The sequence below is a fragment of the Cervus elaphus genome, chromosome X (genome assembly GCF_910594005.1).
Source record: "Cervus elaphus chromosome X, mCerEla1.1, whole genome shotgun sequence".
In the NCBI taxonomy this organism is placed as follows: Eukaryota; Metazoa; Chordata; class Mammalia; order Artiodactyla; family Cervidae; genus Cervus; species Cervus elaphus.
The window spans coordinates 59,287,209-59,352,887 of NC_057848.1; the positions used below are offsets into that span (position 1 = coordinate 59,287,209).

Sequence of the window (65,679 nt, forward strand, 5' to 3'; positions counted from 1 at the left end):
GGAGCCTGGTGGGCTGCAGTCTATGGGGTTGCAAAAGAGTTGGACACGACTTAGCGACTAAACAATGGCAAAGTACAAATAAAACCAGGGAAATAATAAGATTGGTAGATTAGACTAATGTCAATATTCTGGTTATGATTTTGTACTTATGATCTTGCATCATACAAGGGGAAACTGGGTAAGTACCCAGTAAAAAAATACATGGGATTTCTCTGTATTATTTCTTACAAACATGTGAATCTACAATTATCCCCAAAGAAAAAAAGGAACAGAAAAGAAATATAAATCAGGTCATGTCATGCTCCAGGGGTAAAGCCATTCATTCACTGGCCTTCCATTGATTTTGGAATAAAACGGCCTGTCCATTGACTAGAATGCAGTCCAGGATCTGGTCCCTGCCAACCTATCCAGTCTTATGCTGCTCTCCCCAGCTCTTCTGGTGCTGATCACAACCACCACCTTTTAGTCTTAAGGAGGTAAGATTTGCCCCTCCTGGGTTTCATACGTCTGCTTCCTCTTTCTGCAAGGCTTTCTCCTGGCTCTTCCAATAGTTGCCATTTTATAAGTTTCAGGGCTCGGCTAAATGCCACCTCCTACTTTCCTAACCACACAGTTTGCACCCTCTTTTTTCCCTGCACAGGCCTAATGCCAAATTTGATTATTTTCTCACTTCTTGATCGTCTGCCTTCTCCACTAGATTGCAAGCTCCCAGGGCAAGTGGAGGGTGTTCTGCTTGACTTTGCCCCATACCCTGAGCGCCTGGCAGAGTGCTTGGCACACGGTGAGGGCTCAGTAAAACGAATGTTGAGTGAATGAATGAGTAGCCACGTGCCGCTCTGCCATCGGTGCTTTTCCGAATGATGTAAAGCCCTCTGTATGGTGGCTTTGGGCTCATGGTTGGGGATCCTTTCCGCTCCCTCCGGCCGATTACTAAGGGGAAGGGTCGCCGGTAGGTCCTCCGGCGTCCCTCAGAACCACGGGGCTCCTGCAGTCGGGGGCCAAATCACGGTGCGCCCCGGACCCCGGCCGCTTTGCAGGGGGTGAGCAGGTTAGCAGGGGCCCCGGGTGACGCCACCTTCGCTCGACTCCCTTTGTTGCTCCCACCTCCCAGGCGCCGGCCGCGGCTGCCTGCAGTGACTCGTGACTCCCTGCCGGCCTCGAGGGCTGCGGCGCGAGGGAGGGGGGCGGGGGGCTCGGTCGCCCCCCGCCCGCCTTCCCCTCGGCCTCCCACGCCGGAGCCGGCCCGCCGGGGAAGCGCTCGCCCCCGCCTCCTCGTAGCCACCTTCCCCGCGCGCCCGCGCCTTGCAGTCGGCGGGCCGCTCCCGAGGCGGGGGCACGTGGCCGCGCGTGGTGCGTGGCGCCCCCTCCCCGCCCCGCCCCCGGCCGGGCCGGCTCCTGCGCGCGCGCCGCGCACCGCAGCCCCGCGGGCCGGGCCCCGGCTGGCGCGCGCCCCGCCCCGCCCCCGGCCAGCCGCGCCCGCCCCCGCCCCCGCGCGCGCGCGCCCTCCCTCCCCGCCTCCCCCGCGCGCCCCTCCTCTCGCGCCCCTCCCGCGCCCTACATCCAACGCCCGGCCGAGGGGGCTCAGTCCGCAGCCGCCGCCGCCGCGCCTCCGTCTGGGTGCTGGCAGCGGCCGCCGCCGAGACAGCCGCGCGGGCGAGCATCCCCAGGCAGTAAGCCCGCTTTCTCTCCGCGTGTGAGTGCATGCGTGTGTGCCTCCCGCCCCCGTGGGCCCGCGTCCCGGGGGAGCGGCTGCCCTCCTACCCAGCCGCTGCTCGCGGGCTGGCCCCCGGGGCGGGTAGCTGGGGCCTCGGGCCTCGACCGCCCGGCCCGGGGTGGGGACTGCGGGCCAGCCGGCCGCGGGGTCCCCTCCCCTGCCCTCCCGCTGGTGCGTGCCTCAGCCTCCCCTCGGTTTTCGGGCTCTCGTCGCCGGGGTGGCGGGTGGAGGGGACCGGGAGCGCCTGGAGGTGGAGGGAGCGCGAGGGAGGAGGGGGTTCTCCCCATTTTCCTCTGCGGAATGGTGGGGCGTGGGGACCGAGGGTACGGGGGCCCTGGGCTTTCTGCCTGGGGATGGAGGGCAGTAGGGGTGGGGTGAGGTAGGGGGCACCTCTCGATTCCCTCAGCGAGGATAGCTAGCTGGGGTTACGGAGAGGGGGTAAAGATGAAGTGTGGGGGTCCCCTCGGTTTTCTTGAGGATGGGGAGGACGGGAGGGAGGGAGGGGGAACCTGCCTCGGTTCGCACAACGAGGAGGGCGGGCGGGAGTGGGCCAGGGAAAGAGTAGAGGTGACGGGCTCCCAGGGTTTTCTCGTCGAAGATGCTGGGGGGTGGTTCGAGGAGTGGGGGTGGAGTGCAGAGGGAGAGAGGAGGACGCGGAGGGCCCGCTCTGGTTCTTCTCTTAGCGGGTGGCGGGGGGTGGGCGAATGGGGGTGGAGAGAGGGGGATTTCAGCTCCAGTGCGAAACCTAGAGAAGCTGGAGGAAGGTTCTGTAACACGGGTTGAGTCTTAGGAGGTGGATTTTCAAAACTGCAGGGTGTGACCTTTCCGTCTCAAAAAGCGTGAAATCCCTACGAGGTGCCGTCTGTTCTAGGCTCTGAGAGAGAGGTTTCTGCTTTCGAAGTTTCTCTTTTCTCTTCCATTCCTTGCGGCCTCTTCGCAGGCATCCAGGACTAGGTAGAGATTTGGAAATCGGCAAGGGAAGACTTGTGGTTTGTGTTCGGCGCTATATGATTTTCTGCGTTTGAGACTGTACGGGTTTCCCAGGTTTGTTTTGATTGCCCCTTACAATACAAACCCTGTACCAGCGAGACCCCTTGGGGAAAGAAAAGAACAAGGTTTATTAAGGGGATTCCAGGTTTGGTTTTTGAATTTCCTGAAGTGCGAGAGATACGTCGTTGTAGTATTTTCCTTGGCTTTCAGAAGACGTAGAAATAGAATTAAACGTACGTCTTTGCTGGAAGTCCCCTGTATTCATTTAAATTATTCCATCGGGATTGTCTGAGCCCCCTTTGATTTGAATTTGGAGTAGAGCCAGTTTTCCTAATTGGAGCCATCATTTTGTAATTGCCCGTAATTCTTCCCTGGGTTATCAAATCTATGGCAAGCTTATAGAGCAGCAGGAATAATTTTTTTTTCGTTATCTTGATTAAGACAGTTTTAATGTAAATTTTATGTTGTTCCTTGGAAATGTGAACATTTGCAGGATAGCATACATTTAAATTATGAGCCCCTTGGAATTTTGCGAAGCCTTTTCCTCCCCAGCTCATCTCCAGGAACACAACAGAATCTTCCCCATTCTTTACACTGAGGAAGCAAGGGCTTCTGGGATGGTTGCTTTGCTTTTGGAAACTCATGCTTATATTTGTTTAGGAAGAATACGTATTGAAAAGGCTCAGGCCTTTAATGTGGTGAGGCTATATGTGCTTTCCCATTCTGGTTACATAAGGTTCCAATCTAGTATTTACCTTTAGTCTTTAAAAATGCTTATTTAACATTTTTAAGAGCAAATATAATCTTTATGCAACAGGAAACTGGTCAGATATACCATGATTTGTGCAAGCCACCTACCAATAAGTATATAGTCTTAAGACTACCATACAGATTCTGTAACTATATCTGGTTTTTGAAATTCTGAGCTACCATTCCCATATTGAATTTTTGGAGAACGGAAACATTTTTTTTCAACCAAGTCTAGATTTTTGAGTGAAAGTTTAAAAAACTGGTATACGATTTAAATTGGTAAAATTCCCCTTATATGATACCAGGAAATTGAAGCTAACTTAATGTGTCCAACTAATGGACCACTTAAACAAGATAATTTATTTGTGTACTGGAAATGATAAACTGGAAATGTTTTATGTGGAAATAGAGGTTTTGGTCTCAAAGATGGACGAGAGTACATTTAAATGAACACTATTGTTTGCACCATTTCTAATGTTAATGTGATATCCAATTCTATACACTGGTCAATGATCTAAAACTAATACATTAAATGTGCAGTTTAAATCTGGTATTTTCTCATGCAAATAAAATGCTGGGAGTGGTGAAATTTTTTACAGAGAGAAGCATGTGATGGTGGTGGGCCCTAGAATTTCTCTAGACAAAATGAGTAAATGAAGTGTCTTTTATCCAGCTTTTTGAGAATGTGGTGTTTGCCCTGCAGGACTGGAGAAGGAGAGAAAAAAAGTAAACTTCAAAAATTAACAAAAATATGGTCAGATATCTTTCTAAATATTTTTTACACTTATTTGGCTTAGTTGTGATATGCAGGATCTTTCGTTGCTGCTCTCAGGCTGAGTTCTTCCTGACTAGGGATCTAACCATGGCTCCTGCATTGCAAGGCGGATTCCTAACTACTGGACAACCCGGGAAGTTTCTCTAAATATTCTTTAAATTTTTGCTTATATCCATTTGTAAATCAAGCCTCCAAATTAATTTAAGACCTTGACTCTCACCTCTATAAAGTTTTGACCTTAAAGAAAAAAAGAGCTGTTCACTGAAGGATGGCCGTTAACCTCCTGAGGCTGACCCAGCCCTGTTTTCCTGCTTCCCACCTCCGGCTTCCCTTCTTTCCCTCTTGTGCCAACTTTTATGACCTTGTGGGAGTTGAACAAATGTTCATGCTTGCTTGAACTCTAGTCCTTATCTATTTGGCTGCTATCCCCAACTTTTACCTACAAAATTTTTTTTGGTTAATTGAACTTTCCAGTTGTTTGGGTTTGGAGTAAAAGGGAGTAGACTATAATTATTTTCTCTTAAAAGATCTTTTCTTTCAGCTCCTGTTGGACAAGAGCAAAGAAAGGTTTTGTTTTCTTTTTTGTCAACAGAGTACTTAATTAAGCAGACTATATGGCCATTTATTTATTCAACCAACATTTGCTGAGTTACTGCCTCTGTTGGAGGCTCTGTGCTAGGTACTCTGTGCTAGATGCACAGTGGATAAGAAATGGCTCCTGCTTTCCGGTGCAGTTATTAAAATGAAAAATAGACAGTGCAGTCATTGTGAATAATCGAGAGTTGTCCAGAGTCTTTTGGACTGGACAGTAAACATGCTACAGCCCTGCAAACAGGGGAGCCATTTTTTCTGGGGTATTTAGTCACTGCATAAATTCCATTTCACCTTCCCAACGAAGACATAGTCTGTCAGTTTGGGTAATATGATTTATAAGTCATCTTAAGGTTAATGGCCTTTTAAATTTTTTATGTAATTAGGACATAGCAGATGTCTTGATTTTTAAAGTCCAACATTTTGTATGACCGTATAGAGTAGTGGGGCTTCCCAGGAGGTGCTAGTGGTAAAGAACCCGCCTGCTAGGGCAGGAGACGTAAGAGTCATGGGTTTGATCCCTGGATTGGGAAGATCTCCTGGTGGAGGGCCTGGCAGTCAACTCCAGTATTCTTGCCTGGAGAATCCCATGGACAGAGGAGCCTGGTGGGCTACAGTCCATAGAGTCGAAAAGAGTCGGACATGACAAAAGTGACTTGGCATGCACGTACAGAGTAGTGAAAACACAAACAGGCCAGCATTCTTTCCTGTGACTTAAAGCAGCTTCTGACAGCAAATTGGGCCAAAAAATTTATTTTTCTATGGTCAACTTTGAATTATGGATACCAATGAATGATGGAGCATGGAGGAGTAGATAAAACTAAATGAGTGTGTGAGTAAAACTTTGTCCTCCTGCGGGGCTGCCTCCCAAGTTTTTGAGAGTTCCCATCTGCGGGTAGTTCTAGACCAGTGATTTTGAACTGGGGCACTTTTGCCCCCTAGGGGACATTGAACAGTGTCTGGAAAGAGTTTCGGTGGTCACAGCTTTGGGTATGTCTAGTGGGTAGAGATCAGGCAAGAGGCTTAAACATTCTATGATGCACGGGGCAGCCCCCCACAACAGAGAATCACCTGACCCCAATTGTGAACAATGCTGAGGTTGATGTAATTTCCTGTATGAAACGCAGTAAAACGTAATTTTAGGAGAGAACACTAACAGTGTCTTGATGTGAATAAGGAGTTGGCTGAGTTTACTTTACTAGTCTTAAGAGTGACTAGTTCCTGAACATCAATCCAAATAATTAAGACTGATAAAAGCTATCATTTATGGTACTTAACCCTGTGCCAGGCCCCTGTATATGTTGTATAGTCACTTCAGTTTTTAAATGAAGAACCAGGCTCAGAGAGGTTATTTGCCTTCGGTCTCACAGCTGGTCACGGTTAGACAGAGACACCAAAATTAAGATTGTCTTACTACTCCTCAGAAGTTCATGGTTTTGAGCACAACATCATACTGTCTCCCTTGTGGTGTGCTCCATTCAAAATCTTACTTAAAATCAAAATTACAGTATGTCCTATATACCATTGAGTTTGCTGAAGAGTAATTAAAACTATGAATGTTAAATTTGGTCATATAGAAGTATGGGGAGAGAGAGAACTGACATTACTTGAAGGCCTACTATACCTCTAGAAAATATGTGAGGGACTTCCTTGGTGGTCCAGCGGTTGAGAATCTGCCTTGTGTAGTGCAAGGGATGCAGGTTCAATCCCTGGTTGGGGAACTAAGATCCCACATGAGGCAACTAAGCCCTCATGCCACAGTGAATATCCTGCGTGATGCAACTAAGTCCTGAGGTAGCCAAATAATTTAATTTTTAAAAAAAGAAAAGGTGAATTGAATTTATACCCATTATGTAATTTGATTCTGACAGCAACTGTGCAAAGTGGTTATCGGATGAAGTTGGTTAAGTACACAACTAATAAGCGGCAGAGTTGGGATTTGAACTTCAGTCCTGTAACTAAGCCATTGTCCCTTGCTGCGTTCTCTGAAGCTTGGGTTGCTGAAGGGGGTGAGGGAAGGAGCCTACTGCAGAGAGGTGAGTGAGTAGTCCTAGGTAAAAAGTCCTTTCAGGGTTAATGTGTTGTAGAAATGGATTACATCCAGGCAGAGAGTGGAGAGGTGAACTACTATACCTTCTTCAACTGAGGAGAATGAAGTTCAATAGGAGGTTTGTTCTAGAGTTCTACCCAAACTGAAACTGCAGTTGTCATTTTGGAGGATTTTGTAGTCTGTCTACTGTGAAATTTTTAAACACTGTTTTTATAATGGTGGAACTAGAAGTTACCTAATTGCATGTATATCCTTTCCATGGCTTACTTTCTGCCTTTTTTGAACTGTTGTATAGAACTTAACAATGACAGTATTTAGTTTTGTAGTCTTTGTACACAATTTAAACATTTGTTTTTGCTGTGGACATTGTTTTTACAATAAGCGTCATCAAATTCATACTTGTGTTTTCCATATGGGGGGGTGTGTTTTGTTTTGACAGCTAAATATTTATTTTAACTTTAGATGTGTTATGTTTTAGAGCATAAAAAGAGGAAAAATAAAAACCAGCCCGATAGCAACCATATTTTGTCCGGCAAGCTTTGTGTGTGTGGGGGGGGGTGGTGTAGAAGAAGTACCTCATGTTTCATTTCATTTACTTTAAAGGCATTTTAACCATGACTCTCAAAGGCCAGGATGCTGGAGGAAAAAAAAGAGAAAGATTATCTAGATAAAATGTACGTTTTGATTTCCACATAAAACTGTGAGGCATAGATTCTGATTATAGTAATAATATCCTGATTCTGACTATAGCAATCAGCCACTTGAGTAATCAACCACTATATGTGGACATGTTTTGTGATGCTGCCTGATTTTGTTACCCCTTCCCCCAGGATTTTTTTTTTGTTTTTATTTTTTAAATATTTATTTATTTACTCATTTACTTTTGGCTGCGTTGGGTCTTAGTTGCAACATGTGAGATCTTCCTTGCAGAACACAGGTTTCTTTCTAATTGCAGCACACAGGCTCCATAGAGGGCTCTGTAGTTTGTGGCACATGGGCTTAGTTGCCTCATAGTGTGTGGGATCTTAGTTCCCCAATCAGGGATCGAACCCGTGACCCCTGCATTGGAAGGTGGATTCTTAACCACTGGACCAACAAGGAAGTTCCCTCCCCCAGGATTTTAGAGTGGACTTGAGAAATCTGGTAAAACTTGCAAGAACACATTAATCATTTTGAAAATCTATTTTTAAAATAAGAACGGCACTTTTTCATTGTGGGGAAATTCAGAAAATACAGACAAGCCTAAAGAAAATAAAAATCAGTTATAATCCACCATCCCAAAATTAGTGATAGTGTTTTGAATATCTTTTTTAAATGCAGTGATTTTTTTTAATTTTTTAATTTATTTTTTTCAGTTATTTTTATTAGTTGGAGGCTAATTACTTTACAATATTGTAGTGGTTTTTGTCATACATTGACATGAATCAGCCATGGATTTACATGTATTCCCCATCCTGATCCCCCCTCCCACCTCCCTCTCCACCCGATTCCTCTGGGTCTCCCCAGTGCACCAGATGCAGTGATTTTTTTTTAATGGTGGATCCAAGTCCATTGCAGAATCTCCAGTTTATAAGTGTAGTCTTAGGTTTTTTAAAAATTTTACCAAAAAAATCTGAATTACTGTTGCATCTCTAGATGGAAGTTGTGGTCATGAAGAGTGAAATGGGAATGCCATCCAAGAGTTAGAGAAGGATCATGTGGCCTCCTCCTGTAAGCTCCTTAAAATACCTCCTCCTCCAATTTGAGTAGGAGAATTTCAGCTAGTGGGCTGTCAGGATCCACCTCCCTTTGTTTTACAGATGAGAAAACTGAGGCTCAAAGAGGCCAAGCGCATGGTCCAAGGTTGTATGATGTGTTAATGTCAGAGTTCCAATTTGAAGTTTTAGGTCCTCCATATGTAGGTAAGTTTGAATTTCCTAATTAATAACTCTTCAAAGCCAGAACTTTCTGTTGGCCTGTCTCTCAAAAGAATACGTTATTATGGTGAAAGTATGTTAACTATATAGTAAAGGATACCAAAAAGGCAATGGTTTTCCTAATTTCAGAAAATTATCAAAACAGTTGTTTGCAGGAGTTTATCATGTTATTTGCTTTATTGAAATTGAACATTAGTGGTGGGAATCCTCTTTTGAGCAGCTAGCCTTTAATTTCTTTTGGTCTCGGAGGTAAGGACAAGTACCACAGCCTATGGAATATGCCCAGAATCACAGAAATGCAGCAGCAACTTTATAAGAGTCTTTACATATACTAGCCTGGAAGGCCCAAATTGGAGCCATTGCTGCATAAGTTTCCTTTGCCTTTATAAAATGAGATGTCTTTAAATTGTGGGAAAAAAATTTTAAAGATGTATTTGCAAAAAACAAACAAACAAAAAGATGTATTTGCTTCCAAACTTAGGAAGTTCAGTTGCAGCAAATGCACATGTGCAAGCGCCCACATGTGCAAATGTTGTTTTAAATCTAGCACCGTTAAAAAAATAAATTCTTCAACTTTCCTCCCTTTCTTTCTTGGCCGTCTTTGTTCTTTCTGTAGCTGTGTGGGTCATTCTCTTCATATCTCCTTTGACTGAATGTCTATTTTACTCTGAGGGTGACTTTTCTTTTTCTTTTTGGCGGGGGAGGGGTCCAATGGACTCTGCCCACTTGCCTTTTTTCCAGGTTCTTGGAGTCCTCATCAAGTTCTTCTGCCGCTGTGTCTTCCTCTTCCCTCGTTTGCCAGTATTACAGTTAGCCCACCATGGACCAGGTCTGTTTTTCAGCCTAGGATAGGCAGGGAAGCTGCTCTCCAGAGCAGGTGTGTGGTGAGATCCGGTGTCGCTTGATACAGAAATGTCACTGCTAGAAGAGAATTCAACAAAGTACATCCGGTGATTACATAGGCTGCGTACACATGTAAACCTTTAACACAAAATCATCCCTTCTCCGTGGCCAGGGGCCCAACCAATGCTAAAGCTACGTGGAATAATGATTATGGATACTCCCTGCCAAGGGCTTACTATGTGAACAAATGAGAAAATTGTACCCTTGCCTAGGGGTGTGTTCTGAAGTAGTTTTTGCTCCTGTTCCTCATTATTGCCTGCTAATGAGTATGTATATTGTCAGTGAGCTGCCAGCTCTTCCCAGCTTCCTGCAGTACGCTGTATTTCTCTTCTGAAAATGGGTTTTCCTCTGTATTTAAATCAAGGAGATTTGCTTGCATTTTATTTTGGGAGTCCTCTAGGTGTAAAATACACAGATAAAAGATACATGTGTACTGGCTTTGTAAGTGCAATGAAACCTAGAAAAAGAAAAGAGCTATCAAAATAAGTCGTGGTTGCCAGCATTCTACTTTCTGTAGGTTTTATTTACCCACCTGAAAACTCTGGCTCTTACAAATGTTCAGGACATAGTCCACAGTAGATGTTCTAATCACAAGAATTTGCAAAATTCACAAAATTCTAAACATGCTTTTCAGTACTAAAGACATGATAGCTGGCAATGAAGAGATTTTATTGTCAAGGTTGTATTGATAAGGATGTTACAAAAGTTAATTTCTGTACTCAACAAGTTTTGTTATTCACTTTCAATTTTAGAGTGCAGATAAGGCTGCTTGGCATCTGTCAGATTAAAAATGTGTGATTTATTAAGAAGACATTAAGGATTGGTTTTTCAGTGGATCTCTGTCAGGTCTACTATTAGACTTTATTCTTGTTTGGGAAGCTGATTGCCAGCATCTGTGTATAGACATAATTAATCATTTGCACTTCTTGTGACCAGGTGAACTGAAGTAACAGGTGTCCCCCCAGGTTGCCGAGACTAAAAAGTACATATAGGCACACAGACACATAAATTCCAAAAAATTTTTATATCACTAAACCATAGTGGTGAATTTAGACATTTGAATTAACAAAATTTTGTTTTTCAACAGTTTGTAAGAAGCACCCTGTAAATAATGATAGCTTCAAATACTTACATTGTTTTTTTTAAAAATATCGTCAGTCAGATGGTTTCTAGATGCTGAGGAGACACTGAGTTCCTTGTCAAAGATTCTACATCTCCAAATACCAGGGTCAGTTCAGATTTTCAAATTCTGGACCCTTCCCTTCTGGGCCACAAGATGCAAAAATTTCCAGTGTAGTAAGCACATGTAACCACACTAAGGAAAAGAAATGAAGCAGCCAAGCTAATCGGAGGTAAAAGTTTATACTTGCATCTACAGATAAAACAGTTGGCCTTTGTTGGAGCCACTTTTTAAATATCAACTTCCCCCAATTTATTAAAGAATAACATACATAATTGTATGTATTTACAGGTGTAGTGTGGTACAATAAATTAAGTACAATAAATCTGTCATAAATTATAATAGATAAATTAGTTTAGGATAAACATGTACACACTACTATATACAAAGTAGACAACAAGGACCTACTGTATAACAGGGAACTATATTCCATATCTTGTAATAACCTCTAATGGAAAAGAATCTGAAAAAGAATAGATATATGTATATAACTGAATCACTTTTCTGTACACCTGAAAACATTGTAAATTTTAAAACATTGTAAATGAACTGTACTTCAATTTAAAAATGATTAAAATAATATGAAAAAAGAAAAAAGGAAGTGTACAATGTGATGGTTTGATATACATATGCATTGTGGAATGATTATCAAGATAATCTGATATCTACTCTATCGAGTGTAATTTATGTACAGTAAACTACATCCAGTTAAGGCATACGGGTTGCAGCAGAGGTATACACCCGTGAGGCTACTGCCACTCTGGGGATGTGGAATATTTGGGGCACTCACTCCCCCTCCATGCTTCCTTTCGCTTCTTTTTTTGCAGCACATTCTTCCCTTGCCCCAGTCCCCAGGCCACTGCTGATCTGCTTTTGTGTAAAAGCTGCTTTCTAAACTTAGATTTGAAAAGTTTGTGGATCTTTCTTGATCCAAAGACCAGATATAAATCTAAAATGCTGTTTTCTTCTCTGTATTTGAGATAAAATAATATTACAGGGAGATTCCAGGTTTGACTTTCTAGAATCTTTTCCTGATTGCTTAAAGATGTGTACTTAAGAATTTTGTCTGTGAGTAAACTACAGCCTCCTTATTAAATAGTCTCACTACATACTTGGATTGAAGGGAGATTGAAACCAAGAGAGAAACAATTCTAATAAAATGGAAAAGTGGTATGTGTTCTGAAATAGGTAGTGACATGTCAGATCCCTCAAGGATAGGACACATAATGTGATTTGAATCTTGCTTCATACTTTTTCATAGATTAAGACTGAAAGCAATGAGAACAAATGTTTTACATCTGTAGATCTATACATCCAGCTAGTGTGTATTTCATTATACAATCATTATTCAGGAATAACCCTATCCCCTGAGGCTTCCAAAAGATTTGAAATGGTTTCAGGGGGAATTTAAAGTGGATGGAAGGTATACCATCTTTACACACTAGTGCAAAGCCAGCTTTTCACATGCTGACTGTTGCTTTCCCATTGATACATTCAGTTGAACGAATGATTAGACAGTCGAAGGGCTATAGTACAGATAGGGGCTTCCCAGGTGGCGCTAGTGGTAAAGAAACTGCCTGCCAGTGCGGGAGACATAAGAGACACTGGTTCGATCTCTGGGTCAGAAAGATCTGGAGGAGGAAATGGCAACCCATTCCAGTATTCTTGCCTGGAGAATCCCCATGGACAGAGGAACTTGGTGGGCTACAGTCCATGGGGTGCAAGGAGTCGGACAACTGAGCACATACACACATACACACAGTATTGAGATGCAGTTTCTCCCTTCCTCACTCACTCCCTCAAAATAATCCATGTCACCGTAATTTGTGTCTAACAAGCTTTCCTTTCCATTGCTGTTGCTCTGTCCTGCATCTAGTCTCCATCTGACGCTCTTGATTTCGACTGTTTCTGCCCTTCTTTGCTTTTCTTTCCCAGTTTTCTTCTTCCTCCTCTTGTCTGTCTCCTGATACTACTTCTCTTACGCTGCTCCGCTTTCTCATGACAAAGCTGTTTTTATAAACATCTCAAGACCAAGTCAGCAGCAGACTAATTCCAACATGTCAGATGTCATCTTGGAGATTATTTTTCTTTTTGTTTTGTGGTCCAATAATTCAAACTCCTTTTAAGTTTGGGGCCATGCTGGTGGTTTGAGAGTTGTGAAGGGTTGGTTTTCAGATAAAGTTGAATATGTGGGTCTGTTACAGACAGTTGGTGAAACCATGATTCACTGAAAAGGAATGAATGATGTACATTACAATGTTTTTACAAAACTTACTTTTACAAAGCTAAAGCAATTAAAATGCTCTTGCGGTAAGGAAATTTATTGTTCCTCAAAAGGTACTGGAAAGATTTTGTTTTGTTTTTATTGGGCATGACTTGCAGCTTGTTAGATCTTAGTTCCCTGTCCCGGGACCAAACCTGGGCCCTCGGCAGTTAAAGTGTGGGAGTTTAAACCATGGGACTGCCAGGGCATTCCTGGAAAGGGTTGTTTTTTGTTTTTTTTTTTAATCCTTCAACATTAGTCAAAATCTATAGAATGCACAACACACACAGTGAACCCTAATGAACTATTAAGGTTAGTTAATAGTTATCAATAATGGTTCAACAACTAATATATTACAGTCATGCAGGGTATCAAAAATAGAGGAAAGTGGGAAGGGCTCTTAATGAAGGTATGTGGGAACCACTTTCTGTTCAATTCTGTAACCCTAAAACTGCTTTTAAAGTGTATATAGGCGTATAACACTGTCACTTAAGCTGTATAGCAGAGATTGGCACAACGTTGTAAATCAACTTAAAAAATTATTGCCAAAAAATATAGTTGCTTTAATAAATCTATTATTTTCACTTAAGAGTCAGAAATATAATGACTATATCAGGCACTTTTTATTATTAACTTGTAGATAAAAGCACAGTGTTTGTTTTTAAGTATGGTAACGTAAAAGTTGGACATGACTGAGTCTGAGCATAGCATATAGCGTAACATAAGAGAACGTGCTTCTCATGAGTGCTGTAAGTTGAATCATGCTGTGTTGGGCTCAGTCACTCAGTCGTGTCCGAGTCTTTATGACCCCCAGCAGGCTCCTCTGTCCATGGATTTCCCAGGCAAGTATACTGGAGTAGGTTGCCATTTCCTACTCCAGGGGATTTTTCCTGACCCAGGGATTGAACCCAGGCCTCCTGCAGGCGGATTCTTGACCACAGAGCCATGTGGAAAGTGCTTAACTTACCCCATGGGCTCCCTGAGTAGTTGAGAGAGTGAGCTCCTGGGAGAGCTGCCCAGTGTTGCCCACCTCTGTCAGGTGGTACAAGAGTTACTGGGCAGGTCAGTGTGAACACGGGGTTGGAACTTTCTCTGTCTGTGGTCACTGAGGCATCATGCCATCTTTGTGGTGGAGTGGAGCCCCAGGCTTGACAAATTGCCTGCCCTACAACTCCAAGAGCCCCTTTTTGACCCTTGCGTTTGTGGTGTCACCAGCGACAGTGACAGTCGGTGAGCTCATGCCAACTCTTGGAGCCAGTATCCAGGGCAGAGTTTGATTGCTTTGGACCAAAGGTTATTGCTTGGCTTGTAGTAGCATAAATCTGACACCAAAACCTCCAGGCAGTTATTCAGCTTGGCCAACGTGACAGTAAACCTATGTGAAAAGATGAGGTCTTTTAAGGTCTTATTGTAAATGATTTCTGTATTACTGGAACTGAGTGAATATTATGAGCATCTTCAAGTATGTGTTGCTTTCTTGAGTTGGCTATGTAAACAGACCCTTCTATGTAGGCATGGGTGGGTGGGGATCAGGCCTGAGAGGGACACTGAGGCTGAGGGAGGTAAGTGAACATTGGGATGGTGTTAAAGTCATTGGAAGAGAAAAAAATGACAAAGAATTAGGAATTAGAACACAAATGAGGGCAATCATTCAAGGAATCAAGGAACAGATATCTTGGGGATGTGATTGTTCATGGAATGTGTCCATCAGCTCTGTGATGAGACCCAGGGTCAAGATCTTCATACGGTTAGGTGCAAAATTACTCATGAAGGGGGAGTTGGTTATCAAGTTCACCTGTTTAATGTATTAAATTCATTGTATATTGGAAGAATTTTTTAATGTATGGATCTGTTATATATACTTATTATTATGCCTGTTACTAGGAAAGCTTTCACATATTTTTTTCTAGATTTCAATGCTTGACTGGTTGACTGTACGTGTGGTCCTACCTCTATTGGGAGCAGCAGATTTTAATGAGAAGGGGAAAGAAGGGACAGGGAGAATCTCTCCATTGAGTCACAATCCTTGATGGAGGCTGGGGATTCCAGTTTGGCTGCCAAGGTCACGGGTTTCTGTGGGCCAGTGGTGACCCGAATGGTGGCACAAGCACTGCATTCCTTGTGGTCACCCTCACGATTGACACCAAGTTCTGCAAGCTGCCTGGATTGTATGTGCAGTTCCTGTCCATTGTAGAGGCAGCAAAAGTAATGGTCTGACCAATGCATCCTGTGTTCAGCCCACAGGTGTACACAGGCTTGGTCAGTCGAGAGGCCTGGCACAGTCTTGCTCCTCCCAGCCAGGCTGCTGGAAATAGCTGGAAGGCCTGTGGAGATGCTGTGATGATGGCAGGCAGGGCGGGTATGTGACAGGGTCTGCCCTGCTTACCCTGGATTTTTCTGTTAAGGTGCAGGGAAAGTTCAGAAAAAGTTGGGGCCTCTTGGCAGAGGCCATCAAGCCCCCAGAGCAGTATACTTTAGACTTCCCCCACTGCCAGGCTGTTAGGGCTGCACGGGCCTGGTATGTATCGGATGGAACTTGGGGTACTTGTGAAAGTTGCTGACGTACAACTTGAAAGTTGATCTGTGTCACCTCATAAGCTTATTGTCCCTTCCTCTTTTAAAACCCCTACAATTTTCCTTTTGTTGCTGTTGTTGTTTAGTCATGTCTGACTCTTTACTATCCCATGGACTGTAACCTGCCAGGCTCCTCTATTCCTAGGGTTTTCCAGGCAAGAATACTGGAGTGGGTTGCCATTTCCTTCTGCAGGGGATCTTCCCGACCAGGGATCAAACCCGCTTCGCCTGTGTCTCCTGCATTGGCAGGCAGATTCTTTACTGCTGAACCACCTGGGAAGCCGAAATTTTCCTTTCTGTGTGTGTTATTGTCCCTGTCGCACACCCTGGCTGTGAGCATGCCGATGTGAAGGGTTTCCGCTGCAGCTAATTGATTGGAGCAGGGCTGTCCAGTTGTCAGCGCTTCAGGAAACAGTTCATAGGGTACAAAAGCCAGCTTCTAGAGTAAGACTCTGAACACTTCCTCAAATGAAATCATCAGATGTTTATTGACTGTTTATTCTGTGTGCAAGGCACTTTGCTAGATGCAGTGGAGAATATTAAAAACAAAAGGGATCTCTTCAAGCAAGGAATATCCATCCTAATTGGAGAAGCTGTTAGAGACACATTAAGGATGTGGTGGAAAGACCACTGAACTGAGGGGGAAGAGGAAGGAGTCGGGAGTGTTGAGTGCTAGCCCCAGTTCTACCAATAACCATCTGATCCCTTGGGCAAAGTGCTTCCCCTCTCGGGGTCTCAGTTTAGAAAAGGAATTGGACTGGATAATCTCTAAGACTTTCTATATAGATTGGTTCAAAAGCAAATGGGTTAAAAAGTTAAACAACAGTACAGGGTGGTAATAGAAGGATTCCAGGAGATGGTACCTTTTCTTTTGCCAAATGAAATATGCATATGATAGTTACTATTATGTGTATATGGTATATATATTTATACTATATAATTGTACTGATTACACAACTATCTTCCCTGGTGGCTCAGATGGTCAAGCATCTGCCTGCAATGCAGGAGACCCAGGTTCAGTCCCTGGCTCGGGAAGATCTCCTCGAGAAGGAAATGGCAACCCACTCCAGTACTCTTACCTGGAGAATCCCATGGATGGAGGAGCCCGGTAGGCTACAGTTCCATGGGGTTGCAAAGAGTCGGACATGACTAAGCGACTTCACTTTCACATAACTATAGACTAGTATTTATCAAAGTGGTGTCCTTGGACCAGCAGCATCAGCATTACCTGGGAGCTTGTTGAAAATGCAGATTCATGGGCCCCATTTCAGACCCACTGAATCAGAAGCACTGGGGATGCAGCTCAACACTTTGTGTTTCAGTAACCCCCTCCCCCAGGAGACTGGGACGGTTGTTCTCAAACTTGGCTGCACATTAGATTCATCTGGGGGACCATGGGGGCCACTCAGACGTTACTAGTTGCTTTGGCTTCCCAGGTGCAGCCAATTTGAGAATCTCACTGATTTAGGGAAGGTGACATGCATCAAAGCACCTCTTACTCTGCAGTGGTAACAAAGTTCGGAGGCATGGAGTCAGCCAAAGCTGAAGTTGAGTGTGGGAGGATGGGGAAAAGTAGATTTGAATATGACTGGGAGGCCTTGAGTTTCATGCTAGAAATTTGGCATTTAGATTGAAGGAGAGGAAAGTTTGGAGGAACGGGAGTGATCCGTTCAAGGTGGTACATTTGAACGGTTATTCTAGCAGCTCTATGAAGACAGGAGTGCATCCATATTAGGAAGCCTGGTGAAGTAAGTAGTCTAGGTCTAAAGTAATCATGAACCAAATTAGCATTGTAGAAATGTGATTATAAGGAAGAAAAGGTGTGAGAGCTCTTTGTAAGACAAATGGCTAGGACTCAGTGATGGCTCTGTGGGGAGAAGGCAGGGTTAGGACTAAGCCTTTGGCTCAGGAATTTCTCTCTTGTCCTGGGATAACCCGGGCCCTGCAGAGGCAGCTATCAGAAGTGTCACGTTTTATGCATCTGTACTCATCCTTTGTCCCTCATTGCTTTGATTTTGGAGTTCTAATTGGGTAGGTATTCCCCAGTGAGTTATAGAAAAACACAAATCATAGTCACCCAGAAAGCTACCCATGGTCATCATGGCGGGGCGGGAGGGGGGAATCCTGTTTCTCTTGACAAAAGAATGCTTGGAGTTGTGGGAACATCGTAAACTTGGCAATGACTAATTCAAGCCTGTCAGTCAATTAAGTGAATTTTTATTCTATCGTTTGTTTTATTTGGGAACTGTTGTAATAGTCATTGAAAGGACATCAATCTTCATATTTTTATTTTTTTTAATTTTTTTTTTTTTTTTATGAGTCCCCGCCGGTCGGCCCTGGAGCTCCCGTGCTGCGACCGGCTCTCAATCTTCATATTTTTAAAACAAAAATACCATTGAACATTAGGGCAAAGGACAGGATCTTAAGGTTTTACCTTTTAACTTTAGCAAATATTTGGTGCTCCATTTTTCTTGCTGGATTTGCCATTTGTTCTTTTTTGGTGGCGCTGGTGGTGATGGGTTTTTTTTGCATTGTTCCTCATGCCTCATAATTTTAGTTTATTCTGTTATCGATGACTTGTGTATTCCTAAGTATTCTTAATGTTTTATTTGTTTTTCTACTTTTCTTTAGTCTTAAAAAGCTCATTAGCCAGCAGTTATGTAAAAGCATATGAGGAAAATACCTATAGTGTTTTTTTAACCTTTGACCCCCCCTTCACCCATTTCCCCAACCCCTGCCTCTGGCAGCCACTAATCTGTTCTTTGTATATATGAGCTTTAAAAAAAATTTTTTTAGATTGTATATATGAGAAATCATACAATATTTGTCTTTTTCTGTCTAATTTCACTTACATAATGCCCCAGAGGTCCATCCATGTTGTTGCAAGTGGCAAGATTTCCTTCTTTTTATGTCTAAGTAACATAACATTCCATTGTATATACATGTACTACGTCTTCTTTATCCATTAATCTATTGATGGGTAAGAGGGTTGTTTCCATATCTTGGCCATTGTAAGTAATGCTGCAATGAGTGGGGATGCAGATGATCTTTTTGGGCTTTTCTTTGGATAAATACCAAGAAATAGAATTGCTAGATTATAGGGTAGTTCTATTTTTAATTTTTAGAGGAACCTCCATACTGTTTTCTGTAGTGGCTGCACCAGCTTACATGCCCGCCAACAGTGTAAGCATGTTCCTTTTTTTCTACATCCTTGCCAACGCTTGTTATTTGTAGTGTTTAGATAATAGCCATTCTGTGGGTGTGAGGTGATTTTGTGGTTTTGGTTCACATTTCCCTGATGTTGAACCAGGGAAATTAGTGATGTTGAAGCATCGTTTCGTGTACCTGTTGGCCATGTGTTTGTGTTCTTTGGGAAAATGTCTATTCACTTCCACTGCCCATTTGTTAATTGGATTATTTATTTTGCTATTGAGTTGTATGAGTTCTTTGTATATTTTGGATACTAGTTCCTTATCAGATATATGATTTGCAATATTTTTCTCTCATTCCATAGGTTGCCTTTTCACTTTGTTGATCATTTTCTTTTCTGCACAGACGCTTTTTTATTTTATGTAGTCCCACTTGATTATTTTTGCTTTTGTTGCAAATTTTAGTATGCCAATTAAAAAGGAGTGAATATATTTTTATTTCTTATCCACCCTCTGTGACCAAAAATTCTGTAAATTTGCATCCAGAAATGGCCTATCGAAAGAGCTCCTTAGTGCTTATTTGGGGCCTGGTGGACACACTGCTTACTTTTCCTCCTTTTATTAGTATACAGGTTGTGCCGTATCTGGAAGGAAAGACCTTTTATTACTAGTTGGAAACCAGTACAAGCAAATTCGATATTTAAAAAGGTTCCATATATTCCAATGCAATATTTTTAAATGGCTTACTACTCTAACTTTGGAAAAGTTGTGCATAAAAGTATAAGGATGAATCTAGAAGGATCACAACTTAAAATTTGTAGTACATCTAATAGATATCGTTTAAAAATATAATCTCTCTTTTGCCAGGTTGAATAAAGATAAAACCTTTCTCTTTCCAATTATCTGAAGAATATTATCTCATATAAAGTAAATGTAGAAACTTGTGTGGAATAGATAATCTTCCAGACATAGAGTATATTATACTCAATCTAAGGACACAAAATTGGATTTTATTTTATTTCTATAACATAATATTCTTTTGGTTTTTGTTTATGTATTAAGTTAATGTGTTGGTAAAGATTTGATTATGATGTTGTAGATCTTGATTATGTTGAAATTATTAAAATGAGACATCTTTTATCCTGTTTATTTATACCAATAAGTAATTTTACTGGGTAAGAGCTGCTTTATCAGTTCTTCTGCTAAAGGAAAGAAGCCACTGGCCATCTCATTTGTATTTCTTATTGCATATAATGGAAACATTTCAAATGTGTTTTAGACGTGCATATGCTGATGTCTTGACAACCATAGCAGTGTAAGCATTTGAATCAAAGCAGGATAAATAAGCCTAAGCTGCTGCCTGATACCATCACAAGCGTACCTAATTAAGAAGTATTTGGGGTTCACTGCTCTTTGGTTTCTAAGGTAGAGAATATTTGGAAGGATATGATTAAGGAATGGTTACCATGACAATTGCATTCAGAGAATTTAGAGGAGACAATGATTCTATGGAGCTCATCCATTTTGACTGATTCAACTGGTCTTTAGGTTCAGACAGCTGCTGTTTCTGGATCTTATGTTTCCATATAATTCACTCAGGTGATTGGTGATTTGGGGATCATTTAGGCTTGGCTGTCCATAGTGATAGGATCGTCAGTGTCTGTGACCAAAATACCCTTGTTAAACCTGAAGGAGAATGATTGTGTATGTTGAATGTCGCTAGAATGTAGCTTCTGGCTTCTGGAATAACATAAATAGTTTGTCTAACTTCACTTATTAATTCTGTCAGGGTGGGATAAGATTAACGTGATTTATTTGAAAGCATGACTGACCCTAAAGTGTTTGGGTTTTATTTTGGATTACTTTGCTGTCATCACATTTTACCCAGTATATTTGGCTGCTGTCCTGTTTTTACTCTTTGACTTGTGTAATATCATCAACACAATTTATGTTATGTCTGGTCAGAGCCACAGTTGCAACTGCAGATTGAGAAGTATACACAACACTATTGCCATGAGTGCCTTTATCCCCCCAACCCCAACTAAATGTTCAGTGGGACACACTAGCTCTGACAATAAAGTGAAATGGAGATACAGATGCTGTTAAAATCTTGCTGTGTGTTTTTATCTTTCTTTGTGGGGTAGTTCTTGATGGTGAAACCATGAACTCTGCAACCCAAGACTCCTCTGGCAGGGGACCAAGTTGGACCCTGGTGCGGAGAGTTCTGTCTGCTCAGCCTTTGGGCCTTTCTCTCTACTGCCCTCTGGAGGGTGTCAGGGAACATTAACACTCAAGGACTCAAGGAGAGCCGGTGACTTGGTGTGGTTACTAGAAAACGAGTTCTCTGGCCTCCCCTGGCCCCACCAGGCTCCTCAGAGCCTGAGCTTGTAGAGATGGGGAGCAGACAGAGAGAAGGCAGGGAAGGTACTGGCAGTGTTGGGATCTTAGGGAGGAAGCTATTCTGGTTGTTTAGAGAATGGGATTCCTTCAAATAGAGCCCACTACATATCGAATCTATCTCTAGGAAAAATTAGTTCCAACAAGGTGAGTAAAATGGACTAGTATCATAAGGCTAGACTGTGATGGATTCAGATTCAAAGGTTGGATTGGATCTAAGTAGGGGTATACTTGGGGCCAACTGTCAGTGGAAGCATATGGATTTATTATCCGAGTTTGATAACATTTCACTCTCTCCCTGCTGTAATCATCACGATAATGATATATCTGATGTTCACTGAGTACCTTGTATGAGGGAGGCCCTGGTTAAGTGCGTTACATGCCCTGCCATCTTGCCAGCGTGCAGTCTGTCTGTGAGGTCACTTACCATTATGAGGTTCCCAGAGGTTGCACAGCTGATATGAGGCGGGGCCAGCACATGAACCCAGGCAGTCTGACTCCGGCCCCCTTGCTGTGAACAGCTGTGCCATGCTGCATTCTTCCCACAGCTGCATAAAAGGGCGTGGCACCTTTTAGAAACAGTGAGTTCCGTATGATTGGGGTGCGGGTGGTGGGAGATGAGGCTGAGCCAAGCCTTCTGTATATACATACCATGCCAAGTCGTGGGAGGTAGAAAAGAAATCAGGGATTCCTGTCCCTGTCACCAAGAAACTTAAAGTCCTGTAAGACAAATGAGGTAGAACATGGAACCAGTGAGACTTTGTTCATATGCTAGAACAAGAAAATATTGTCTCTCCTTAAGTGTAAGTGGGAAGGGGACTAGAAGGCATTTCTTTGGAGTCAGTCAGGGGCCTTTCTCTCTACTGCCCTCTGGAGGGTGTCAGGGAACATTAACACTCAAGGACTCAAGGAGAGCTGGTGACTTGGTGTGGTTACTAGAAAACAAGTTCTCTGGCCTCCCCTGGCCCCACCAGGCTCCTCAGAGCCTGAGCTTGTAGAGGTGGGGAGCAGACAGAGAGAAGGCAGGGAAGGTACTGGCAGTGTTGGGATCTTAGGGAGGAAGCTATTCTGGTTGTTTAGAGAATGGGATTCCTTCAAATAGAGCCCACTACATATCGAATCTATCTCTAGGAAAAATTAGTTCCAACAAGGTGAGTAAAATGGACTAGTATCATAAGGCTAGACTGTGATGGATTCAGATTCAAAGTTTATGTTGGGTTGGATCTAAGTAGGGGTATACTTGGGGCCAACTGTCAGTGGAAGCATATGAATTTATTATCCGAGTTTGATAACATTTCACTCTCTCCCTGCTGTAATCATCACGATAATGATATATCTGATGTTCACTGAGTACCTTGTATGAGGGAGGCCCTGGTTAAGTGCGTTACATGCCCTGCCATCTTGCCAGCGTGCAGTCTTTCTGTGAGGTCACTTACCATTATGAGGTTCCCAGAGGTTGCACAGCTGATATGAGGCGGGGCCAGCACATGAACCCAGGCAGTCTGACTCCGGCCCCCTTGCTGTGAACAGCTGTGCCATGCTGCATTCTTCCCACAGCTGCATAAAAGGGCGTGGCACCTTTTAGAAACAGTGAGTTCCGTATGATTGGGGTGCGGGTGGTGGGAGATGAGGCTGAGCCAAGCCTTCTGTATATACATACCATGCCAAGTCGTGGGAGGTAGAAAAGAAATCAGGGATTCCTGTCCCTGTCACCAAGAAACTTAAAGTCCTGTAAGACAAATGAGGTAGAACATGGAACCAGTGAGACTTTGTTCATATGCTAGAACAAGAAAATATTGTCTCTCCTTAAGTGTAAGTGGGAAGGGGACTAGAAGGCATTTCTTTGGAGTCAGTCAGTTTAAGCATTCACTTTTGAAAGTTAACAAATTTGCCTTTAGATCTGGGGCTTTAAATCTGGCAGACAAGACCCCTGTCCCTATCATCAGCAGACTTGTCCATACTGAATTTGAAAGAGTTGTCTTCAACAGTTGTCATTAAGGTCTCTAAATAGATGAACCCCTTAGCCTATTGAACTAACTGGATTTATTTTCCCATTCATTAACATTGAAAAGAAAATCTCTAACCACTGCTTGTTTGATGATCAGCTTGGAACAGGTTGGTTGTGGAGGGGGGGGGAGTTATGAGCCTGGTTATAATCCTTGGTTTTTGTTTGCCTTATTTCATTCAATGGATGCTTCATGAGTGCCTCCTGTGTGCCAGGTACTGTTCTAGGTGTGGGAATGGAGGAGTGAACAGAACAGGTGGGCCTGGGTTGAGCAGGGGGAAGGGCCTTCTCTCAGGGAGCTCTCTTTTCCTTCAAATTCTTTCACTCATGTACATTTCACAGTTGATATAAAAGAGCCTTTGGTGTGAGTTTCAGGATTTCACATGTTGGGGAGGATACAGTGATCACACTTCATTTCTCCTTCGCCCCAGCCAGGCCTTTCTGAATAATGGGGGGCGGGTAAGGTGGTGATGTCAGCGCTGCCTGTGGGGAGGCCTGGAGGGTGTGGAGAGGGCAGCGTGTCAGAGTGTACCATCTTTGTGTCAGTGGGGAAAGCACAGGGCACACCTGTTTCCTAGTCAGGCAGAACCATCCATGCGGGGATGAGCCTGCCCACCAGCCTGCTGCCTAATCCTGTTGTTGATTGGAGATAACTTCAGCGGTCACAAAGCACCTCATCTCCATGGCAACACCTCTAAATATTCCTCTGGTGACTTGTGCTCTACATTCTGTCTGGATCTGAGCTCTCCTGTGGCAAAATATGCTAGAGATGTTAAAGGTGCGGGGGGAGACTCAACTAATAAATCTATTCTAAATGACTGAGTCATTTGTTTTGATTACCCGGGTGATTGCCAAATGTTAATTTAAAACTGAAATAGGCCATGAGCTCACTCCGCTAACAATGCTGAGTGTTTGAGCTAATACAGCTTGATAATGAGGGGGCCAGATCCATTGCCGGTGCGAATGTTATATGATAAACAGACATTTGGGGAAATATGCAGAACATCTTGGCAGGTTTCCTTAACTTTAAGAGTTGTAAATACAGAGAAGAAGGTGTTACCATGAGCCATTTCAAAGGAAGTTGACTTTTGGATCGTGAGGGGTTTGTTTTTTTTTGTTTTTTGTTTTTTTTTAAAGAAACTTCTAGCTTTTCTCCTGAAAAGGTAACTTAACCTCTTGCTTCTCATTTTTTCCTAACTTAGGCACATCAGAGGTGGTTAGCGGTGTCCCGCCCTCACTGAATACATCCCGTTCTGCGCACATCCACTGTGAGGTAAGTTTTCCCAACTGCCACACATTATTACACCAGTCTCCACCTTCTGGTGTGTGGCGTTCGGGTCAACACTGTCCAGAGATCTTATCTGTGTGGTAGATTTTAAGCGTGTTTGTTTTAATTGAGCTGACCAATGTCACTGCTTACCCTAGATACGAGGTCTCTGGGGATTCCCTTTTCAAGGGTGAAAACATCTCATTTGCTTTTAATTTGGGGGCATGAGAAGTGAATGTGCCAAGCACAGCAGAGTGGCTAGAAGGTCTGCCCGAGGCTACAGATCTGCCTCTGGCACCCTGTTGACGGTAGGGAACAGGAAAGCTGCGTGGAGCAGCTCCTGGGCCGCCCAGTCAGCTGTCAGGACTCTTCAGGCCTGGGGTGAGCTGAGCCGAGGTGTAGGGCAGCTGCTCGCAGTCTGCCAATTTGGAGCATTTCCGTGGGGTCACCTTAATGTGGGTTGGCAGATCATCTTCTGATTAGGACTAAAGTTCTGAGCGCAGCTGCATGGGTGTGAGCAGCTGGGCAAGGCCAGTCCTTCCATTTCACATACCCTGGAGAGGCATCCTGCGTCCTCCTAGTCCCAGTAGCTTTGGCAGCTTCTGGAGACTCTGTGATGATGCCAGGTTACTTTTCTGTCTTTTTTGAGAGATCAGGGATGTTCACCTTTGCAAAAACTGGAAGAAGGGACTCTGCAAGACGGTTCCTCTAGGCACAGTGTGAGGAGCCGCAGTCTTGCTGCTCTCTGGGACCCAGTCTCCTTGTGTTTAAAAGAGCGGTAGTTCTTTTATCTTTCTGGCTTACTTCACTCTGTATAATGGGCTCCAGTTTCATCCATCTCATTAGAACTGACAAAACCCACTGCAATGTTGTGAAGTAATTAGCCTCCAACTAATAAAAATAAATGAAAAAAATAAAATAAAATAAAAGAGCGGTAGTAACATTTGTTGGCACCAGACCACTCAGGATTTCTAGTTACATCCATCAAAAAGGTTGCTACATTTCTGCCTTCCCATCCACCCCACCCCATTCCACACTCTGTCCCACATGCAGTATAGGGCCTGTCATTTCAGTTAGGGTAGTAGCCTTTGTTCGGAGAAGGCGATGGCACCCCACTCCAGTACTCGTGACTGGAAAATCCCATGGACAGAGGAGCCTGGTAGGCTGTGGTCCATGGGGTTGCTAAGAGTCGGACACGACTGAACAACTTCACTTTCACTTTTCACTTTCATGCATTGGAGAAGGAAATGGCAACCCACTCCAGTGTTCTTGCCTGGAGAATCCCAGGGACGGGGGAGCCTGATGGGCTGCCGTCTATGGGGTCTCACAGAGTCGGACATGACTGAAGTGACTTAGCAGCAGCAGTAGCCTTTGTTACATCTACTTGATACAGAATTTTCCAGAGATTTTTAAATATATATATATATATATATATATATATTCAAATATATTAAACCCTAGATAGAAAATATAAACCCTGAAGATATTAAACCCTAAAGCGTGAACAAGTAGGACAGCTTTTTAGAAATGTTTAATCTGAATGTGATCAATTTCATCAGTTACAGTGGTAGTTAGAGATCCTTCCCAGTTTCTCTCAGCTGCCAGCCATGATCAACTCTTCCATCTTCAGGTTTAAGTCCTGGCATTACTATCAACCCCAGGCTTTATCCAGAAGGGTTGTTTTCAAACTTTTTTTTTAAATGATAAAAGCCTGTCCTCAAATAAAGCTTTAGGTCTAACCACAGTAGAGAACACCAAACCAGAACTGCCTTGGCTCAAGTAGGAGGCTGCAACTCTTCTCCAAGGAGCCCTAGGGCAGTTGAAAAGCTCTGTTTAAGGAGCCAAGGTTTTTGCTCTGTGCCCTTTCCACAGAAACAAACACTAGATTGTTTAAGGACATACACAGAAAAGCTAAAAACATCCTCCCATCAACTGAGTTGGAAATGCTGGCCAGGTGAAACTTGGGCAGTCACATACATTGTTTGCCCTTACTAATTCCACTGTAGTTTGAAGCCTTGACAAACTTTGTCAGTAAGAAAACTTCAGTAGAAACTTAAGTGTACAAGACTGTATTCTTAAAATGGAACATTTTAGTTGAAGTCCTTTGAAGGCATATTTGAAGTGGTTTTCTGATATTAACAATTCCCCCAATGACATCTTTGACTAAAACTTAACATCTTTGGGTTTTTGAGAGCAGTGAGATTCTCAAGTGAGTTAATGAAATAGAATTCATTAAGTTTGCTTCACTGTGACAGAAATCGATGGCATTGATTTTAAAGTAACAGCTCAACAGTCATGATGCCGTGGTGTCTTGTGATCTGTTTTCCTTTCTTTTATTCATTCATTCAGCCTTTCTATGGACTAGGTCAGGAATATAAGAGTGAGCAAAACAAAAAGAATGGTACATTTTGGTTTAATAGTCTTCAGGGGTAGGACATCCCTAGATTATTTTCACTTCTGCAGATGAGGAAGCGGAAGCTTGCTTTTCCTTTTTAAAATAAATTTGCCCAGTATTGAGTAGAACAGTATGGGTTCAGGGGTGCAAACCAAAGTCCCTATCTCCAGTTTGCTCCTCGAGCCTGTGAATTATGCCACCTCCATATGAGCATGTGCAGCTGTGTCTGGGACCCAAATGCCCCCAAAATGAAAACAAATGTAACTGTGTATTTCACACTCTTGTTTTTAAAAGTTTATTTGGAAAAATTGGACAGTTAAGGAAAATGGACTTTGCAATTTCCACATGAGGATATATTTTGGGTTTCTTTAATGATAATGTATCCTGTTTTATGTTTAGCACAGCATTTTTCACAGGTAAGCTTTATAATTCAAGAACTTGAAATTGTTCCCTTTGGCTGCCCAATAGGTATGGAATTACGTGGAACAAAAACTTGAATACAACATAATTCTTCATGCATACTTGAGCTGGGTATTCTATGTATTAGTTTTTGTAGTAGAGATAATATTGTCAATTAAGGAAACATTCATTTCACTTCTAGGAAATATTTGTATCATTGACATATGGTCACTTTCATTATCAATTTGGCAGTTTTTAATATTCACAAAACAAAATTTTTAAGAGTAGTAGTCATGGTGATTTGATTCGTACCATGTATATTCATGTGACCACTCTTCTTGGTGCACTAGTAGTAAGCAGGAAAAGCAGCCCAGATGGGTCACACAGGCTTAAAGACTTTGGAAATCTTCTGTCTAGAGCCAAGGTCTCAAGCTGGTGGGCTGGATCTGGCACACAGAGGTGTTTTTTAAAATTTTCAGTGAATTGCCAATCATTTAGAAATTGAGAGATTTCACATTTTTTTTTAAAAAAAATCCAGATTTTCATCTTCTCTTGAAATATCAGAAGATCTGGCAGCATCGAGCCTGCATTCCTGTTGAGCAATGCTAGGCTGGAGCCAAATAGCTGCTGTATCTTTAGATAGAACATGAGCTCTGAAACTTGCCACAGTGTCCACCACTCTGTTATCTCCTTGACACTAAGGACAAGGGTCGGGTGCCGTTATCTGAATGTCTTACTCTTTTGTAAGGCCTGCTTGGCTCTTACATACATGTGACTCTTCAACCCCAGGTCTATTACGCTATTGCGACTACAAAGTTAGAACCATCCTTCCTCTCAAAATAGCAGTGTGTGAATTTTCAAGTGCATACTAAGTGATGCTCATTTGAAGGGAATACCTTAAAAGGGTTGAGGGTAAACATCTGATAGGAGGGATATCTTCTGATGGGACCTGATTCAGAGCAGGAGCATCAGTACCATGCCTTTGTTTCAGCATGTAAACTTTTAGTTGTGGATCTCGCTCTGTGACTGGGGATCGAACCCAGGCCCCCTGCACTGGGCAGGTGAAGTCCTAGCCACTGGACCACAAGGAAACCCCAGCTTTTATTTTATATCTTGTTTTCTTAAATTAAGTGCTTCTGTTGAAAGAGCGAGATATGTTAAAGGTCACAAATCATGAAGTAGGAATTGAAGCTTTGAATTTTATAATTACAGAAGGATATATTTATGAGACTCTTATAGAAACTTATAAAGAAGACCACAGAAAATAGTGTAATTATCAAATCCCTGGGAATATGATAACCTTGTAAACTATACAATGATCAAACTCTGGGGACTGCCCTGGTGGTCCAGTGGTTGGGACTCCATGCTTACACTGCGGTGGCCCCAGGTTCAATCCCTGGTTGGGGAATTAAGATCCTGCAAACTGTGCCACATGGCCACAAAAAAAAATTTTGAAGGATCTCAGAAAGGAAGAGATCAATGGAATCAAATATATAAAAATGGACTGACAGAGTAGATCTTAAGTATTCTCACCACACAGAGATGGAGTGGTAACTGTGAGGTGGTGGCTATATTAGCTTGATAGCAATAGTCTTTTCACAGGGTATTCATGTCAAACCATCACATTGTGTTATATACCTTAAATATGTATAGTTTTTGTAATTATGCTTCAGTAGAGCTGGGGCAAAATATTGAAAAGGAAAACAGGCCAGGAAATGTTTGTAGTGAATATGACAGGATAATTGGTTTCCGTATTGTGCATGGAGTTCATAGAGATTGTAAGGCCTGGCATATCGGAGAGGCTCCATCTCTGTTGGCTAAATGAATTCTCCAGTAGGGAGATGGGTAAAAGACATTCACGTTCTATCGCAAAGTAAATGAACACATGGAAAAATGTTCAGCATCACGGATGTGCAAAGATGAGCATATTCAGATAGCAATGAGGTACATTTCTCATCTGTTAAGTCAACAAAAACAAAAAGAAAACCTGATGCTAATACAGTTACCTTGGAAGCAGTAAACACTTACTCATTGCTGGTAACATTGTAAGTTGGTAAAAAGCTTTTTTGGAACATTATTTGGCAATATATGGCAAAAGTCACAAAGATTGGTACCCCTTGATCCAGTAATCCTATCTGGGGGAAATGTGTCCTAAGAAACAAGCTGTTCTAAGAAAAGAAAAAAGCTGTATGTTATGGATATTCATTACAGTGTTGTTTATAAGGACAAAAATTAGAATTTAAACATCCAACATTAGAGAAATGGTTCATTTATTCAACTAATAGTTTTAGATAAATAATTATGATACTTCTATGTAGTAGAATTCCATGTATCTGTTCAAAATCAAAATTTAGACACTTGCAAAGCAGTATGAAAGAATTTGTATAATACCACCTGATTTTTAAAAGTAGGATGCAAAATGGTATATGTGCTGTGGTTATAACCTTGTCAAGTGACATGTACATACGGAGAAGAACTAGAAGGCATGTGAACAAATGTAAGTAGCACTCTGTTTGAGGTTTTATTTGTGTTGTTACCCTGTTTGTACACGTTAGATGTTTAGAGTCTTCAGCTTTTACCTCTTAAGTCAACGCCACATCACAAGCAGTGATGTTTCCTTTGATCACACAGTAGGTGTTTAGTACATAATTGTGAAACACAGTGAAGACTCCTGCCCAGGGCCTGAATGCCAAGCTCTGATAGTCTAGTTCCTTCTTGCTTGCTTCATTCCACCATCCCCAACCTCCCCCTTTTCTTCCTGTGGTCTCTGGCAAGGCATCTTGGTGTCCCATGTGACAAGGTGTAGCTGTCTGTCTCAGAGCTTCTCATTGGCGTGCAGCAGGGCTGGGGGTAGACCTTCACGTGTCCGGATTCTGTGTTCATTGCAGTGGAGCCTTGATGAAGGGCAGCACCCGTTTCAGCTCCTGGTTTCCATCAAAGAAGCAGCAAAACCCCACCTCAGTGTCCTGAGCTTCTCACGGCGCCCCCTCCCCTCCAGCTGTGTTCCCGTCTCCCTGCTCAGTATACTTTTCTCCTTTAATTAGGTCAGTTACTTCATGTCTGTTTTTCTTTTTTGACATGGTTTCCTCTGGCTGTAGGGCCACATATTTTCCCCATATGTCATTGCCTCTGGAGCTTCGTGTTGCAATCATTTTTCAAGGGGAACAGAGAGCACACACTGCTGAGGGGGGCTGCTCTTGACTCTTTGCCTGCCCTTTGCCGGCATGAGCATTCCTATTTCTTTTGGGCCTCGTTCTGTTTGGTTTCGTAGTCTTCATCGTCAGTTATGTTTGGACTGAAAGATACTTAAGTAAAAATAACGGTAAAGTCAGAGAGATGTCTGGCAAAGGTGCAGCACATTTGTTAAGGTTGCTGGTTTATTTATCTCCCCTGTCTCCATGGTGACTAAATCCAGGGCTGGGATTTAATGGACTTAATTTTGACCTCTTGTACATCTCTTGACTTTCCCAGCCTCTGATATAGAATTCATTTTTACCATAAGAGAGAAACTGCCTCACTTAGAGAAAAGTGTCTGAATTGGACTCTGGAAAAGTGGTATCTCCAGAGTCTTCGATTTTTCTGCTCTTCGTTCAGAGTTCATGGGGCACTTGTAGAGAAAGTGAAGTCTTTTAGATAAACATGCACATACACATACATACATAAACATATGCAACATTACCATTGGCCCCAGGAAATACTTTTTTTCAATTAAAATATTGTTAATGTGAATTAACTTTCAGTGAGAACTTTTTAAAAGTGACTCTTTTCTAAGAATATTAAATCAATTGGGACATTGATTGGGTATTACAAATTTTTTAAAAAGTATCTCCTTTATCTATTACATCATTCTAAGTCTCAATGCATAGAAATGTTGAAACCATATTTCAAAGTTCAAATGTATTAAACTATAAAGGTTAGGTTTGACTAGGATTCCCACAGAAGAAGTCAGGTTTGGACATTGGAATTCAAATCTAGTGCTCTGTACATACCCAAATGATGTAAATGAAAACATGGATCTCTGAGTAGTTAAGGTAGGTTGAGTCAAACCATCTTGAAGTTAGTTCAAATCATTTTGTAAAACTTTTTATCCTCTTCCATATGATACTTTGAGACTTACAAGATACTTCAGTTTTAGGAAATTTAATATATCACAAATCAAGTCAGTGCCATATTTAATGCTGGTGTATAGTGTGTTAGTTTACTCATGGATAATTTGTCTATTTGCAAGTCCTTTCATCTTCTCTAGGAACAAACTCACACATGTTAATTTTCTTTAAAACCAAGCAAAGGAATTAGTAAATGATTCATGAGGACTGTACAAAGACAGACAAGAGAAGCGACTTAAGTGCCCTTACATCTTTATTCCTCAATAAAATATTAGTGTTAAAGTCTGTCATCAAGTTCAGTTCAAGTCTGATAGGAACTCGTGAATACTTAATGTTTTTATTACAATTTTTTAACATCATAAAACTCAGTGGATATGGATGTTGTTTTAAGGTTTTCTCCATCATCAACTCTTCTATTAATAGTACAGAGACTTGAGAAGCCAACAACAGATGCTAACTGGTGAAAGAAATCCATACTTGTGAGACGAATGTTGGAAACTCATTTAAGTTCTGGGGTTGAAACCTTGCTCAAGTGTCTTACAACCGTGAACTTAGAAAATTTATGACATTAAGGTCATAGTCATATACATTTTATTATGGTCAGTACAATTAGCATAGCTGAGGTCAAAGCTTTTACAGAAGTTAAAATGTCAAAGCCCAAAGCTGTTAACAGTGCTTGTGGAAGAATAGCAAGCACTTTTATCCTCATCACTGTCCACATCAACATCATGATCATCATATCATCCTTGTGTGTTGAAAGCCTACTGTGGAGAACTGTGCTTATTTCCTTGTGTCTTTAATTCTTAATGTTTTACTTTTGTTTTAATGGGTCTAAGGATGAAATCAATTTAAATTTAAAAAGGATGAAGTATATTAAATTGTGTTTAGAATGGTAGCCTCATTCTGCTGTCCTATCAGCCAGATAATTCCTTCTTTGTATAGCATGTCTCACTGAAGGATCTCCATCTGATGGGTGAACATTTAGTTTCTGTACCAGTTCTTCACCTAAGTAGGAAAGCAGTGGTCCTTAGGTAGTTTGGTGAGAATTTGTGGTCTTTCCAAGACTATGGAAACCTCTTAAGCCATGTGATATGTATGTGTTATGACCGTTTTTATACCTGCCTCTGCATGCCTGCTAAGTCGCTTCAGTCGTGTCCAACTCTTTGCGACCCTGTGGACTGTAGCCCGCCAGGCTTCTCTGTCCATGGGATTCTTTAGGCAGGAATACTGGAGTGGGTTGCCATTTCCTCCTCTAGGGGATCTTCCCAACTCAGGCATCGAACCTGCGTCTCTTATGGCTCCTGCACTGGCAGGCGGATTCTTTACCACTAGCACCACCTGGGAAGCCCATACCTGATTCAGGGGTACGAATTAATAACTTCCCTAAGATATTCCAAGTGTTTCTTTCCCACAACCAGTGGAGTTTTTCTGTGGATTCTGGTGAGGAGTTTGTGTACGTAGTACCAGTGTACGTGGCTAGAGGATTCATAATCCATAAGTGTGTTTATTCACTAAAGTAGGTTCAGATGCTCACTCAGAGCAACCTGCAGGTGTCCATATATAATATACTTCACTCTGGAACACTGCAGCATGCATATCATTATGTGGTTGCAATTTTGAAATTCTTAGACCTGCTATCGGATTTGCTAAGATTCTGACACTTACTTTGGTGGTGGCTAGGAAAAGATGTAAGTTGAATGTGAAATAAGCTCCATTTTCAGACTCAGGGGACTTTTTGTTTATTTTTAACTACCAGCAAGTGAAAAGCACTTCATATCGCTGCCCTTTATCTCCCACATTACACGGTCACATTATTTGTAGTGTTGAAACTTGTAAGGCCCGTATAGGAAATAAGAATTGAGGGTCTTGTTTATAAGTGTAAAACTGGAGAATTGGTGTTGAGGATAGTGGGGCAGGAGGTTTGAGTTAAATACTGTAAGTGATGAGGAAAGGGATTCCGAAACAGGAAGTTACCAGCATGATAGCATTATATAAAATCTTGAGAGGGTTCCGTGGCTGTTTATATTACCTAAGGATGGTAGATTTTATAAACACTAACTACAAATAGAGGGTCCTTCTAACCTATTGGTTTTCACATATATTCCATGGAACCCTATAACTCATAGAGATGTTTCAGAGGATTCACCAACATTTGAATTAGATTTTTTAAAGTGCATCGAACTATTTTAAAGACAATAAAAAAGCAACAGACACCCTCAACTGTGTTTCATAGTAAATTTTGACATACATGAGAACACTTACTGAATGACTTTAAAATAAGTAAAGGTTATTAATGTCAGCTTAAAATAAAATTTTGAATAACACTTATCTGTCATCCATCAAAGTCAGGATAATATTTCTGTTGTGGGAATAAAGACAAAAGGTCTTCAGTGAGACCATTACACTAAAGCCATGTGTTAGGGTATCGGCCTGCAAAAGCTGAAGTTACATTTTGGTTTCCAGTTACTGTGAGCACTTATCCATCTGTTATATTTAGATTTTTTTTTCTAGTACCTTTAGGAATCTGGAAACAGATGAGTACTGCTTTCAACTTGAAACCACCATAAAAGGGGAGAGGTAGTCAAGAGGCTGGAGGCGGGTTCCAGTGTCATCCCTCGGATGGGGCCGTGTGAATGGATTAGGGAACCTTTCGAAAGGTCTCTCTCTTGGCCCATAGCTCAAAGTGCTCAGCACAAGTTTGAAAATGTGTGGGTGCAATAGTACAGTTCGTTAGGAGATTTTCAGGGCTTCTTTGATGATGCTCAAAAAGCCTTACAATGGCTCTGGCTTCTTTCTTTTGCTTGGAGGACACCGTACTCTGGTCCTTTCGTTCTGGGTTGGACCACATTCTCTGCCTGTAGGTAGTCTAAGCCAGTACCTGCCTTGTTTATCACTGAAGTTGGGTTTTTTTTAAGTGTTTGCTTATCTATTTTTATGTTCTGCTAACATTTTATTATGAAGATTTCCAAGTTGCAATGATGGTGTGAAGAACACCTGTATCCCCAGCCTCTGGAGTGTGCCGTTAGCATTTTACTCTACTTGTCTGATGACATGTCTAGTCATCCCTCTGTCTGTATCTACCAATCCAAATGACTTCGGGATGCATTTCCAAGAATATGTGGTAGATTTCACCAGTCAAGTAAGTTCATGTATTTTACATACTTTGAGTCTGGCTTTTCGAACAATATACAAATATGCCTAAAGTGGCATAGAGTCCCGTGAAAGAAGATGTCAAATAGATGCCCCACTTTTACTGGGCAAAAAAAAATAGGAGCCTTGTTTTAAAAGTCGCACATTTTCTGGAATTCCGACATGGAGTTGGAAAAGAATACTGGCTTATTTTTAAATCTGGACTTTTTTGTGACTCAGACATTGCTGACCCCTGATAGAAAGCGGGGGGTGTATGCTTGTAAATTTTGTTTTCATCGTTGAGACAAGAGCCAAATAACTTCCAGTTCTTACAGAGAGGCAGGATATCATCTTTTAAAGTGTTTTAAAAAATACATCAGTGTTGATCAATCCAACAAAATCTGTTGCATTTGGAAAACAGGGAAACAATTAACTAAGGACTAAATTTGCTCTGCTAGATCCTGTCCCAAACCCTGGTGTCAAGGTGTTAAGTGCAAATTATTAAAAAATAATCTTGTTACAATTGGGAACACTGAGACTGGGATGGAGATGAGAGGTTTTCAGTGTGGCTTTTGCCCCCTTGATGTGGAAAGCACGCCCTCTGTCCTTGCAAAGCTGCATTGTTGTTCTTTTTATTCTCAATCCCCAGAATCCCATCCAAACACTCTCCCTTGACCCCAGGGTTGGCTGGGTATATTTCCTTCTGGAAGCCTTCCCTTGCAGTCCTGAGTTAGCTGACTGAAGAGCCCTTAAAAGTATTTCCAAGGAGTTGGGCCCCCTCCCTATCAGGGCTAATCCTGCAGTTTCCACTTCAGTTCCAGCTGCTGTTGCCTGGGTAGAAGCAGATCTCTTCGATGCTTCCAAGCTGTGAAACTTCCAAGAAAAATTTAATGTTTAAGAATAAAAAGTTAGGATTGGGGATGTGGGTGAAGAACTGGGTGGTTAGATATATCTTAAATGTGTCAAAAGAACATGGATTTTAAAAATTACCTATAGGGAGTTGTAAAAATTTAAGCAATGCCCTGAGACAGACACACTACTTCTTTAAAACCTATTAGAAGCCCTTAGCACCGTGAAAGGATAATGCCCTTTGGTCTTGGAAGAGACTTATTAGGTTGCAAAGGTTTTGATTCCTCTACTACTTACTTGCTCTTTGATCTAAGACTTTCATAAGCTCTGATAATAAAACGGATTTACTGTATATGGTGTAGTAGACAGGTTTAAAACTGTATCTAGTTTCTGTTATAATTCAAGTTTTTGAATGATTACTGTTAATCTGATTTAATTTTGTTTGAAAACTGTTGTTTTGTATATGAATACTTTATATTCTGTCATTCATATGTACAGAGCCACCCTGCAGTAAATGACATGTCCACAAAACAGTTTAGAAACTTCATTTCCTGACTGCAAAACAGATGTTCAAACCACATAGAAATTGATTAGACTGTGTACCTAGCAGGAAGGTGGAAAGCTTCTAGATTTATGGGGACAGGTGACAGTATGAGCTTCTATTCTTAGTTTGCCCTTGCTCCCCTCTCTTAAGGCAAGACAGTTAATCTTTCTAACATCTCAGTTTATCCATCTGTAACACCTGTACTCTCCTTTCATGAAAACAGTACCTGGTTTATATTTGATAGCATTTGAGGACTTGATATAGAAAGTGGCATCAAGGCACAATTACTCTGTAGGAATTATTCATATGTTGAATGATAATCTTGACAAATAACTAATTACTACATTTAGAAAGTTACAACTCTGGAGGGAATTGATATTTGATATTGTTGTCCTGTGTGTTCTAAGTTACCATCATAACAGTAGGAAAATAAACCCTGTTTTGGCTGTGTTACAAAGGGATTAACTCACTTCTTCAAGTGGTTACTAAATCTCCAGCCCTCTGACAACGAATAAAAAGTGCTCCTTGTTTTATTTAATTTTTCTGGGAAAAAAAGTCTTCTGACCAACCTTGGCTTAATTTTTTCTGGAGGAAAAAATTGGAGAAAAAGTGGAGAGCTTTCCATGTTGTTCTCTTTGTAAAGAATGAAGGATAAACCATGTCAGTTACTTAAAGCAACTTAAAATTACCCTCTACAAATAGGCAGAGGAGTATGCTTTTGATTTTTAATCAAAGCAAAGAACCAAGATTATGTGGAACTTGCTTATTATATATTTGTTTCCTGCTACTTGTGCCTTTACAAAGAATCAAATATTAACTATATAGCAAGAGGATTAAATAATTAGACCCTAAGGAAAACTAGAATACCCGTATGCCTATTTTCTAAATTCTGTATCCTTGGAAGTGTTGGGCTAACATGAGAGAAGGAGAATCCTTGCCAGTCCTTTTGCAGTGTTCTGCTACTAGATTTTAGTGGTGTATAAATGTGTGTGTGTGTTTACTATGAAATTTTTGTAAGTCATGTGAAAAATGAAATCCACTTGAAAAATTAAAAGACACTATCTACTTAGGTCCAAAGCCTGATTTTTATATATATTTTTCTTTTACAGATTTTTTTATACTACTTTTCAGTTCATATAGTACTTGGACACACAGGATTTAATTTGGTTCCTAAAACAGTCCTGTAGGGAAGGCAGGGAAGGTTCATGTTCCCATTTTATTGATGAGGAAGAAAAACTAAATTGGCTTGTGATCAGATAAATGGGGTTTTTGATTCCATGTCTATTGCTCATTCGTTGAGTTACAAAACAATGAAGCCAACCAAATATTCACTGTTCTGTGCATTAAATGTAAGCTTAAAACGAATTTAATTTTTATAATGTTGTCTTCATTTATTTTGACAAACATAACTTGTAATTGATTTTGCACATGCTAAAAACTTTCAAAATTAAACGTCCTTTTTCACAGTTCCTGAATTCATCTCTTCTCTGTACACTCCCTTGTCCAGTGTAGTCATTTATATAGCATATTTTAGCATTTATTTATGATCTTAAATGAGTAGATAGCTTGAAGAGAATTAAATTAGTTTGTTTTTGTGATTTTTAGTATACTCCTGGCCCTCCTCACTGACCTGCCACAACACTGTGACTGAGGATCCCTGTTTTAACATCTAACAAAAATCACTGGTAGATGTACGTTTTAACTTAAAACTATGTTTTAAATAGTTGCACATTTTAACTAGATGTACATTTTAACTAGTTGCATGTATTATGCTAATTTATAAGCATTAACCCCCTTTTCCTGAAACCCAAGGAATTAATTTTGTAAATGTTCACTGTGAGATTGGAGTGGGAGTGGGAGTGATATTTCTTTTTCTTGTTTGTCGAAGAAACAGGAACAATCTTAAGTTGGTAAGTCAGTGACAGAGCACGAATCACCTGGCTTCTGTTAGTTATGTGAACTTAGAAAAGCAAGTGCCCATTTCAGAAAAGACTGACTTTTGAGATGATAGACATCAAGTCGCTCTTCTGCTTTACAGAAGGGACACTCACAGGGTCCATTTAAAGCTCTGATGCAGAACTGGAAAATCCCTGACAGGTTTCCATAAGGAAGGTGTGTGGTGTTGCCCTCTGGGCGGGCAAGGTGAAGGTCAGCCGTGACTCAGCCGCACCGGCTCTGGCTCAGTGCTGAGCACGGGCTCCTGTGCCCATCCGCTGGCCTAGAGGCCCTGTGCCCAGCTCAGCTGGCTCCAGTCCAGCTTCTCCCCAGCTGAGAAGCCACCTTTTGTTTTGTTCAGTAGATAAAGAAGAGAACGTGAACCTGTGAAAGGCAAATACCATATATACTTTATACCTTTTCTGCCTAAAGAGTTGATGAACACTAAAGCGCCGCCTCAATCTTGAGGGATCACATCTCGGTTGTCACCGGTGTCTCACAGTGCGACACTGCACCGCAATGAGCACATGTGTATGTTGTCAGGATAAGTGTTTGACTCAGTTTATTGTCTTGTAACTCACTGGCCAAGCATCGTGGTTTGGTGCAAAGAGCACTCAACTTGGAATCAAAAGCCACTTCCTGTCTGGGTGGCTTTATTAGCTGAGGGTAACCTTAACGTAGTTGGCATGGGATTTCCAAGTGGCATCTTCTTTGCCTGAACAAAAATAATCTGCCATTTCAGTAAGCTTTGGTGGGTGCTGCCTGATCCACTTGAGATCTCTTCAGCCTTTTCCTTTCTGTCTCTTTCCTTGTAAATAAATCACAACGCTGCTTCTTTTAGTGCAAGTTGACCCTTGGTATTAGAGAAAGGCAGTCTGATCAAACTCACCAACTTTTTTAGTTGATTCATCCCATCATTTTAAACTTTGCATATCTCTTACATCAGTGTTTGTAATAATAGACTTGAAATAACATATCTATCTGTAACGAACTATAATTGTGGTCCATCTTCACGGTTGAATACCATATACATGTTACAAAAGTCGAGGCTCTTTAAGCACTAATATGAAAACTCTAAGATATATTGAATAGGAAAGGTAAGGTGTAGAAGAGTATGTGTAGTGTATCATTGTTATGTTTTTTAAAAAGAAAAAATGTGCATGGCTGTCTATGTTTCATATGCCCGGTATCTCAGGAAACATAAGACACCAGTATCGTTCATTGGTTCCTGATGGAGAAAGGGGAATAGGTGTCTTGAACAGGCAGGGAAAAAGAATTTTCACTATATATTCTCTTCTACCTTTTTGTCTCAATATGTATTAAAAAGGAAAATAAATCCACATGCAAAAACAGTGTTCACAGCAGCATTATTCATAATAGCTAAAAAATAGAAGCAGTTCATGTCCATCAACTGGTGAAAGAATGAATAAACAGGCTGTAGGATATCCAGACAATGGGGTATTATTCAGCGATAAAAAGGAATGAAGTACTTACACATCTACAACACGCATGAGCCTTGAAAACATGCTAGGTGAAGAAAGCAGCCACAAAATTTTTGGTCACACATCGTATGATTCCATTTATATGAAAATATCCAAATAGCCAAATCCCCAGAAACAGAAAGTAGATTAGTGGTTGCCAGGGGCTGGGAAGAGAGGGAATAGGGGGTGATAAAAATGTTCTGGAATTAGATAAGGGTAATGGTTGTACCACTTTATGAGTATACTAAAACCCACTGAAGTGTACACTTTTAAAATGATTAATTTTATGCTGCATAAATAGTATCTTAGTAAATAAAATAAAAAACAACTTGGTGAAGTCATAAACGTGGAAACTTTGAGTCACTGTGAAAATATAAAACAAGAAACTTTCAAGTTTCCACCAAAGAAATCTTTCTGTTGTAAAATATTTTATGTAGCATTGCTGATAACACTGAAAAACTTCATATCCTTAGCTACTTTCACTAATACCCACCAGTGATCTTTCTGTTTTCTAGTGGAACATTGTTAACCCCGATGAAGTCCTGGTTGATAGACTTTTAAGCAAAATTACTAAAGGATTTTCAGTTATATGGGATTGAGAAATGGTGGCTACAGGCATTCCCCACTCCCTGCCGCTAAGAGAGAAAGTGATGGGAGGTTTCAAAGAAGCCTCAGAATCTTTGGAGAACTGTGCCCTTCCTCTCCTCACAGCTTGCCTCAGAGCAACCCCTGCCCCTAGCCTGCCTCCCCAGTGAGCCACTGAGCCACCACTTCTTGGGTTCTCTGGGTCATGTTGAGCCACAGGGTTTGAGGAGCCCTTTCTAATAGGAGGAGCTTAGCTTTGGGGCTCTGGGGTGAGATTGGTGGACCTGACAGTGTGACCTCTCTTCCCCTAGTCACCAAGTGTTCATAGGTGCTGGGCCATTGCCATCGCAGCATCAGCCACTCCATGGGTTGGTCAGAGAACAGTCTCCTGTCAGTCTTCCCCACTCCAGGTGCTTACACTTGAGCTCATCTTGGGTTGGGCACAGCAGGGTGACCACAGTCTATCCTGGCTCAGGGATGGGTTAGACAGTGCACAGTCTCAGCTCTGCCACTTCTGAGACCTTTGGCCTGAGTGTGCTCACTCAAGCGAAGTCTCCCCACAAGCAGCCTTACCTCATCTTGTAAGTGGCTTAAGAAGACCACGTCTTAAGATGCGTGTCCTTGGCATTCATTCTGAATGAACTCACATGATCCAAGACTAAGCTGTGGTTCCTGGAGTACAGGCAGCCTCTTCTTGTTCATCTTCATAAGCAAACTGAAGATAAAGGTGTGAGCCACAGGGGGCATATCTCATTAATTGACTTCATCAAAGCAAGGACTTTTTGATCATGTAGGAAGGTCTGATCATCCACTGGGCTCACTAGGCCCTTACATGTAGGAGGGACATGGGGAAGATCCTTCCCCAGCCCAAGACTGAGCAGGGGACCTAGATCTAGCGGGTCCTGTCTTTTCACTAGAGGATTGAAAGAGCAGAGTTTCAATCTCCATAGGGCTCTGTCATCTGTAAACCTCCTTGAAAATATGGGAGGGACAGTTCTCCCCCTGGACAGTCCTGCTGCCAGAGACTGATTCCTCTGAATTCCTAGGATTTTCAGAATTGCTCTTGGTGGCCTCAGTCATTCTCGGGCCCAAAATCCTTGCAGCTGGGCTCTTGGCCAAGATCCTGAGCTCTTATCTTTTTTTCCACATATCCCCTGTGAATTGAAGATACATTCCTCTTTTGCAGGAATCTGCTTCTTGGAACATCCGTATTTTTAGAGTGAAATTGAATAAATAAAAATAGGTTGTACTTGCTGTGTCCTAACCACTGTTCTAAATGTTGCCAGTATTTACTGTTTCATTTTTCATGACAGCCCTGTTAAGGTTAGGTACTCTTGTTATCCCCATTTTAAAAATGAGCAGACTCACAGAGAAGTTAACTAATACGTGCTCGGACACAACCACTAAGTGGAGGAGGCAAGAGTCAATTCTAGACATTCTGGCTCCACAGCCCATGCTCTTAGCTACTATACTGTATTCCTTTGAAACTTTAAAAAACATAACCCCATATTAAACTCAAGGCAAATTCTATGTTATTTGTCTTAGAACAATGTTATTTGCTCAAACAATCTCATATAAAATTAAGACTTGATTTTCTTTTGTGGAAACCTTCCAAAATAGTTATGGTGCGGTCTGAACCATTTCATCTGAGTCCCATTGAGTACAGTGATCGCCATCACCATTCGTTTGGGTTTTCCTGCCTCTGACAGCCTGGTCTTGTTTACATTCAGTCTGTATTCATATGCTTGTTCTCTTTGATTAACATACCACTGGAAAACTAACAAGGTTTGGGGTTTGAGGTAAACGTGATGGAGGCTTCCCGAGTGTGTGACCTGTGGTGGCTTCTGCCACTTTGGCTGTGGACTCCTTCTCAGGCCCTATTGCCTAACAAACTCTAAACTTCCTGAGTGATGCTCAGATCATGGCTGGAAGCCTGTCCTGCCCCTGTGCCCTCACACTCACTTCTGGGCACCATGACTAACTCCAGAGAACCACTCGTGTTTGCAACTTCAACCCTGAATTGTGGGGCTTCCCCATTTGGGAGTTGAAAGCACCGATGCATAATGAAGGGATGCAGTTATTCCAGTCCTTTGATGCCTGAAGACAGGTTGTATGTTACTAGCGAAGATATCACACCCTGAAGCAGGGCTCATAAGGTATTATGATCATACCTCTGGTCCCAGGTAGCAGAGTTAAGAGTAAGGAGATGGAAGCTTATTTGATTTGCTGTTCTTTCCTGTTATATATATTAATCAGCTGTCTAAATTATAGGCCAGGTTCATGGAATGTTTAGCTCTCAAGCATCTATCAGAGGCTTGAAATGTCCATAACAGGTGGGGGCTTGGTAAATGCCAGGACTTCGCATGATTGAAAGGGTGTTTTGAGTCATGGCACATGGCAACATGGAACTAAAACAGATATATCACAAGTGGCTGGTAGAAATAGACTGGAAGAGAATTTTAACACCTAAAATATGACAAAGATTTGTCCTTACGAGCTTCTCAGTTTCATGAAGTGTTCATTTTCCTCTGATCAAAATTCTGTTTGTATTCTAAATTTCCTTCTAAAACTCTTTCTGATTTTTCTCACTTCCTTTTTATTTCCTCTTTTAAGTGACACTTCAAATATATATATTTAAATCTGAGATCATCATAGTGGCTCACCTTGAAAGTCATTTCTTCACTGTTGTCCTGATGGTGTTTTCTGGTTAGAAGGCCACAGAAACATCTCTGGGGTGTGGTTAGGATAGTTCCTACATCTTGGTGAGAGTGTAGGAGCAGTATGGGAAGGGGCAGACTTTGGGGACAGGAAACATTTAAAACTGTTACTAATCATGGAGTGACATTTTAAAAAGTCAAATGGCAGAGGCCATGGCACGTGTTGAAATGCTTGATCTGTGAGTCTTTCATGGAAATTTTCTGAGCCCTGGTGAATTGTGAAATGAACAGGCCTTCACGGGAGTGAATGAACATTTTCAACGTGCTCTGCTAGTGCCAGGGTCTTCTGTTCCATGTATTTTATCTCACTTATAACAGATCTTTCCCTTTGATAGCCACCCTTTCTTGAGCGAAAGCTTCCTCTTTGGGGAGGAAAAATTCCAGGTTTGCTTTCATTTGGATCTTACCTGATATAATTGCCCCTTTTATGGTTCTTGGGGTCCCCTTGTTTTATTCTTTGACCGGTTGTGACACTTAAGCAGTGACTTTGCAAAATTTGGCTTGTCAGTAAGAAAAAGTACTCTTCTCACCCTAAAGATTGACAGGAACATGAGATGGCAGAAGTTGTCCTGGCCTTTTTCTGGCAAGAGCACATAGGACAAGAAATACTCTGGAGAGCGCAACATTGAATCACACCATGTCTCAGTGCATGACTGGGTGCCTTAATCTCGCGGTTGGAGTCGCTCGGGAAAGTTGTTGGCGGAGGGACTGGGGAGCCTGACAAAGTTAAAACTTGCAGTGTATTAATGTGTTAGTAGCAGGCATGGGGAGAAGAAGAATGGAAGAGAAAAATTAAGGTGAAAATAGTGATAGGTTCACGACTACTCCATTTCAGGTTGTTATCAGCCTGTTGTCTCTGGCTGGACTCATGGCCAAGTAACTAAACCTGAGTAAGTTTTCCGATGTCTTCAGTAAAAGAAAACTATGGTAAAGGGAGAAGGATCACCACAAGCCAAGCCATGAGTGACAAACTCCCAAGGTGTGGGCCAACTGGGTCACTGAATTCGCCATGTTTGACTCTTAGGTTGCGCCCCTTTGAACTTTGGAAGTTTGATCCTCCCAGAGTTGTTTGTGAGGTAGGGATTCTGAGGTTCGATTGCAGGGTGAGAATCCCCATGAACATGATTCCACCCGACCTTACCCTCATCCCTATTTCTCTCTTAGCTTGACATGTGGGATCCCATTAAAGGGGCTTAGTTGTGGACATCTCAGAAGAACCTTGTTATAAAGCTCCACTCTTCGCCACACTGGCTCTGCCTCCCAAGTGCCCCATCGATTCCCTGATCACCCAGAATCATGAACGACCTCAGCAGGGTGGTGCCTCTCCCCATCCAATGCACCTAAGCTATCCTTTCAAGTCCTGTGCCAGTGTCCCTTTCAGCTCTCCTCTCCATGCCCACTGCCCAGGGTGCCTTCATGTAGGTCATCCTCCTGACATCTCAGAGGGGAACCACCATTCCCTGTCAGAGCCCCTCCCTGCTTCTGGAGTGAGTGAGTGAGGAAGTGAGGCGGTGTGTACTATGGCTCCCTTGTCTATACGCTCCTGCCCACTCTGGGCTGCGTCCTGCCTCTGGAGCGGGCCTCACTCTTCTCATACCTTTGCTCACACTGTCCCCTTTCTTGGCATGCCCCCTCCCCTGCTCTGGGCGCTGCAGTCTCCCCCATTCTTCAGGGACCAGGGCACATATCATCACAGCCATCTAGCCTTGTCCAGTCCCCCGAACCCGATGTGATCTCTGACTGTGATAAATCTTGATACCACTTTTCCATCTGTCTTATACTCAGTGTGCCATGCCTTGCCTGCTAGTCATCTGTATGTTGATCTTGGTACACTGCAAAGGAAGGGCTGTCCCTCATTCTTTGTGACCAGCAAAATATCTTGCACTGCGCAGTGAGACATGTGTTCAGGAAGTGTTATAAAATCAACGAATGGATGGGGTGGTGTTATCTACAGCTGGAGCCAAAGGTAGGTTAAATGTAAATGCAGAGTGGTTGGATGACAGGAGTGTGTAGCTAACCTCTGAAATGGTTCTTGGGTTCTCCTGTGAGAGGAGACTTAGACGTTGTGATGCCCAACACTCACCAGAAAATCATCCTGATGTTTGCTGGAGCAGGAGAGGCTGAAAGGCCTGAAACATGGCCTTCAGATGCTAAAGAGATTTGTTCATCAAACACCAACCAGCTCCACCAACAGTTCATGAAGGTGCTTTGTAAACAGTGCAGTGATTGTTAAGGATGTTGGCACACATCATGCTGTTAATATGTAACAAAGGTGGCTCAGACGCTGAGTAACTGTCAAGGTTGCTGAACCACTGAACCACCTGTTCTTCTTACTGAGAAATTGATTTTCACCCAGCAAAAGGCCTTCTCTGTTTTGGTTTTGTGAAAGTTGTAGCTTTGTGACTTGAGGACATGGGCAGTGGGGACAGATGTCAAAGCAGATGGTGGTCATACCTCATGAATTTTTTAATGCAGAGTTCACCTTCTTGGTGTAAACTGCGACATAAATGCTGTTGTCATTGCCCCAGTTCCCAGCTCACTCTGGCTTGTTGGAGTTGATTAATTAATGAATGTTCAGAAAGCAGTTCTCTTGCTTCTGTGTTTTCTCTTGTGTTTCAAAAAGAGATTTAGGTGTATTTGCTTATTTTATATGGCTCTTGGTCTGTCTGTATTGTGTTGCCACCTTTGATGAGGACCAGGCGGATAAAGGAATTACTCTTCTTGCTCAAGGTCCTGGGGGCCCAGTGTCTGGGTCACTGAGCTTATTGTTCAGAGCAGGCCAGACAGACATTTAAAAATACCTTAGCTCTACCTAAAAATACACCTCACTAAAATTGAAAATTTAGGGTTAGTAAAGGTTAATCATCTGATAAAATAAGAACATTTCCTCTGAGTGAAAAGTTCGAGTTTGTATTACGGGTGCGGCATAGTTCAGCCTGCCCAGTCTCCCTGCCAGGATGCAATCAGCTGAGATAAGAAGGAGGCTGTGGAGGCATGGCGGGAGGGCAATGTCACTTCCCCTCTTTCCCCAGGCTTTTTTTTTTTTTTTTTTTGACACTAATGTGTAATAAATCTGCCTGTACCATCTGGGACTTTATTGTTATGTCATTTGACAGCCAACTAGGAATTATTGGTAGTTTTTGTTAACTTTTAGAAAAACTTCTCTTTAAACATTAGAAGAGCATAGTGAAGTGAAGTCGCTCAGTCGTGTCTGACTCTTTGCGACCCCATGGACTGTAGCCCATCAGGCTTCTCAGTCCATGGAATTTTCCAGGCAAGAGTACTGGAGTGGGTTGCCATTTCCTTCTCCAGGGGATCTTCCCATAAGAACCATGAAAACCCATTGGTTTATTCATCATGAAGCACGTATTGCTTACCTGTGGGATCTGGGAACAGGAAGCCAAGTAAAGCATGACCCTGGCCCTCGGCCTGTGGGGAGGAAGGGGGGATGCGTGAATAGGGTGAAACTAGTGACAAGCACTAGATGAGACATGGCATGACCCAGAGTGAAGGTTGTCTCCTTTTCTTAAACTTCAGTGGCCAAGGCCACTTTTTAGGAATCCAGGTGGGACTACCTCTCCGTTTCATATGTGCCTTGATGAATGCTTCTCATGTCTTTAAATTCACTTTTTCAACACACATCTTTCATGGGGAGCAAATTGGGGAGGAGAGTAGGGAGAGTGGGGTGGGGAGCATGGTTGCTCTTTTAAACAGGGTGGCCAAAGAAGATGGCACTGCAAAAGTGCCTTGGAGCAAAGCCTTGAAGGAAGCAGAGGAGCAGCCATGAGAGGCTCTGTGCTTAGGGAATGGCTGGGGGGACCTGAGGTGGGGTGTGTCTGGAGGGCGTGAGGCTGAGGGGGGCAGGGATGAGGCCAGAGAAGGGTCAGGACAGAGGTGGGGGACGGACTCACAGACCGTCCTCAGGACCTCGGCTCCTCCTGGAGCTCCATCCCAATGACCAGCCTCCAGCCAGCAGATGGCCTGTGAAGCCATTAGAGCATGTTAGGATGCCATGTCTTTGTCCCTATTTCTACTTTTACTGTCCCTGACAGTGAAAAGCAAGAGATTTTGTTTATGGGACAGTGTCTCTTCCTTGGCGTCCGTAGTAGGTATATATGCGTGTATGCCGCTCCTTCCTGCCCCACGCTGACACTAAGGAGATACATGGCTAGAATTGCCCTCTTCAATATTCTGCTGATCTCTGGTGCAGACCAAGGAGGACAGAGATAATGCCCTTGATCTGTATATTCTTCATGCCTAATCCCTTTTAATTACACTGGTAACATAAGTTTATCTGTTATAGTTACTTTTATCATTAACAGCACAAAACCTCTCCAGAAGACCAAATGCAAGCTCTTTAGGCATATAAAGTGGATTAATGAGGGTGGCTCAGCGTTAAGGTATGCCAGGGCTGAGTCCAAATTTTATTCCGGTACAGGGATCACTTTCTATGTGGCCTTTCTGGCTCTGGAGCTAATTTGGATGCTGAGTAGCCCCACAGGTATTTATATGTAGTGTTTGGTATTTTTACTGGGTCCTATTCTTCTCCCTTGGATCACCTAAAATGGTTAAGAATTTTCTAGTGGGATTAAGGTTGTGATCTCTGGGGAGGGGTGGGCCATCTGCTCTTGGTTATTTTTGTGTTAGCCACTTCCCCTTAAATGTATGTTCACAACTGAGCCGCAGCCTTATCAGCTGGGCTCGAGGGAAGACTGGCGTAGGTGCTGCTCCTGCCTGAACTTGGTCTCTGAGCCATGGCTTCCCATAGACACTCAGGTAAAAGCTTCATATTCTTTATCTTCTAGCAAGCACAGTTTTATTCAGGCACTGAATCCATATCATTGGTCTGAAAGACACTTTTTGATGAAATTATTTTAGTCTTGTCTAAATAGTAAATAAGTCTAGCTCATCTCTGTTCTGTCCTTGCCTTCTTCAACTGCTGTTTCCACAACAAAATATTATTCTTACTCAAGTGAAATCATCAGTTTGAGTAGTTTATTTTTTAATATATAAATATACTACTATATCATACGGTTTCCAGGACATCTTATGAAGCTGGAGGAGACTGTGTGAGGAAAGAGGTTTTCTTTGTTATTAGGACTTTTTTGTTGTTATTTATAAGATACAAATCTTCATCTTATCAGTGCTATAAATCGAATTTAAAGTATTTGAAAAGGTCAATCAAATATGGAGCTGGAAGGAGGAAGATTTATAACTAAGAAAGTCCATACTGACTTAACCATACCTTCTCCTTTTCTGAGCTGTGTTTTGAGTTTTCCCGAAGAAACAGCTATGATACTTTTCATATGACACATAGATTATTAATTGTTCTCATCAGAAAAGGGGTCAAAGCTTCCAAACCTCTGGAGCATCATTATCATTACCATGAGAGTTTTCCTGACATTGAGAAAGCCCTTTGGCCATGGACAAGACTCCCAAGATAGGGCCAAAGGCCTGAAGGATGGCCAGTTTCCCCCAGAAAGCCCAGTTTTCTGGAGTTAGCCTGCTGCCTCTCTCTCCTGCAAAGCCAGAAATGTCGCTGTGTTTCTGTTGCCTTCTGCCTAAGTAACAGTTCCCTTTCTTAGCAACCAGACACTTCGTGCCATCTCTCAGCTTTCAGATTAAGGGCCAAAGTAATTATCAGTGGCAGTCTTTTGGAAAAAACATTTTTGAAAACTTGTAATTGACTGTCAATATTTAAACAATGGAAATACTTTTAAACTTCTTTTCTGGTATTTTAAAACAAATACACTATAATGGAATGCACTGCTTTAGTGAATCAGTATGCAATGTATTCCTTGTTCCCAAGTGTTCAAGAGCAGTCTGTTTTTCCCCCCACCCTCAGGAGCCACTTTGCAAACATGGCACCACACGCCTGAGATTGTGGTAATCTGCCAGCATACACTTTCTTTGTGTGTAGACAAACTAGCCAGTTGTAGCAGTTGTTCCAGTGGACCTTGAACGTGTGTTAACTGGTAGAGTAACTCCCTGTTTTACTTACCAGTTAAGTGACAGAATAGGGAAATATATTTCAAAGGTGACACGTTTATAACACACCCAACCTTGAGTTTTTAAATGGCACCGAATCCTGACATTACTTTTATGTAAATCTGAAGGCTCTGACTCTGACTAGACAAACTACTGACCCCATCTAGATGATTTTTGAAATCAGGAACTATTTTAATAGTTTAGTTAATCAGAACTCATCTTCTGTTGCGTTAGGTTCATAGGTCCATGAAAGCAGTTGAGAAAGAAGTGCTCACAGAAAGAAGCCCCCTAGTGCCCTGTGAAGGACTCTGTGGGAACGGAGTAGAGGCTCTGCTGATTGGATGGGTCATAATCCATTTTTAGGGACCATCCACATACTGAGGGGACCTTTCAAGGACAAGAACTGATGCTTTTGTATTGAATACTTACCGTTTAAAAAGTTCTGCAGATTTCATTCCTTCCCCCGCCCCCCGCCACCCCGGCCTTTAAAGTTGAGGATGGGGCAGATGGGAGGGCAGTGAAATCATGTAGCTCTCTCTCCAGGCCAGAATGTAAAGGGGACAGTGGGCAAGGGGAGAAGACCCAGTGGACTGGCTTCCAGAAATCACAGAAAAGTGGTAGTCAGAAATCTTGTGGAGAAGGCAATGGCACCCCACTCCAGTACTCTGGCCTGTAAAATCCCATGGATGGAGGAGCCTGGTAGGCTGCAGTCTGTGGGGTCGCTAGGAGTCGGACACAATTGAGCGACTTCACTTTCACTTTTCACTTTCATGCACTGGAGAAGGAAATGGCAACCCACTCCAGTGTTCTTGCCTGGAGAATCCCAGGGACGGGGGAGCCTGGTGGGCTGCCGTCTATGGGGTTGCACAGAATCGGACACGACTGAAGTGACGTAGCAGCAGCAGCAGCAGAAACCTTGTTCAAGGGTAAAACTGAACGTTTTGTACTTTCAATGACTACCAAATGACCGCCTGCTACTTTGCCACAACTAGAGAAACAGAAAACACACGTTCTGTTGGCTGCCAGGTCAGCGGGCCTTTCTCTCCGGTGTGAAAGGCAGAACGTGCTGCACGTATTGTGTGCGACGTTCAGAAAAGCTCTCTGTCAGAACAGAGCAGTTCTGGGAGAGGATCTGCCCAGGGGAAGTTCAGGGGCACGGAATGTTTCATTGGATCATCTCTACGTAGCCCCCCTCCTGATCCCAGGTGTCATCTAAACTGGGTTACCTGTGACCAATGAGCCAAAAGAGAAATTGCAGGCATTTTGGAAGCCTCCTGAACGAGGTCTGTTTGTAGGGCAAAAATGACTTTCTAATTTTCCGTGAAATTCTCTGAAAGCCGACTTTTCAGTGGTGACTCATGAGCCCCCCATGGGGGTGGCATCTCCAGGTGTGCGGGTGTGGCTGCTGCATAAGCCTCCCTTTCATCAGCTGAGGGTTTGCTCTGCTGAATGTTCTCAGGAAAGCAGTCTACCCTTTCTTTAGAAGCCAGCATTTATACATGGAGTGACTAATGTCCTGGTATGTTGGACTTAGCAATTAACAGACCAGAAATAACCTACATTTTTTTCCCATTTGAGTTGCTGTTCGTTGTTTATACTGTACATTATGCCACTCGTGGAAAGCACATAGTTAGAAAAATGCTACCTAGGCATAATATTCACTTTTTCCTTAAATATTCTTATTGTGAGCAACTTGGGCAGGAGGGGGGAAATGAAGATTAGCAAGAAGTCCCTGAGAGAATATGTAGAAAACAGAAACAAGATTATTAAATACAAATTGTATCTTCTCTAATGAGAGGTTTATAGTAAACAAATGTTGTGTAATGTTGTATTTCTTGTATGTGTACATGATTAAATTGAAAGCCAAAACTTTTTATTGAGATACTGAGGTTTATATAGGGCCCTCTTAGCCTGTTGGATATAGTTCAGGAATTTTCTGAAAGAGGAAGCTTGTTTATTAAGTGAAAAATGATGTGTCTTTTGAAGCAGGCATAGCGAGAAAGTCAGGCTACCATCTTGGAATAAATACTAAAATTTGATCACCCAGTCACATTTCCAGCTGCATTCCAAGTGGCTAAGTCTATAAAGGACTGTCACCTGGACATCAGCACCTTAGAGTCCCATGAGCAGTCCCCTGATTTTCTAAAACAGAAATATTTGTTATTAAATGTTTTTAATAAAAGAGGTTTTCAAAGCTAACAGTGATAACTCACCTCCACCTGTCAATCCATAGGCACGAACTGTGGGACCCACATCGCCCAGGCCCTGGATCGGTTCTCCAGGGCTACTAGTGTACTTGCAAACTTTCCTGTGGTGGAGGAACCTCACTAGCACACAGGAGTGAGGGCCACACTGTGAAGTAAGATTAGTCAGAGATCTCCCCTGGGGCACACATGTTCTGGACAGGGACTGGCAACCTTAAAGGGAAGGATCGTTGTAATGTTATGTATCCAGTGTTTCATCTTTTGATTGATGACCTGCCCTTTCCTGATAACAGCAGTAGGCCAAGGCAGAGAGATCTGGAAATTTTGGAAGATTAAAAGGTTTTGTATTTCACGTATTTAGAAATTGCTAAGGAGGTAGAAAATTGTTCCCTAAGAGCTAAACGCCTAAGTGGATGTCATTGACTAAGATTAAAGAGGAGATAAAAATGCCATCTTCACCATTTTTTCCCTCTATTCTCTTATTTCTAGCAAAGGGGAAAAAAGGAAAGTGTAGAGATTTTCTCTCATGAAGTCAGATCTTCACAGTGGATCATTTTGGTGGAGCCCACAGATCAGAGTGTTTGCTGTCTTTTAGGAACTTCTGTCTGTCTCAGCATTGTCATTTATAAGCCATTTTCTTAGAGTTATTAATCTATTTGATGACAAGTAGTAACAATATTTTGCTCTTGTGCACGTTATCCATATTTTTTGCAGAGTTCTGTTGTGGTAACTATTTCTGCAGCAGGAATGTATTACCCCAGCTTCTATCTAAGTATTCTGCATGAAGGTTTGAAATAGTTTTTGACCAAATAATCATAAAGTTAGAATAACACGAGGTAAGCTCATTCAGGTTGCCCAAGTTCCACTTATTTGGATTTATTGCAGAAAAGTACTAAAGTTCATGAATTTGACATCGACATTGTTAACATGCTTCAAGTATTTCCAGCCTATTTATGTATTAGGCAATAAAGCCCGCATTCCTAGAAGTGCCTATTTTATCTTGACAAATAAGTGTTTCCACACACATGAAAAGGGCTCAAGTCAGCTGTGGAAATTGTTCTAAAAGGGTATGCCCTTTGAAATCTGTCACTCCATCTGGATACACACTCTCTGGGTTTATGTATGCTGTGGTGGGACATATGAAATAACCCTGGACTTTTCATCCTACAGAAAGAAAAAGTAATGCCTATAGCGGGGATTCAAAAATACCAAGTGGTCAGACTTTCCTTAGTGGTACCATTAACCAGGGGTTGATCCACTGAATTTTCCTTCTGCTTGGTTTACAACCGTGTACTGTAGGTGTGAACAGTTTCACTGGCAGAGTCTGTTTTCAACATACCCTTTTTCTGCTGTGTTCATTGCTGAGCCATGGATTATGGATTAGTTCATTGGGTGCCTAGAAACTCTGAGCAAGTCATGTTCCAGAACTATGAAAATTAACCAGTGAAGAACTTGGCATTGGTAAAGTAGTTATTTGAAAGTATGTAGTTTTAAGCTGGGAAGGGTTTGGCAGGTAAGATCTTTTGGTACTGTGGACCACAGTGGTTTTCCTTCTCTCAAAAACCTCTACATAGAAATCACTGTGTTTTCTGGTAGTCTTTTTTGGTATGACATGAATATCTGTATTTTTACCATAAAGCTAGGACTCAGAAATACTGGGTCTATGTATGGTACTCTGGGATAGAAATATTAGAATCCATTTCTATTTTGGACAATATCAAAAGAGAATGATATATATTAAAATGAGTTGGGTTCAGACTTCTGTAGACTTTGGTAAGAGAGAGGGAGGGATCTTCAAATATGGTCCAAGAAGATAGTCGGTGAAGGACTAAATCCGCCATGGTTACTAGCCACACAGGAAGCCAGCACTGTCTAATCTTACAAATTCTGATTTCCTGCCAAATGGCATTTAGGAGCCACTGAGAATTTAATTTCCTGGCACTTACTGGAGATTTATTTGGTTTCTCCATGAAGCTCTTAACAAGAAAGTAAATCTTTGTTGAGTGTACAATTTCAATATGGAAAAGCTAATAAGACAAGGATTTTATGTGGCATGTGAAAGGCCAACAAGAATGAATTAAGGAGAGTGATTGTCAACATTCTATCCCTGTGACAGGCACTCTGGCCCATGTACACAGGGGCTGAAGACAGTTTAAAAGCTCCCTTAAGTACGCAGTGTGTAGTTCAAGGAGATAGACCTGGCTTCATCGCGGCTCTGCTTTTCTTTTCTAACCCACTTATGGGGGGCACCCCAGTTTTCTTTTGGGGGGAAAGTACAAGTAAGAACTTTTCTCAGGTCTCAAATCTCTGAACTGTGACACAACTGTCCCAAGCCCCTGTCTTCACAGAAGAATGTCACTCCTTGTCTTCAGTTGTCGGGTGTCTGGAGAGGAGGGTCTGTCTGTGGGAGCTGGAACTTGATGGGGTCGGTGGTGGGGGAGGCGAGCACCCGCCCTTGTCTGGAGGCTGCTGGTTCTGAGTGAGAGTTCACCGCCTTCCCTGGCGCTGCTCAGACACAGGGTGTGGTTTCCTTAGCTCACTCTGCTGTTTGGTTGCCTGCGGCAACAGGATCCAAACAACGTGGACATGTGTTTGTATTAAAAAAAAAAAAAAAAAAACTGGGACTGGGACCCAGAGTTGGAGTCCGGGGCTGTTCAGTTAGCGGAAGAGCTACGGTGAGTACCAGGCAAGTGCTCTTTCCTCTTCCCTCCTTTCTCTCTAAATTACTCCTGGGATGTTCGCTCACACAATAACCATGTTTGTGGGTAGCTGGAGAAAATAGTGTCTATTTTTGTGTTTCCTGGGCAAATTAAATAATCATTGTCTATTTAGCAGTGTAAATTTCTTTTTCAGGGAGAGAGGAAGAAATTAGCATATGCTTTCAAAAGTTGGGAGCTAATAGAAACTCACATTTGTTACCTTTTAAGTAGCAGGATTCAGAGTGCTTTTTATGGGCTATGACTTTGGGGTGGGGAGGGGGCAAGGGGAGTTGTTCCTAGGAACAAAGTGGAAGGGGTTCTTGGAATAATCAACTTAAAACCTTTTAAAAGTCATTTTTGCCCAGATTATACTTTACAGTTGCAATTTTTTAAAAAAAAAGCAAATGTTCTAAATCATATAGGTTATTAACCATATTGATCTTCAGATGCTCTAACGAAGGGGAATTTGATTTTGGCTCATCTCAAAATCTCACTGTGACAAATAGTTTTCAATTGCCAAACTGGCTGGTACCTATGGAGAGTGCCATTTTAATAAGTTCTCTTTTGCCTGAATGCTTGGGCTTTGAAAGTTAGTAAAGTATCTTGTAATAATTCTTTAGGATCTTTGTAGGGATTAAAAAGTGCTCTGGCAGGTTTAAAATAAATGCAGACATTTAAAATAAATGACTAAGTATTGCTTCCATGCCTAGCGTGGTCCAGAGTCAGCAGTAAGTTTTTGTTCAGATGAACTGAACTTTGCGGCTAGGAGGAGAGCGGGGCCTCCAGACGATACTCTCGGTGCTGAGAAAGTCGGGGAGGGTGGCGGGGCTCCTGGTTGGGTCTCTAGTGAGGATCTGGGCACCTCGTTCCTGTGAAGGGGGAGCCCACGAGCTGCCACCTGCTGACTCGACCCAGAGCAGCGTGTCCTTTGGTGTAGACCAGCCTCCCCTCTCCAGCCTGCCCCATCCCAGCCCTGCCCTCGCTTACCAACCGCCCCCTGCCCACCGCTTCAGGGTGCCAGGGACTCATGGCAGGATGCTTTTGTTGCGGGTGTCTTGGTGAGGTGCCTGTTGCCTGGGTCCCGGGGTGGCCTCCCTGGAGTCCCTCAGGCACACTCCAGCCTAACCCTTGGCTCTTTGTCCCTCCTGTTGGCCCCCCACAGGTCCTTCCAGCTATAAAGTAGGCACCATGGCTGAGAAGTTCGACTGCCACTACTGCAGGGACAACCTGCAGGGGAAGAAGTACGTGCAGAAGGACGGCCACCACTGCTGCCTCAAGTGCTTCGACAAGTTCTGCGCCAACACGTGTGTGGAGTGCCGCAAGCCCATCGGCGCCGACTCCAAGGTAGTGGCGGCTGTGGGGGGCGGGCGGGAGGGGCCGGGGGGATGTGGATGGGGCCCTGGCCCTTCTGCTTGGGCTCTGGGCAGGGAGGCAGGGGGACTGTGTGGTCGTGTGGGGAGGTCTTGCTCACCGTGCCCGGCCACCGCTCGGTTCCCAGGAGGTGCACTACAAGAACCGCTACTGGCACGACACCTGCTTCCGCTGCTCCAAGTGCCTCCAGCCCTTGGCCAGTGAGACCTTCGTGGCCAAGGACAACAAGATCCTGTGCAACAAGTGCACCACTCGGGAGGACAACCCCAAGTGCAAGGGCTGCTTCAAGCCCATCGTAGCAGGTACCAGCCACACTCAGCCCCGGGGCAGCCAGGGAGGAGGCCCTGAGGGCAGACGTGGCGAGGGGTTGCTTGCGGGGATGGGGCTGGAGCCTCGGGGAGCCGCTGCTGGAGTTCAGCGTATATATGCACGCATATATATACCTGAATATATGTGTACACATATATGCTTGCACACACGCACACACCTGGCAGCTAAAAGAACACTGGAGAGAACTGTCTGTGGCAAGAGAAGGAAGTGAAAAGTATGTAGCGCTTTCTCATTTGGGATAGTAAGTGATCGAAGCATGCTTCTTCCTTAGGGTGTAATTCTGGGTCACATTGCATCTCTGCATCCACAAAAGCCATGGGGGTGGGGGAGTGGGGATTCAGGCATCTGACCCTAAATCACCACGGCCGGGGTTCCCTTCCTGACAGAGTCTGGGTGGGCATGACTACATGGAGGACGTGGTGGAGAACTCCCCGTGGGTAGGTGAATGGAAGCATGGGGCCCAAGCACTGCAGGGCCTGCATTCCATCCACTCTGGAGGGCCCAGGTGGCACCCCGAGCGGATGCAGCCCCCTGCAGGGCACTGCCAGTGGCTACCCCTTCGCTTCCCCCCACCCCACAGGAGATCAGAACGTGGAGTACAAGGGCACTGTCTGGCACAAGGACTGCTTCACCTGCAGCAACTGCAAGCAAGTCATCGGGACAGGAAGCTTCTTCCCTAAAGGGGAGGACTTCTACTGCGTGACTTGCCATGAGACCAAGTTTGCCAAGCACTGCGTGAAGTGCAACAAGGTACGTGTCAAGGGAGTTCTGGCAGTGTTTGACAGTTTGCAGAGCACTTGCACACACACTATCCCATTCCATCCTCACGACAGCCCTGTGACGTAGGAATTATCATTCTCGTTTTACAGATGAGGAGACTGTGGTAGTAGAAAGCAGCGCCCAGGCCAAGGCAGGCTGTTCAAGGGCACACTGGCTCTGGAGGCCGGCCTCCTGCACCCAGTTGCTATGTAGTAACCTTGCACAGGGGCTCATCTTCTCTGAGCCTCAGTGTCTTCATCTGTAACTGGGGGATAATAATAGCACCTGCCTCCCATGGCCGTTGTGGTGATTTAATGAGATACTGTAGACCAGAGCGCCCAGCACAGTGCCTGGCACGTAGTAGGCATTCAACCTAATGGTTGTTGAATCTGAATCCGGTGCTACACTCCCTGGTCTAGGCCATCACATCTGGAGGAATCACTTACCAGGATCAGCCCTGGCATGCCGAGTGCTTTGTGTGTGTTACCTGCTCTAAGAAGCTGGCTGGGCAGCGTTTCACCGCTGTGGAGGACCAGTATTACTGCGTGGATTGCTACAAGAACTTTGTGGCCAAGAAGTGTGCTGGATGCAAGAACCCAATCACTGGTAGGCTAAAGAGTCCTTGCTAAGTCTGCCAGGCTAGGTTTTGCGCATGGTAACCATCTCTCATTTTCCTACGTCGTCGGTTTCATCCACAAAGGCCCCAAAGAATGCCCTTCTCCCCCTGCCATTGTGGTCCCGAAGGCCCCCAAGTAGTTTGGATTCTCCCCCAGGCCAGGTTAGCCTTTGCAACACAGAACACTTCTGACTACTGCCGACTAACTTACGCCGCTGCCGGAGATCACGAGCCTGAGACCCACGGCCACGGGCAGGCACTGCGCAGGGGGGATACTGGGGGGAGGGGTGGGGGAGAGGAGCACGGTGGGCTTGGGTGGGGGAGGGGGGAGGGGGGAGGCCGGAAAGTGAGAAGCTGGGATGAGAACACCCCCCGTAGCAGAAGGCTAGCTCAGAGGTGCCGGTGGGCAGTTCTTTTGCGATCAGGAGCCGAGCTAATCACTTCATTCCTCATCTCGCGGCCGCGGTCCACGTGCCCTGGGCCCTCTCCCCCCGCCTCCAATTTTCCCGTCTCCCGGGGAGCCTTGAAATGTACATTTGAGAAGACTTTTGCCATCCTCAGGGAAAAGGACTGTGTCAAGAGTGAGCCACCCAGTCTCTAAAGCTAGGAAGCCCCCAGTGTGCCACGGGAAACGCTTGCCTCTCACCCTGTTTCCCAGCGCCAACCTCCGGGGCAGGCATCCGGGTGGAGAGAGGACTTGTCCCTCGTGGGTGGTGGTTCTTTATAGAAAAAATCGAAGCTTAGCAGCTCCTCGAGGCCCGGTAAGTGCACACCCCACAAACAGCCCAAGTTTGCCTCCTGGTGGCCACTTTGATGCCATGGCCCTGACCTAAATCAAAGAAACTGGTTGTGCTGGGAGGTCGGTGCGCGTCAGTCACAGGGCGATGGCGGTGGCTGGGGATGTGGGTTCTGGAGAGCAGGGGTGCCTCGGCGGAGCTCTGGCATCTTCTCAGGTCCCGGCGGCGTGGGGGACAGTGCGTGGTGGAGCGGGGGGCCGGGCACCAGGCAGACGCAGCCTGCGTGCTTGTCGGCTCCATGAATGGGCAAAGGCGGCAGCCTGGCTGCCACCTGTGTCCACTCAGCTGTCGTTCTTGTCCGCTTTTGTTTCCTCCACAGGGTTTGGTAAAGGCTCCAGTGTGGTGGCCTATGAAGGACAATCCTGGCACGACTACTGCTTCCACTGCAAAAAATGCTCCGTGAATCTGGCCAACAAGCGCTTTGTTTTCCACCAGGAGCAAGTGTATTGCCCCGACTGTGCCAAAAAGCTGTAAAGTGACAGGGGCTCCTGTCCTGTAAAATGGAATTTGAGTCTTGTTCCTTGTGTCCTTGCCCTCTGCCTGACACCACCCGTAGGGCAAGAGCGGCCTTTCACCTCTTCAGAGTTGCTCCTTCTGTCTTTTCTCCCATTTTACAGTTATTACTTGAGTTAAGGGCACACAGTGATCATATTAGGATTTAGCAAAAAGCAAGCCTGCAGCAAAGTTTATTTCTCCAAAGCTGCAATTAGGAAACAAATACTTAAGTAGATTGATTCTTCTGCATGTTTATCATAGAGCAGAAAAGCGCTGACCATGTAGCTGCTTAGTGATGTAAGCAAGAAGCCTAAGAGTTAAAACCCCACTGAGATACCTCTCGTGGCTCAGCTGGGACCCACATTATCATCACACGACACAAGAGTTGCAGCGGCTGCTGCAACTCAGCTGCTCACCCTGTTCTGTGAGCAGAAAGAACTTACTGAAATGCATGGTTTAAATAACTTCCTCATCAAAACCTTCCTTCTGTTTTTTGTGCTTTCAAATAACTAATCCGAATTTCCAAAAAATTAACATTTGAATTTAGCTGTAATTCTCGACTGACCTTTTCCCCTGTACTAACGTTTGATTTCCCCATGTGGCGTGTTTTCTGAGCGTTCCTACTTTCAAGCATGGAACATACAGGTGATTTGGAAAGTGTAGGCAGATCTGAGAAAACGAGCCTGTTTCAGAAGAACGTCATCACAGTGAATACTTTTGGAAGCTTAACAAAACTAACCCAGCTGTCCTTTTATCTTTTTTTAATTAATAATTCCTTTGTTTTAATTAATAGCAACATAGTTTATGGGTTTGGAGACTTGCATGAGAATATTTTAGCCCCCTTATATGTTCCTACAGTTTTGAATTCATCCTACAGAAGTAACAATAAAACTCAAGAGGGGTAGGTGAGCAGGCACCAGAACTATCATTGACACGGATATGACATTTCCCAGCAGTGACAAGTGGAATCCCTTGTAACATAGTACTTGTCTGCTGTGTGTCCGTGTGTTAAACAGGCCCGCCAATTCCCTTCTCTTGTGATTCTGAGGACTGTTCCTCCAGAGCTTAGCTGGCTCTGGGAGAGCATGGAGGACATTGTGCCCATAGGCAGAACCAGAGTTCCACGTAGTGCTTACCTGAGTTGCAGGATCCCCTATTTACTGTATTCTAGCTACATTGTTATATTACATAGTATAATGAGACAATATCAAGAGTACACATGTAATGACAATGCATATTAACATTCTCATAGGAGTGGTTAGAGAAGCCGATGCCTCATTTCTACATTTTGTCATTAGCAATGATCATCTAACAGTTCCGTGTATCCTTACAGAAATAAAGCAGCATATAAATAACTTGCCTCCTGACTTCTTATTCTGCCTGGTGGAATTGTTCTAAGGTGATACCGAGATCCAGAAACCTGAATGACTACGCGAATTATAAACAAGATAAAAGAAACCCATAACAGCACTTGGATTCAGTTAAGGACAATAACAACAAAAAACCCCACTCTGACCCAAAATGTTTCCCAGATGTTGATCACCCTTAAAAAGAGCACATTGCTTTCCATTGGCCAGGGGGTTGGCCAAGAAGGGAATTGCAGCTGAAGTGTGTCGAGAAGTCATCCTGTCTGTGTTCTGACTGCCCTTCCCTGTGCCATGTGGAGCCCTGCTGTGCCTCAGCGGCCACTTCTCCACTGCCAGGCCTTCAGAAGAAGGTGATTCTGCTCAAGGACACTGGTCATTTGGGAGGCTGCCCGTTGGGGCCCCTCTATCTCAGGGGTGGGGGATGTGGAGATGGTGTGGACAGAGGTGGAGGTAGCTTCTAGATCATGGCTCACAGCCACACCCCTGAGGCTCAGGTTCTTGGGGCATCCAACCTGCCCACACCACGTAGTTGTTTCAGGATGGTGCTGGGGGCCCAGTGCCACAGGTGTCTGCTGCAGGCTCCTCAGGTGGAAGGACATTTCAGCTAAAGGCAGAGTCAGGAGCAGAGGTCTTTCAGGAACTCACACCCGGGGTAATGAAAGGACAGAACGTGTTTGAAGCTAGCATTTGCCACGTTATGAATCAAGACCTGTTTGTAGCAAGTTAATTCTGTGAATGAAGAACAGCCTCTTGTGTGTTTCCCTAGAGAAATTAGCAGTTAAAATCATTAAAACTCTGTTTATGAGTCTATCGGGTCATCTCCTGGGGCCCCAAGAAGTAGGGGTGAGGTGGGGAGTTGAGATGGTGGCCCTGCTTCCCAAAGGAGCTGGGTGATGGGCAGTGGCAAGGGCTGGAGCCCAAGGGGGCCCCAGGGGAAGACCCTGACACGAGTGCCCCACCTCTGCTGCTTTGGCACAGGGATATCCTAGGCCTTCGTGGCACTTGGACCTGCATCTCTTTGATGGCATTCCCTCCATTCCTGTTCTGACTCTTCATCTCACTGAACTAGTTCTTAGCCCTCCAGTCCACTGATGGCTCAATTACCTCTCTCAGCCCTTCTCCATCTTCACCTCCCCAAGATGCTACGCCCTATCACTGACCCCACCTTGCCATCCTCAATCCTGTCACCCTTTGCTTCCCATCCCACTCAGCATGCAAAACCCCGGCCTGTGTCAGGGCTAAAGAGCTCTGCGGAGAAAAAGCTGTATGACTAGACTGCACAACCCTGCCTGAGATCACCTATAGCCCCCTCCACGCTTCCCGCCATTCCCAGGCTCCACCTGTGTCCCCCAGCAACAGGCCTGCCAGCATTGGGCCCCTAGATATTGCTTAACACTTCAAAAGCACCTTATACAATTATACCAAGTCTTCCCAGCCAACACTGGCACTAGTGCCCCAATTTCCCAAATAAGAAAACTGAAGGTCCCTCTAGTCCAGGCTATAAGGCTTATGACACTGCCTTGTCATAGGGGGAGAACCCTGTCTGTCCACCACATCACAGTGAGGGAAGCACCATGCTCAGTGCTCAGTAGTCAGTTTTAACAATGACAACCGAAGACTCAGGAGGAAGGAGGGGAAATTCTAGCTACAGAATTTTCAGCAGAGAACCCTTTTCTCCCTCATAATGAAGAGGATCAGAGTATCAAGAACGTAATCTACTTTTCGGTAACAAGGTAAATTCTGCAGCCATTCTGGCCTGGATGCCAATCCTGGCTGCATTGCCACTTCCTAAGTATGAGACCTTGGGCAGGTCACCTAACCTCTCTGAGCTGGCTTCCTTGCCTGTAAAACAAGACAGAATTCCTACCTAGCAGAATCACATGCACATTACATGATTATACAAATGCTTATTTATTAAGCATGGCAACCGACTGGCATGCAAGAAAAGCAACATCCAAGAAAACCATTCAACAAACATTAGCAATTATTTTTAACTCTAGCACCAAAGATAGTATATTACCCACCACAAAAACCAAAAGACTTTAGAATCAGACTTGAATTTGAGCATCAGATCTTTCTAGTTGTATAAACTTGAACAAATACCCACCTCCACAAATCTGTGTCCTAGGTAAAAATGAATACCCACACTTCACAGGGTTGTTGTGAGGGTTTAAAATGATGCTTCTAAAGTACCTGGCATACAGTCATCAAGACAGTACGGTACTGGCACAAAGACAGAAATATAGATCAATGGAACAGAATAGAAAGCCCAGAGATAAATCCACGAACCTATGGACACCTTATCTTTGACAAAGGAGGCAAGGATATACAATGGAAAAAAGACAACCTCTTTAACAAGTGGTGCTGGGAAAACTGGTCAACCACTTGTAAAAGAATGAAACTAGAACACTTTCTAACACCATACACAAAAATAAACTCAAAATGGATTAAAGATCTAAATGTAAGACCAGAAACTATAAAACTCCTAGAGGAGAACATAGGCAAAACACTCTCCGACATGAATCACAGCAGGATCCTCTATGACCCACCTCCCAGAATATTGGAAATAAAAGCAAAACTAAACAAATGGGATCTAATGAAACTTAAAAGCTTTTGCACTACAAAAGAAACTATAAGTAAGGTGAAAAGACAGCCGTCAGATTGGGAGAAAATAATAGCAAATGAAGCAACAGACAAAGGATTAATCTCAAAAATATACAAGCAACTCCTGAAGCTCAATTCCAGAAAAATAAATGACCCAATCAAAAAATGGGCCAAAGAACTAAACAGACATTTCTCCAAAGAAGACATACAGATGGCTAACAAACACATGAAAAGGTGCTCAACATCACTCATTATTAGAGAAATGCAAATCAAAACCACAATGAGGTACCATTACACACCAGTCAGGATGGCTGCTATCCAAAAGACTACAAGCAATAAATGCTGGAGAGGGTGTGGAGAAAAGGGAACCCTCTTACACTGTTGGTGGGAATGCAAACTAGTACAGCCACTATGGAAAACAGTGTGGAGATTCCTTAAAAAACTGGAAATAGAACTGCCATATGACCCAGCAATCCCACTTTTGGGCATACACACTGAGGAAACCAGATCTGAAAGAGACACGTGCACCCCAATGTTCATTGCAGCACTGTTTATAATAGCCAGGACATGGAAGCAACCTAGATGCCCATCAGCAGATGAATGGATAAGGAAGCTGTGGTACATATACACCATGGAATATTACTCAGCTGTCAAAAAGAATTCATTTGAATCAGTCCTAATGAGATGGATGAAACTGGAGCCCATTATACAGAGTGAAGTAAGCCAGAAAGATAAAGAACATTACAGCATACTAACACATATATATGGAATTTAGAAAGATGGTAATGATAACCCTATATGCAAAACAGAAAAAGAGACACAGAAATACAGAACAGACTTTTGAACTCTGTGGGAGAATGTGAGGGTGGGATGTTTCAAAAGAACAGCATGTATACTATCTATGGTGAAACAGATCACCAGCCCAGGTGGGATACATGAGACAAGTGCTCGGGCCTGGTGCACTGGGAAGACCCAGAGGAGTCGGGTGAAGAGGGAGGTGGGAGGGGGGATCGGGATGGGGAATAAGTGTAAATCTATGGCTGATTCATATCAATGTATGACAAAACCCACTGAAATGTTGTGAAGTAATTAGCCTCCAACTAATAAAAAAATTAAAAAAAAAAAAAAAATAAAGTACCTGGCATATAGAACATGTAACTACAGTTTATTACAACAGTCAGAGAAATTATGAGACAAGCCTATCCAGGAACACTCAAAAGTAGACTGGTGGGGAGGGAGACCAAGGTCAAGGGGTCTGCAACCAACCAGGCCTGTGGGACAGTGGGGGCGGGGGGGCGGCGCTCTTGGATGATCCCTGATAAGACATGCTGGACAGTCTGCCTTCAGGCTTGTGCTTCTTGGCACCAGCTGCTGCTACAGTTCTATGCCCACTTTTCAACCTAGCTCCTGCCACAGTGAGTCGGTGACTCCTGAGAACTGAAGGCCCTCAGTGATTGGAAGCCAGGCTCCAACTCGCCACACCAGAGGGCTCAGAGAGGTCCATGATGTGCGCCAAGTCACCTGGTGGGCTTGCGGCCACCTCAGCTGAGATTCAGGTTTTCAGACTCGTCCAGCATCCTTTCCAGTGTTTTTACTGCATTTCTGTGGTGGTTGGGGGTTGAAACTGTTGAAAGACTTCACTGTACACTAGGGAGGCGAGAGGGGTGACTGGGAGAGGCCAGGGGCCTATTCCTCAGGGGAGTGGTCACCAAGAGGTTCTCCAGAGAGCAAGGGAAATGTGAGGTAATCGGTGTGTTCCCAGAGGACACCAGCCTATGGTAAGCGTGGAGGCCGGGTCAGTATCCAACACCTCAGAGCTGTCAGGAGGGTGCTTTACTGGTGTTTTAGGTTGTGTGCATACCAAGGAATGCCCTGGTTCAACAACCCTAGTGCATGGCCCAGCACGGAATGCCAAGTGGGGAGCGGCTGCCCCTGTTCTCAAAGCACCAGATGCCACAGATCAGGGATAAACAAGGACCACACCTTTATCCAACACAAAACCCAGTGGAATGGAACATGTTTCCAGAGTAGAAGCTAAAACATTTACGGACAGATCCAAACAGTGGTTTGGCCACACACAGTAACAGTGATGTCCCGAAGTGATGTCATGTACGTGTAACAGAGCACAATGACTGCCAGAGCACACACGCAGACTGTCAAAAGCAACTGTGTTTTCCTCGTGTGTGGCCAGCACCAGATGTGAGCTTTAAAAGGGATATGCAGGGCAGAATGGGGAGTGACTGCTTAAGGGTCCTGGGTTTCTTTTTAGGGTAATGAAAACATTCTGGAACAAGACAGCAGTGACAGTTGCACATTTTAAATGTACTAAATGCCACTTATGTAAATTTTACCACAGTAAAAAGAAAGATACTTTAATTACTGGCCTTAAATATAAGTCAGAGCCATCACAGGCAGGAGTAACCAGCACTGAAACAGGTGCAGGGAGAAAACCAGAGTTCAAAATTCACATCTTAATGTTGCATTCGGTGGCACACTGCCAAACCACCACGTGGCTGCAGAGGGGCTGGTGATTCCTATTCATCAAATGTACTGCCTGCCTGTGTTCATAGCTTGGTTGCAAGCTGGTGTCACCTTTATACCACCTTCAGTACATTTTTTGCTATTAAAATATAAAGAAAACTTGCTTTACCTGCAAAGTTTATTGCATAGAGCACACATATGAAGGTTTAACAGTGTTTCAATGTGTAAAATTTGTGCAGAAAAATATCAGAAACACATTTGTTACAATGATTGTCTCTGCCTTTTATATAAAAGAGATTGTGTATATAAAGTTTTAAAATCTAAGGCACCAAGCTCTGATCTATAACAAAGATACAGTACTCTGAATAGCAAAGAACTAGGGAATCAGAAAGAATAACTACTTCCGTTTACTAATTCAAGACTGCTAGCTACAAAGGAAGATGGGCCTGCTTCAAGCTATTTGTGATCCACCAGAAAACTCATTAGCATTAGGACAACTAATCTGAATTCAAGTTTTAGTCAATCATTTAAGCATGATTCAGTGGATTTCAGGAAACATATATCCTGTGTACACGTGTGTGTATACATGTGTGCATGTCCACTGTGTATGTGCTGTGCCTATCTACAGCGGGGACCGAAGAAAAACACTGCCCCTTTACTCACTTGCAGCCAGTGGCTAGAGAAAGGCAAACAAATTTTGGTTCCACATCTCAAGCCTAAGTGTACACTGAATGGCAGGCCTGGAGAACATAAGCAGAAAAAAATTATACACGGTAAACATGTAGAGGAATTGAACATACCCCATCGGACAACAGCCAAATACTGCCTTATGTACACAATAAAAATAACATGTTTTTATAAACCTCAATATGTACTTCCAAAATGAAATGCTGACAAAAGCAGGAAAGATGAAAAAAAAAACTACACCTTCTACGACCGTCAGCATTTGAAGGTACCAGTGTCTGTGCCTAGGACTGGCAGACTATGGCAGAGTTAGAAACAAACATACATTAATGACAAAATGTGATTTACTGTATCTTGCAACTTTCTGTATTTGTATATTAAGAACAATCCAACAAAACTTGTGTGAGGAATCTTGAGACCCTTAAGACTCATTATGTTCTCTATCAGACTGAATGTAAGTTTTTATTGCTAAATTAAAGCAATTGTTGGGGCTTCCCCAGTGGCTCAGCGGTAAAGAATCTGCCTGCTGATGCAGGAGACATGGGTTGGAAAGATCCCCTGAAGAAGGGAATGGTAACCCACGCCAGTAATCTTGCCTGGGAAATCCCATGGACAGAGGA

The 65,679-nt window shown here is 43.3% G+C and overlaps 1 protein-coding gene across 6 annotated transcripts; it reads left to right on the plus strand.

Moving 5' to 3' along the window:
• The first annotated feature begins 1,531 nt into the window (after nt 1-1,531).
• On the plus strand, nt 1,532-59,278 carry FHL1 (four and a half LIM domains 1). 6 transcript variants are annotated; one of them, XM_043897255.1, is made up of 8 exons: nt 1,532-1,670; nt 24,460-24,530; nt 54,718-54,899; nt 55,054-55,228; nt 55,837-56,006; nt 56,435-56,621; nt 57,193-57,392; nt 57,748-59,278. In XM_043897255.1, exons 3-8 carry the CDS (start codon nt 54,744-54,746, stop codon nt 57,829-57,831), a joined length of 972 nt encoding a protein of 323 aa, XP_043753190.1. In that variant the 5' UTR covers nt 1,532-1,670; nt 24,460-24,530; nt 54,718-54,743; the 3' UTR covers nt 57,832-59,278. The 6 variants fall into 6 exon arrangements, with proteins under 6 accessions (XP_043753190.1, XP_043753191.1, XP_043753192.1 ...); XM_043897256.1 differs by having other exon boundaries at nt 1,583-1,693; XM_043897257.1 differs by lacking the exon at nt 1,532-1,670 and adding an exon at nt 1,754-1,885.
• The last annotated feature ends 6,401 nt before the right edge of the window (nt 59,279-65,679 follow it).

Coding starts and splice junctions, on each gene's coding strand:
- FHL1 (XM_043897254.1), top strand. CDS start 47,419: ATGGCTTCCCATAGACACTCAG. Junction 47,441..54,717: donor GGCTTCCCATAGACACTCAG/GTAAAAGCTTCA, acceptor GGCCCCCCACAG/GTCCTTCCAGCTATAAAGTA. Junction 56,622..57,192: donor ATGCAAGAACCCAATCACTG/GTAGGCTAAAGA, acceptor TGCCATCCTCAG/GGAAAAGGACTGTGTCAAGA.